At 46.1% G+C, this 68914-nt stretch overlaps 2 pseudogenes; one reads left to right on the forward strand and one right to left on the reverse strand.

Moving 5' to 3' along the window:
• The first annotated feature begins 35876 nt into the window (after positions 1–35876).
• Positions 35877–37085, forward strand: LOC149355930 (uncharacterized; annotated as a pseudogene).
• Positions 37086–39760: 2675 nt separating this feature from the next.
• On the reverse strand, positions 39761–41409 carry LOC149355931 (uncharacterized; annotated as a pseudogene).
• Between the last annotated feature and the right edge of the window lie 27505 nt (positions 41410–68914).

Here is a 68914-nt window from a genome sequence, read left to right on the forward strand (position 1 = left end):
AGATGAGATTGCGGGTCGTGCGGTGCTTGCGGTAATCGCTATGGTTTCAGCTCAACTACAGAATCCGTATCTGCTTGATAGACGAAATGTTTTTTGCCGATGAGTAGCTTGTCGAAACGAATCTTGAATGATGCTTTGCTTTGCTGACCGTAAGCGAAAAGTTTCCTTCTAGCTAATCGAACCTTAGCTGAATAATCCTCGCGAACAGAAAATGCTGTTTCCTTAAGCTTCGGCCCGGCAAGCAATATTCTCGATTTGTCTTTGAAGTGTGCCAGCTTGACAATGATTGGACGGTTTTTGCCTGTCTCGAAGCGACCCAAACGGTGCGCACGTTCAATCTTATTATTATCAATTGATATTTCGAGCTTTTCGGAGCAAAAGGAAACAACATGTGCTTCGGACTGTTCCCAAGTTTCACCGAGTTCGTCTGTGATGCCGAAGAATAACAGGTTCGAGCGGCGTAAGCGATTCTCGGCATCGTCGTACTTATCCTTCAAAAGTTTGAAGTCGGATGAAAGCTTAGTGAAGTCAGAGGTGGTTTCAGGAGCAGCGCAACTCTCAGGGTTGACTGCTACGATTTTTTCAAGGATTTCAACGCGTGATGAAAGTCGACGTACGGAGTCCTCAATGCTAGTTTGTGCGGATCTGATCACGGCAAGCTCTGCCAGAATGGTGTTCTGGCTCGATTCGATGCGCAGTACTGCTTGGGAGATTGTTTCTAAAGACGGAGGGATGTCGTTCTCGGCAGGACCTGGGTTTAGCTCGACATCCCCGGACAAAGCGAGCAAAAGGCAAGTAAGATGAGCATTAAGGCAATAAAAACCAGCAATACATAAAATCCTTCGACAAAAATCACTGGTGTCTTTGGGGCACGACACCGCCAGCAAGAAACGATCACTAGAGCGGAGACATTTGGCACCAGGTAAGTAACTAACCTGTAGGAGAAGAAAATGCTTCTGCATGACCGGTTGATTTGCGGCGGCGTGCCCCAAGTGGCTCCAGCAGGGCAGCGGCTTATGTAGTCGTGCAGTTCCGGTGGTGGTACTGGCAATGGGTTGCCAGATGACGGTCCCGTCCATCGCCAGGAATCGCGGGTGAAGGTGAAGCTTGTAGTCATCACTGCTGTTTCCGGTCTCGGCCGGCAGCCAAGTGAAATGGTCGGTGTCGTTCACCGCGAAAGGGAACGAGCAGTCAATGTCGAGCTGTTCATATGCGATGGTCCAGGATAAGATAGCCTGTAGGAGAAGAAAATGCTTCTGCATGACCGGTTGATTTGCGGCGGCGTGCCCCAAGTGGCTCCAGCAGGGCAGCGGCTTATGTAGTCGTGCAGTTCCGGTGGTGGTACTCCAATCACTGGCCACCGTTCAAATTAGACCAATGGTCGAGAACCGGCGAGCGTCGGAGGAGTTCGCACCGACGGAGAGGAGTACAGGAGGAAGGGTCCGTGTCGGCGCCGCGGCGGCGGGATGAGTCACGCTGTATGTCGCGACTTGTCCGAGAAAGTCTGGGCCTGCTTTGAGCGCCGGCGGGCGCGCAGCGCTGGTTTAGACAGGCCCGCCAGCGAAATGTGGGCTCCGGCACTACAACACACGCATTTTTGCATTTCGTCGCTATCAAAATGAGACCTCGCCACCAGTATCAAACCCACGACCTTGGCATTAGCAGCCGAGCACCACAGCCACTGAGCCATGGTGAGGGTTCTTATTCATTATTTGCTGTTCGAAACAAGGAATGCCTCAAAAAGTAAATGTTCCACAGCGTGATTGGGAAATTGAGCCTATGCTTCACATATTTATGGTACTCGACAAAAAGAAAAGGAAACCATTCTCACTCAGTGCTTTATGAGTTAAAGCAGTGCTAACAATTCGATTAAAGCTGTACGTAAGCATGTGAAAGGGGGATTTTATAAAATCCAACATTTCACGTCAATCTGGCGTAAAGTACTTCAGAATTACCAAAAGCGCATTGCGGAAACGCCAATTAGCTTTCTTCCTAGACACGAGACTTCTTTCAGTTTCGTTGTTGACCTGGATGCCACTTCGACTGGATGCCATTTTCGCACTCCATAGCGCCGACAGCTATCAATCAATCAATCAATCAATCAATCAATCAATCAATCAATCAATCAATCAATCAATCAATCAATCAATCAATCAATCAATTTTATTTCCTTAATTTCCTATAATTTCCTTTTTATTTGGCGCTGGCATATGCCGTTTGGTCTGAAAAAAAAAAGAAAAAAGTATGTCGTGTTGCACAAAATGCGCGGCTGAATCGAGTCCCGAACCGGTTCGGAACGGTTCCTTTGAATCGTTCCGGTTCGGGTTCAGTTCCAAGATGGCGAATAAAATTTGGGTTCGGTTCGGTTCCAGTTCCGGGCAAAAATTCGGGTTCGGTTCCGGTTTCCGGATTCAGGTTCGGTTTCTGTTCGACACCCTGGTGATAAATGCTAACCTGTTATTCGCTCGCGCCGTAGCGCCTCCGAGACAGCCGTGTATGCCGCAATCTTCCCGGCTGCCACTGCCCTTTCCCGTTGCGCCGCTCGACGCTTGGTGCCGCTTCTGTTGAACCGGTCTCGACTCGCTAAATTCGAGTTCATGTAAACACGCAGTCATCAAGTTGGGGTGACCTTGCTGAACTCGATTCTCCTGGCTCGACGCGCCGAAGCCGGGTTCATGTAAACGAGGCTATAGTTGCCTGACAATAGACGGTGTGAAAATAGCAGCTGTTCCTTCAGTTTCCAGGTACGCGCGCGTGGACACGCACGCATACACCCACACATACGCGCGCTTTTTCCATCTTTGATCCAACCCAAATCGGGGAAAATCGACGCAAGGCGAGTAATACCCCTGCTACACGGGTGTTTCGAATGCCTTCCAACCGAATGTCATCCGACTCGACTGCCAAACCAACGCTGCTACACGAAGTTTTTCAACGGCATTCGGTTCAGATGACATTCGAGTCGACGGAGCTACGCGGAGACATTCCAGATTTTGGAATGCCTTCGAGCACGAACCGACCAATAGCCGTCGCCGCTGCCGTCGCTTCGCCCCGCCCACAGCCGAACGACTGCTTTCGGCTCTCTGGCTGTTCATTTCGATACCCGCTGCTCGCTTTTTTCTGTTTGTTTAGGAAATAGCTCGTGCTCTGTCTGAGGGAATGCTTGAAGATAATATTACACCAACGAACATTAACCGCGTCAGCATGAAATTTTCACAGGAGTGCGCCGATGAGGACGACTGTACTCATACTGTTGTTTACATTGCTGCCTACGAACAGCTAGAGCTCTTTTCATGACATAAAACGTAATCTGTGTTTTAGTTCTATTAAACAACCTGTTTTCTTTTTTACCAGTTGTACCCGTGCTTGTTTACGCAGTGCGACAATGTGTCGGAAGCGATGATGCGATCGCACGCTTGAGAAACACGACAGCCGGGTTGTTGACATCGAGCAGGACCGGCGCTTCTCGCTTCTTGTCCCGGCTTCCTCCGACGTGACCAGTACTTTATTTCAAACTACTTCATGCAGAAGTATGTTTGGCGACCATTCGCTTTAAGTGGAACGGCCTAACTTGTTATCCACAAGCTAGCGACGGCGACGACTGCTGCTGTCCGTAAAGCCCGACTCGGCAGTCTGGGTCACATCGGCGTTTGCCGTTCATCGTATACCTGCCCTGCGGTGTAAGCAATAGTTGATTTCAGGTCGCTGTTGCCAAAACTACACTCGGTGACCATTTGCATTCGCTAAAGCTTGTGATTCGCTCTTCACAACCACCGCAATCACAGATCTAACCCGGCGGACTCGCTAGGCCTAGTCGTCGCGGGAGGGAAGGGAGCCGTCGTCGACTGAAATTAATTTGGCAAGCGCTTATCGCTACTGAGTGTTCAGGTGTGCACATGTGAAATGTAGCCGTTCGTATCGCTTATTTAGAAGCGCGAACATATTCACACGGCCGCCTCATCATCGTGCTTTCGCTAAGCCGCCGACAAGGCTGACCGTCCGCCGATCGGATTCGTCAGTGTCGTTGGCCTGACAGATCTATCCAATTACAATGATATTATAGTAAACTTGATATTTCATTATAATGACATGCTGCTGTTGAGCATGATATATAGTGTCGTTGTCGGACTAGTGTGACCGCCGCCGTCGTCGTTGTTCTACACTGAAAACGAGATGAGGCTTTCGAATGCGTTTGGAAAGTGTGGTGTAGCACCGCGGGAGTCCGTCGAGTCCGAATGTCATTCCAATTCCCGAATGTCATTCAACTCGGATGTCATTCGAACGTTGCCGTGTAGCACAGGTATAAGATATACATTTCAGCACGCGATGGAAAATTCTGGAGGGAATAAGCAACCTAATGAAGCAAACTGGATTCAAGAAAGACGTACGTCTAACATACATAAGAGCACGCAGTTGAGGGTCCAAACGAGAGAGGGGAGGGGGTCGCCCTAAGGGCCTACAGAACTGTAGCTTTGTAGCCGATCCCTTTTTTTTTTGGCAGCGTTCCTGCAGACACCCTGTGGTGCTAACCCTCTCAATAGCTATTTCACGTCTCTTGCGCAATGTCGATTCATGTCAAGGGTAAACAGAAATTGACAACTGCCCACTTCTCTGTACCATTTTCTTTACCAACCATAGTTTATAAGGTTGGACAGGCATCCGCCGAGCGTTGACTAAATTGTATAGCTGTCTTTGTTATAGTTTTCTTATCATAGATATAATATCATTTGATAAAAAAATATATTTTTGAGCTCTAGAGTTGGCAGGTTACACTCTAGACCAGGAGTGTTCCGACTACTACTAATATTACTATGCATAAACAGTGACGAATTGATTGCACGCGCAAAGGACGAGGGCAGAAGGAGGCACACAAGAAAGGCACCGATTTGAACTAAAAGGTTCATTGAAAAAAAAAATACATGGGACATAAACATGAATAATTTGCTTGATATCATTTTTGATATCATTTTTATTTTTGGCGTCTGCTTTCTATTTTCGCTTACTTAGTAATTTGAGCTGTGCAATTATGTCGACAATTATAACTAACTCTCCCAAGTTTCCACTCTATCGACGTTGTGCCTTTTGCGGTGCGGGCTGGGCAGCATTATTTTTTTTCTTTGCTCCAGCTAATACATGTCGCGGCATTGAAAACAGGAAAGTCTGTAGTCGGGTAAAACTCAAGAACGAAACGGCACACACCCTCAAAGGAAGCCCTCCAGATAGTAGCGTCGACGGTACAGCATTCTATGGCTACTCAGCCAAGGCTAAACAAGAGAGGGAAGGAAACGGTTCTTGTATTCCTTATCCCGAACAAGGATCACCCCACCTCTGACGCCGTTTGGACAAAGACGGTACCCTCTTCGTCCCCGCTCTCGAAATTTTTCCTTCACCCTTCTGGAACCATAGACCAAATAAAGGAAGCCCCACTCGCTTTGGGTTTGGCAAGGGGCAGGCAGAGAAAGAAGCATGCGGACCCACCCCAGCCAACAACACCCCCCCCCCCCCCCCCCCCCCCCCACGCACGACGGGGACTAGCAGCCCGGTTTGCCATGGTTCGTTTGTAATCCTCTGAAGGCAGGCGCAGCAACAAAAAAAAAGCCTTCACGCAGCGCGGGTCAAGAAAGGCCCGGACACATATCTCAACATCTCAGCCAAAACCAGTCTCGGGTCGCTCGGGGCAAGACGGGTAGACACTTTCTCAGTGATGGATCAGTGTCGTAGCCTGGTGGCAGAATCTGAACTACTTGCAATATGGCGGCAGTGGAGCACTGGTTTTGCAAGGGGCGGATGAAAAGACAAAACGCCCAAGCTCTCGTTAATGCCATGGGTAATTGTTCCAAACTTATAAATAAAGTATGACTCGCGTCCGACAAAACAGTATTTTCGTCGGGTTGGCGATCCTGTCACACCGCGTGAACACAAACAGAGGGTAAACGTGTCGCTGTCTCCCGCCAGCCTGTGTTGACCACATGTGCGCCGCTTGTTCAGAAACTCTGTCACACCGGAAAAACCACCTCAATCGCGTTCCCCGGCCTTTCTCTGCCTTTGCTCGCGCGCTCTCCTCCGTGCGTGTGCACAACCGCGGAAACTGGACACACCTTGCGCTGTCTTAACTACTGCCGGTTTTGCAGAATATATGACAAACTATGACCGTGCGCGGCGGCTGAGGTGCAGCCTTGCTCGATTCTGACTCGGACGACGAGCCGCAACCGCAGAGAAACCGCGCTGGATGATCAACTGGCTGAGAAGGGCGCCTGAGCGAGGCGTTTTCGAAAAATTCATGCGAAAGAATTAAACACGGGCTACATGCGTGTACTTTATGTGCCCTGTGTATACGTCTACAGATTCTATGTTTTGCGCTGCTGTTCCACAATGCATTATCAACCCGGCCGGTCAGTATACAAATCACGCCACAATCTCGGCAGATTCATCGAGTTTGTTCCACGTTGTCAGAGTACAAAAAAAAGATATAATTGTACGCATCATTGTTCCAATCAAATGGGAACCCAGTAAAGTTATTCTGATTGCTATCTCAAAGAAGAAAAATGCAGCACTGCTTCTTCATCTCAGGTTCAAAAACAGCAGGACAGGTAACTGGTAACTCGCACTCACCTGTGAAATACGGTCCCAAATAGCCATCTCTTGAAACAGGTACCTTCAGATCACACCGTTGATATTTTGAGTCTGTTATATCCCATGGAAGGCGCCTCTCTTCAATCGTCGCGATCAGGGCACTTTCCTGGCGGCACGAGTACGACGGCGGCATGTTCACGCCAGCAACTGGCACGCTCGTATGCCGGCTCTTGCTCGGGTGGTCCTCGCGCACAAACCCGTGAAGAAACTTCTGGAGCTCGCGGCCGAGGCAGTCCCTGGAACAGGACATTCCTTTTGGCTCCCTACAGAACCGTGCTCGTCAGAAGTGTACGCTTGCTCACAAGAATGCGAGGGGGACGAACGTACTTCTCCACGGCAGCCTTCCCGTATGCACCCGCCTGCAAGACACCGTACCGCAGCAGACAGCATTACCACGAAAGGAAGCGCTCTTTTTTGCACTTTGCAAACGGCGTTTCCAAGCACGAAAGGCACAAAAGCGGTGAATCACCGCAAAGTGCTTGGTTTGGTTTGTGCGGTGTCTCCAGGAAATTCGCCCGGCCGGCGAACAGCGCCAACCGGGTCCATGAACGCTGTTTGTTTATTGTTCCGGTTCCCGGAAGCTGTCATACCGAGGCAACACCCCAGCAACCTGTCTCGTTCCCCTGCCGTTCGTGCAGTGTGACAAGAAGTTGTGGGACGAGTTGGTGAGGCGACCTGTTGACGGCTCGCTTGCGAACGTGTTTGGTTCACGTCGTTGTTGTTTCCGCAGTGTGACTCGGGCTTAACATGCCTCGACCGTTCCTCCCCATTCGAACCCTTTTCAAGCCTCCCCCCTTACACTTACACAGATGTCTTCATTCCACACCGCACCCTTCCCTTCTCCAGTTCGACCATCTTGACGAGTGCGGCGCGATCTAAGAACCCTCGCTTAAGCACTCCCGCCATTCATAGTGGCGCCACGCTACTTTTCTTCGCCAAAAACGCGTACGTTTCTGGCTTTTCTGTTCTTGTGGGCGCGTGCATGTCTGCGCGACTACGGCCCACGTGTGTCTAGTTGCATTCCACTGCGCCCGCCTTGACTCATCGTGCCGAAGGAGCTACACATGGCTGAAGTCCTACGCCCTTTCCACATTTGTTTCGGTGTATTTTGTTCACTCGTTTACGTCCTCAACACGCGCATGCATCTCAAATCTCCATACACTTTACTCGCTGCTGCTGCGACTTCCTTGTTTCCTTGTTGTTGCGACGTCCCTTCTTCCCTCCTGCCTCTTTTTTTTTTCGTCTTTCTTTTCTCCCCGCGATCGCAAACGTGAGTGGCGAGCGACAACGCCTCTACCCAAGGGCGTCCGCAGAATTTTTTCCAGGGGGGGGGGGCCCATTGGTTGTTGGCGCCGGAGGGGGGGGGGGCATGTTCGTAGCAAAAAGGCACTATTTGCGGTATGAATTTATTTATTTATATATAAATAAAAAATAAGTGAAATACACACATGAAATAAAAATTACAAACAGCAAATTAAAGTGTGGCTAGGAGAGATACATTGCAGTTTATCAAGGAAGAAACAATTAAAATTAATAAAAAATCCAAAAATATACTGTCACTTCGTGGAGAAGAGTGCTCAGTATTGCTGCATACGGGTTCTCGACTCACCCGGATTGATGACCAGCACACAGCACAATATGGTCACAAACACGCAACTACAGTCACTCAGTCAGTCTTCCTTGAACAGCAACTGTAGACTCCACGGATTTTTCCGGGCGAATTGCGTGATTACACGGGTGATAAATTCATTTCTGTGCTTCATTACACGCTCTCGGTGCACACTCGTCACACACATTGATTGGAAAAACGGTTGAACGCGCACGTTGAAAACAAAAGATGTCTATACATACAACGAAAACTTATTTACAAGATAAATGCACGCTCGCAGCTTCATACACCTCGCTCCATCTTGCTCGCGCATCCGCACAGTCGAGCAACCGCACGCACACTGCTCGCCGCTCGTAGTTTTCTCGTCCACTGTCTTGGTTGTTCTCAGCTTCGTTGACAAACGGCCACTAAAAACACCGAAGCACAAATACAGAGGCGCGCACACGTGCAAGGGCTTACTTCCGTGCGACTTCCAAGGGGAAGGGACACTCGCCACTCCGGTAGGAAAATTTATTTTGTGTGTTTTTATGGGGTTCAGAGCCCCAAAACGACTCAGGTTATGAGGAACGGAGTAGTACAGAGCTCCGGATAATGTCGACCACCTGGGTCTCTTTACCGGGCACTGACCTCGCACAGTACACGGGCGCTGTTGTCATTTGAGGCCCAGCCAGAGGTGACAGGCGAGCCAGGCAGGCGCCACCGGGCTGCGTTGACCAAAGGCGCTGGTTTTCGGAGAAGACGCAAGGGACGCTGGTGTGGGGGCGCCTCTGGAGACTGCGTCGCCGTGAACAAAAGATGCTAATCTCCTTTGCCGAAGATTCTGATAGCGGCGCTTCTACCGCACTGCGCTCTCCCGTGGATCGGAGGCACAGCGAGCGGCGGCGGCGCCAACTGATCGCCCGCTTGCCCATGAGCAGCCCGACAAAGCGGGGGTGGACACGGCTGATTTGTCTTTCCCTCCTGAAGAATTCATCGGTGGCCGGCATAACGAAGGCGAAAACAAGATGCACTGTGCACTGTCTGCCTCCGTGTCGCTATCTGTCTAGAGATCAAAGAAACAGGCACCCATTTCAAGACGGCTTGAAACACATGCTCGCCGGTGCCGCTGTATGTCTGCAACAGGTCGGCCTTCAACAGAGCTAACGATGGCGTGGTTTGAAAACGGCATAAAGACGCGTGCCCGGACGCGGCATTTCGCAGATGTGACCCAAAGCGTGGAAGCGGAGCTGCTTTTACCCTTTTGGCTGAGCCCACCACGGCCCCTGGCGTGCGGCCATCACTCACGGTTCGAGGGAGTGATTTTCCAGGGGGGTGCAGCCGCCCCCCCTTTCCCCCCCCTCCGGACGCCCATGCCTCTACCCCTCCCCCTTTTTCCGGTTCCGTTTTTTTGTTTTTTTTTATTTTTTATTTATTCTTTGTAGAGCCGTTCTTCTCTACCGCATCGTTTGCTTGTTTTGGTTCATGTGTTCGACGCCTGGACAGATAAAGGGGCTGCGAAACACTGCTTGGGGGGATACCGGCTATACTTCAGGTGGATTCTTTATGTCACACAGATGCTGACTTAAAAAGAATTACAGGAATCGATGCACAGGAAGGGGAGTTATTCAATGAAGAAATTTCAAAATACAAGCAAACAAAACGCTGCCCTCAGCTCCCCTTGATTGCATTCTTGTTCATAGCACAGTACAGTGCAGTGACAAAGTTATTTCGCTCTGCTTGTAGCAGGACATTAGTTGATGTGGTTGCCTTAGTTTCTAACCCCAAGATTCGAAAAGTGGGCTTCGTGGAATCCCAGGGTTCCTTTTGGGGCTCCTTGAGAACCTTAATCTATATATATTTTTTGACTGTTCTTCATCTAACTTTATTTTCAGACTGATAAATGTTTACTTGTGGCTGACATTACGCAGCTAGCCTAAATAATTGAATGTGACCTTTTTTTTGAAGCGCTGTAAATCTGCAGGCTCTATTTTTTCATGCATTTAAGGCAGGAAGGTATGAAAGTAAAAAAAGTAGTGAAGTTTCTCAGCGCTTTTTGAAAGGTGTTGGTTTTCCTCACTGCTAAAATAATTGAAGACTCCTGTATTAACCAATGGCTAGTTTCGGAGGTTTTTGTTACCGAAATGTAATTTTTAGTATTGCGTATATGAAAATCGGAAAATATCCTTGAACGACCTACTTTCTCGAACAAAAAACTGCAATAAATATGTAATGAAATGAAAAGTAATATTATAAACTGAAGTGTTGCATGACCTACATGTCTCGAAGTAAGACATGATGTTGGGCTAGTCGGTTCATGGTTAGAGCGAAACAAAACTGCGCGAAGAAGACGGGACAAAAGAAAGGCACGAATACTGCGCTTTGTGTGTGTGTATTCGTGCCTTTCTTTTGTCCCGTCTTCTTCGCGCAGTTTTGTTTCACTCTACATGTCTGTCATTACAGTAGTTTAGATGTGTTTTTCTGGACACCTTAAACACTACTGCCAATGGCGTTGCTGACCTTTTCCTGACTGAAAAACTTCTGGCCAAAGTATAACTTACACGACTACCATAACTCTAACAACACTCGTCATTTTCTGCCACATCAGTATGCATGGTACAAGAGACAAGATGTGTGACCTCTGAACACTTTAAGCATGATAAAAATACTGGAAAAAACACACTTGGACACGTAACTGTACTCCCATTGCAGCAAAAAAGCAGTCAGAACAGAAGCCTAAAGTATCCTTTTGTGAGTAGTCGATGGTTTGATAGCACACTGTCCGGTCAGGAATTATGGTTGATGAAGTTCACTGGTCACTGATTATGGCCAAAAACAAATGACGATTCGGGAGCGCTACAGCTCTTCACAACTATGAAGAAGAGAGCTGACATTTCTTTTTGACCACCGTCAATGACCACTGAACTTCACCTACCTTTTGTGTACAGTATGCTTTGTGCAGCCCATTTTACATTGCCCAAACTGGCACTGATGTTTGAGCACTAGGCTTATTTGGCGAGTGCTTTAATGTCATGATAAATGATAAGCACCTCCATTTTTTGAGATCATTATGTAGATCTTATGACCGTGTAACTTTCCTGTATTTGAAGAAGCCACAGTATTATTTTACACCGTTTTTCTCACTGTTTAAGAATAAATTGCAGTGCATCATATAGCCTCAGACATCTGCTTTGCCTTGATGCACCGCACTTTCGTTATGAAAGCGGCCACTGCCAGTAATACCAGTACCATTAGATGTATGTTTTCTAGCATATAAAAAGCGCTATTTTCAGTGAAAGTAAACAGGAAACTTACATTTTTGTGATTTCTGGGTTTCAACGTCCCGAAGTGACACTATCCTCAGTTTCATACATGAGGTGCAACGCTGTGCAACGTGCGGAATCAGTCCACATGAAAAAATAGAGACTCCACGCTTCTTCTGAGCCTGAGTGACACGAGAAAGCGACAGCATTTCGTCAGCAATAAGAGTGCACTTAATCAGGTTCATGACGAATTCGTCATGTATCATGCCTGAAGGCAAAGCATTTATTACTTTTCGCTCACCACAAGGAACACAACACTTTTTGATTGCGGATGTAGAGAGTGCAAACAAAAGCTCTAGCTTTGGCAGCGTTGCGCAAGATGTATGAAACAGAGTATAGAGGTGCGAGGTCTATCAATTTACATTCTCCGATTACATAATTCTTTGGAATCATGTCAATTGCGCATCACTTCAAGTAGTTATGCTGCACAACTAATATTCACATCAATTCATGTTAATGCAGCTTCGTGTGCTAAATACTATAATGTCTGCATTCTGTTTTAGACCGTCTGTTTTAGACTGTCAAATAGTAAACAACTCTTATGGGAACAGGATGTCTTTGGAGGCGCAGCTGCGGCCCTGCCAGCATCGTTTGGGTGGCCCTGAAAAGGGCCGTTATCTTCAAAGCTGACGCTTTCCACAGGTGAGATTGTAGGAGATGATGCACTCGACACCAATGACTGCAGTGTTGTGCAGCTGAACACAAGGCTGGAGGTCCATTCTCAGCTTATTTCAATGGAAGCAGAATACATGGAGATATATCAGGCTACAGTGGCTCAGGTGGCCAAGGACGCGAGTTCAATCCTGGTTGCTTTTTGATGGAGGTGAATAGCAAGGCGGCCATGTGCTGTGCGATGTCAGTGCACATTAAAGATGCCCAGGAGGTCGAAATTTCTGAAGCCTTCTAGCGACGTCCCTCTTAGCCCGAGTTGCTTTCCAATGTCAAACCAAACCAACAGCACTCAGATTTCACTCACAGTGGAGTAGAGGAAAAATAACGTGCCCTCGCTTGTAATTAAGCATCAGGCATCGAACTTGGTCTTTCATATTCGAGAGAGGCCACATCTTAGCTACTTCCCCAAGACCACTGTAACGTCTTATATTGAGCCTTGAGCTCTCGATCGGTGTCTTAAAGAAATCTCTGCCATTTGGCAAGATGCCAGCCTTGACACTTTCTTTGTACACAGCAACAATGACAACAGCAGAGTTGTCTACTAAAAAGCAGTCTCCCACTTTCACGTGCTGCTCATCTATTCCACTGATCATTGTACACTGCCTTGCTTCCGACATCCTGCGGCTCAGCTGTGCTAGTGGCTTGTTGGTAGTGCGGAGCATATTTTTTTACCTTTCCCAAATAGCTTTCGAAGGGCTGAATTGATCAACAGGGCCATGGTCTAGGCACTGCACCGCCAGGTGCACCAAGCTGTGAACGTTGTACACGAGCTGTTTTGCGCCATACAACCTGCCAAATTCCTGAACAAAATACCTCAGCAGGTCCCGGGCAAAACTGTTCCAAGCTACATGGTGCTCAGGGGAGGCAAGTATCCTTAAAGCCACGTAGAGCTGAAGAAAATGCTTGTACTGTTCTTCAGTCAGGAGAGACTTGAGAACTACAGGCCCCAGATAGAGTAAAAACGTCCTGAACTCGGTTGCTTTCCAACGGACGAGTTCCTCAGTTCCTCTGGGTTTTCGCTGGAAACAACTGGGAAAAGCAGTGGCCGCTTCTCGCAGCCTGTTGTTGAGCTGGCTCCGTTCCTGTCTGCTAAGTCGAGCAGCATGCCCCGGGGAGACCCAATTTCGCAGTAGCCGCCGCATCACTCCCAGGCAGACCAGGTGCACGTATTCGGTGGGAAAGCATGCCACCATGTCAATATCTAAGTTAGTGAATGGTAAAACACCAGTGTGGTGCCGCCGATCTTCCTGAGAGCGAAATGACTGATCACTTCGTTGAGGTGCGTGGAGGTCTGGAAATGTGAGTCTGTTCTCCACATAGCGGCCTTTTTGGCTGCATCTTTCACAAGCATGATAGCCTGCATGCCCAGTTATTGCCTTCACGAAACTTCTTGCCGGGGCATCGCAGATCACAGCAATCAGTATGACAGCAACGAAAGCTCCTTTCAATAACAAACCGTTACTGCTGAAGCTCTGTACTTCTTGTTAAAAGGGGGCAAGAAATTCCTGGAGGCACGGTGGCTTCACTGTGCCGCAGTACCCACTCACCATAAATGGTGCCGAATTTTTGAGGTTCGTAACTGGGGAAAGTATTGGCCACAAACCAGTTTGACTACTCTTGTGCAGAGGCAGGCCATCAATCTTGGCTTGCAGCGCAACGTTCTCGGGCACAGGCCCCTGCCCTAATGCTTGCTGAATGCCTTCAGCAAGGCCGAAATGAGCAAAAGTGCCTAGTGCTTTTCGCTGTGTCCGCATTACTGTTCTCGCGTCTTTTGGTAGCTCCTCAATCCCACGACGACGGCAGAAGTCAAGCATATCATTGAGGCAAGCATGCGTCATGTTGTGCTTGCTAGCTATGACAGCCAACTCCTGAGTCGCCTAGAGACTGAGTAAAATGCTCACGAGGCTCATCCACGTTCTGAGTCACTGTGGATGACACATTCTCATCATCTGATTCTTCTGAGCTTGAGGCATTACTTGAATGGTCTGAAACTGCATCATGACTCGAATGATCTGAGGCTGCAGCATCACTTGACCTGCTGCCTGTACACGATGAGCTGCTCCCTGGTGACGCACGATCAGACTCGTGCACAAACGGTAACGGCGGGTCAGCAGGTGGCGATGGAACAACTCGCCCGCTTCCACTGGAGCACGCGTCTTCAGCGCACACTTCGCTTCTGCGTCGCGTGGTTGCTTCAGACGGTAGCAAGAGTTGGGGGGTGCGTACGTCGACTGATGTTTCGGTGTGCGATCGTTTCCTGCCCCCGCGATCCAAGCTTGAAGACGTAGATGCGACCGGCCGTTGTGAAACACCGAGATCTTGCAAGATCTCACGGTATTCTTTTTCAACGATACGGTACATGCGTTGCTTTGCATTCATGGCGAAATGCAGAAGCTTTGCGGTGAAAGACGAGGACCGTAACAGCTGCACAAAGGGACAGCAGACAGGCAGTACGACCAACATCTCTACACCACAAAAAAAACAAAACAACGGCGAGCACTCATGGGCAGGGTTGCCGTTGGGAACATTTTAAAAGGAGCCAAAACTTGAGCTGAAAGTAGCCAGAAGTAGCCATGCTATTCCATCTTAGCGCCAAATATGTAGCCAAATAAAATAGAAGCGATATTAGGAATATGACTGTTATCAAAGAACAGTAACTGTTAGCATTTTAGATCACGCAAGAAACAGAATGAAGAGCACAAAATTTTAGCCTTTTCCTTGTTCGTCAAGGCACAGGTATGTTGCAAATAGATGAATTATTAAATGATGTGCGTGTAGATAGTTGCACGCTCTAGCCACCTTGATTCGCGTAATCACCGTAAGTCAGTGGAGCTTCACTTTGTTGCACACTTTTTTTATCAAGTTATCACAGAAGAAAACGCGCTCAGCATGAGAGTTAGAAATTCGAAGTGAGAAAATTTTGTGACTTATTGCGCAGGTGTGGAAAAGGCCATTCGCTGCGTCTTCGTACGCTCCGGCCACTGCGTGCCATAAACTCAAACATAATGGGTGATCAAATTCACGCTTAGTGTTTGCAATTACCGCGTTTCTGACTCCAACTCAATGGAGTAACAACTATAAAAAATGCAGCGGCAGCTTCGTATGCCTTCACGACTCTCCGCGCTTTCTTTGTCATCATCAGGATTAACGGCATGCAGCCTCCGAAGTGCAGGGCATTTGAAAGCCGCTGCAGGAGTTGTATGTCCATTTGCCTCAAGAACTGGAAGCAGCGCTCTATCACGGATCCTTGGCCTAGTGAAATCTTTTTGGAGATGTCACCTTCAGCGTCGCGCCGCATGCGCATGTAAGCTACGTCGCTACCCTAGCCGTGCGTAGGGGTGCCTCGATGCGAACAGACCCTGCCGGCATGCCTGCCGGCGAGGATGCTGCGAGTTAAGAAGCCAACAAATGCGCCAAAATAAAAGTTCAAAGTAGCAAGGAAGTAACCAGGGAGCCAACCTGAAATTTCCATTGCCAGACACTCCGTCAGCAACACCCGGACCCTCGCATCGCGCGAGGAGAGCGCATTTCTCTCGTCGGCGCGCGCTCACTGTCGCGCCTCCAGCGGGCGATGATCATCCGAGTGCGCGTCGGCTGCGTGTGGCCCGGGGAAAGACGGGTGCGCCACGGACTTTCGTCGAGCGACGCGTGCGCTGACTGCGGCGCAGTGGAGACATTGGAGCACATGCTCCTTCGCTGTACCGCTTCTGCAGTGCCGCGTCGCGAGATGCTCGCGGCCTACAGGGCGCTGGGAATCATCCCGGACAGTCTCGAAGCGCTCCTGTGGCCGCGCGGCAGTGCGCGCACCCGTGACAGAACAATGGTGAGCCTCTGTGCGTTCATCGAGCAGGCGGATTTGACTTCCCGCCTGCTCTACGCCAGGTAGTGCACGCGTGACACGAACGCTCCGTGGGTGCTACCTCGGACGGCATACGCGGTCGGGCGCCCCACCCCGGCCGCTAGTGCAGTGTGCCGCGCGCGCGATTAGTCCGAGACAGGACGCTACGTGCGCGCGGCTATGTACATACAGTTTACTTCTTGTGTGAGTAATTGTGCGCAGTGGCCGCTCGCGCGCACTTATTTTCGGACAATGCTTGGACATTAGCGCGCGAGCGGCGCGAACTTGATTGCTTTTGTATTTTGTAAATAGTGTACAAAGCTCTACCCTGTCCTTTTTTGCTGTCGCTCCCCTCTATACTTCTCCTCACTATCCTCTCCCTTTCCCTTTCATTTCCGCCGGCTGCAGCTCGGGTGCTTAAAATATTAGATAGCAATTGCCGCGGCCGGCAACACTCTTTTGCTTCACTTTTTTATTTATTTCTTTATTTTTAAATAAACCACTACCACCTACCACCACCATTGCCAGACAGGTTTCAAAAGTAGCCAATTTGGCACAAAGCAGCCACCAACGGCAACCCAGCTCGCGGGCGTGCACTCGGAACCTCGGTGCCGGTGGCCTCGATGCAACAATGTTTGGAAAATAAAAATATCACAAAAAAGCGGCAAGACTGTCCAGAAAAAAAAGGTTCTGTAGTTGCAGAAGTACACAAATTTTATTAAATCACAAGACTGCGAATACTGTGTTTCATTATTTCATTTATTTTTTAACACCGATTAGTTTGTAACTTCGTCTACTTGAATACTATCATACTGAGTAAATACATTAATGATTGCTTTCATAACTGCAAGGGAGTCCACGGAAAGTCATCGCCCGTTGGGCGCGACACCTTGCCCGTTGGGCAAATCGATTTTTTTTTAGGAAACGAAATTACGCAGTAACAGTCACTTATCTTGATGGACACCCGAACCACGCATGATACGATTTTATTTACGCAACTCCTCATTATAGGCCGCCAGTTCCTTGATTATTTCCGACACATGCGAGGCGAAAGAGGCAGAGGTAAAATTGGATTCATTCATTGGAAAAGGAGCCTAGTGTAGAACTATATATCGACACTGGAAAAGGCAGATCAGGAAGGAATTGTTCTACGATAAATCAAGAGGCAGTGCCCTACTCTTTGAACGTATATGTCAGGGTGTCTCAGAACGCGCAGCTACAAAAAGCTATTTAACGAAGATGACACATGTGCTGTATGTGGTAGATCTGTAGAAACAATTGAACACCTTCAAGTGTGATGGTATCCATCCAAATGTCAATGCGGGCACAGTCACCCTTCCTGAGGCCCTAGGGTTCAGAGATAACAATAGTCATGTAAATAAATCTGCGGTGGAAGTTACCAAAAACCGATTATTATAGAAGATTGGTGGCTCAAAAGCAGAGAAGTTACATAAGGTTAGAAGTGTAGGAAACCACATTGAAAGAAAATGGCGAGTTTTAATAACAATTTGCAACACAGTTAAACAAAAAAAGAAAAGAAAGCCGAGCATGGTGGAAGAGAACAAGCAGTGCTCGTTCTTGTCTTCGTCCTCGTCCTTAGCGCTGTTTGTTCATTATGTGGCAACTGCCATCACCCCGTTTCAAAGGGAACGCTCCCATCTTTCATGCAACCCATCCACGCCGATGATTTATCGACCAAACCAGCTTTATACGCTGCCGCGTAAAATAAGATGTTTAGGTCATTATTAAATTGAAGTGGAATAAAATTGATAAAAATTATTCTTGGCGGTGTTGTCAACACTAAGCTTCAAAGAAATTTTCCGCAACTAAAAGTGTATTTATCCACCGCTTTACGCATAAACGTAGGCATCCGCTCGCGCTCCCACGTGCGTTCCAAGCCAATCCCAATCCATAATTATGGTCATTTCGTGTGCACTTTTGGCAGCAAAGCGCGCGCTTCATTAATTTTTATTTTTTTCAAGCTTTTTGAAGTTTGGTGGCGGCACGCCTGAGCCACCGAGCGGAACCAGGAGGCACTGCTTGCGTAAGTATACATTCTGTTCTTTTTTCCCTTTCATGTCAGTTGTCAGCTAATATTTACTTGTGAACTTTTCACGAGTGAGGACAATGAGCACGCCTCGTGTGTCGCCCCTTTATCTAACTTGTCTGTAGGCATCTATCAGCAGTTGTCTTTTGATTAACCCAGCGGCGCATTGCAAGGTGTAACTGCGTGTAAGGGTTGGGGTAATATAAAGTAACACACACGTACACGAAGGGAAGCGCTTCTAAATGACGTGTGTGTTCCTTCATCAGGGTGAACGCACTATCCCGGCAAATCTTGTTGGCGCATTGCTTCTGGGAGGGTTTGTTTCTCACGGCACATCGTACATTTATGTATACGTGTATAAATATTATGATCATGATCGCAATGACAGTCGTCACGTGGTTACGGCGCTCGGCTGCTGACTCGAAATACGTGGGTTCGATCCCGGCTGCGGCGGTCGAATTTCGATGGAGGCGAAATTCTAGAGGCCCGTGTGCTGTGCGCGATGTCAGTGCACTCTAAAGAACCCCAGGTGGTCGAAATTTCCGGAGCCGTTCTCTGCGGCGCCCCCCATGACCAACCAGTTGCCACGTGCGATGCAGTTGAGTGTTTTTCATTGCCAATTTTTGCTTTTGTGAGGCTAATCGCTTGGTTCAGGCATGCATGTCAGACGTCATAGAGTCGCAGCCTGCATGCCTTGTGCTTGATTGACAAATGCTTCCATGGCAGTGTTGACAAATGCTTCCATGGCAGTGTTGCGAGTCTCCGTGCGATGAGAGAAATGTGACAAGAACAGGATGAATGAACACAATTTTTCTGTACTGCCAGAAGTAATGCTGCTCCTGCCAGTGATCGGTTACAGAAAAAACTTGAGAGTATTTTTTTATGTGTGTCCCTTCCCGCTGCTGAGAGCCTTGTATTACAAAGTCTAAGATCAGTGTGACTCTACATATAGCGAGTGCTAGTTTCGAGCTCGCTAATTGAACGCGCTTGTTTTATCTCTTCCTAATTTGGCCATTTCTTGCGTTTTACTGGTTTCTGTTTTCATCACTATGCTCCTGGTAGACTGCACTCAGTTTGAGGTTCAATGCAGTGAAGTTGCACGCCAATATTGCTGGCTGTTATTTGGTTCACATGACAGCAGGCACAGAAATATTGTTTAAATAAGTCCCGAATTGCAGGCGCTCGTGACACTTGTAACTCTCAACTATCAGTTCATGAAAGTTCAGAAGTGCGTTGCGAAGTAGAACGAGATGGTTGTAAGAGTACCTGTCAGTTGTCATGGTAGTGTGAAGTTTTCGGCACCCAAACAGACAAGTGCCAGTAGAGTATGGCACAGACAGTAGAGAGTATGGCACAGAGTATGTCTGGTAAAAATCCTTGTTTCCCCATTATCTTTTCTGGTGTTTGTTCTGTGCAGCATGGCGAAACCATTCGCTGTAGTAAAATTTCCTCTTGAAGACGACTGCCTAGCAGTCATCCCTGTCGGATGGCTGACATAAGGAAGAGAGGAATGCTATTGGCCTGTGGCAAGGAGCTCGGAGGTGACGCGGATCGCAAAAGCTGAGGCTGAGCCAGCTCTCGGCGGGTAGTGGATGCGATGTCCAGTGGTCGTCGTTACCACATGCCGTAAGTAGTCTCATTGCAGACATAATGATGGTACCTTCATCAGCGATTGTAAAGGCCTCTTTGCTAGATTCTGTGAGTATGCACCTCTGCATGGCTAAATTACGACTAAGAAGTCATGTTGATAGCGACCGCTTAGCCAGCTGTCAAAAAGAGGAGCAGAATGAACTGTTAGCTATTGCACTTGTAAGCTGATGAACTACTTCTGAAACTCACTAGTGTCTTGGTTTTGAAGACCTGTATAGTTCCCAGAATTAGTGCTGCACTCAGTATGCTTAATAATATTTACTACAGAAAGGTTTAGTATGGTAATTTTTTTGCATTATGAAACATTGTTTTGGCACACAAAAAGCACAGACGAGGAAAGAGCACACAGTACAAATGCCAGACATCAATTGATGCTTTGCGTTGTGTACTCTTTCCTTATCCATGTTTTTTGTGCACTGAGACAATGTTTCATAGTGCAAATTCAGAACCAACTCATCCAGCTGTCTACATTTAGTTCAGTTTGAATTGTAAGCCTGTCGCAGTGGCTGAGTGGTCCATGCTGCTGAGCCGAGGGCCCAGGTTACATCCTGTCTGCGGTGAAATGGAGCAGTGCAGAATGCGCTTGTGCTCTGTAATATCAGTGCATGTTAAACAACCCCATGGGGTCTAAATTAATCTGGAGTCTTCCGCTACGTCATTCTTCATAGCTTAAAGCTGTTAAACCCTAGAAATCATAATCACAGCTTTAATTGTAAATAAAACAATGCCTCTGCCACATGAGTGTTTCACAGGCTTTCAAACTGATGGTCTGTTGGCCTGAGTGCTGCTATACAGGCAGCTGAACGGGCATCAAGTCAGCAAAGCAGCCCAGAACAGCATTTACATGCAGTAGTGCTGTGCGCTCTCAAATGGCAGTGTTGCGGTTAGGTGCTGAGGAATGAAGCCACAGCAGTATTATTAGTGAAATTGGAAAAAAAAAATCCCGGTGCACTTGAAGGGGCTATGACAGGGTCATTCAACATATTGGCAAATTGGTTTTTGAGGAAAGGCAGTTTTGCGCTTCTGGGAATAATATGAAAGTCTGATTCTACTCCCGGAAGTATTAGTACGTGGGGCGCTTTATGTTTAAAAAAATGCGATAGAAATCGTGATCGGGAAGCTGTTCCCACTGAGAGTGGCCACCATATTGAACTGCTCATGTGATGTCACAATAGATGGCAGAGCGTCATCTGCAATGCAGGCTACACTGTCAAAGGACATGTCTCCTTCCTTTTGTGCATAAATGAAGTAGTGGTCCTCCCTTATGCGGGAGTGTCATGAACGTGTTACTCTGCTAAAATGATAAACTTAATGTATGTTTTTATTGGCATAGTTAAGGCATGGTTGCACTCTGGGCGGTATAGTCCTTAGCTGATTGATGCACCAATCTTTCACATTATACCGCTGACGATACCAGCGCAACCAATGATCGCCTAAAGCCTGCGACCGATGAAACCAATCAGCGGATGGTCACTCGATCTGTCTTCGGCAGACCAGAGGCTGAGCCGAAGCTTCACATTCAATGAGGCAATGAGCTGAATATATGCACTTGTCTCTACCTTAAACAAAACAAGCGGCTACACTTTATATGTTCATACTTCAACACTCATCAGCTATCAGCTTTGCCAGAAATTTCAGCCAACGCCGGCCCGCTGGCCCGTTCCCGCAATGAGTATGCCTAGCGAGTCTGCAGGTTTCAGGCTTGCAATTTCAGCTATAGTGGAGAGCACATTCACAATTTTGGCAGTCGCATGTGGCCGTCTAGTATGTTTTTTGCAATACTACCCCCAAATTGACGACAGCTTACATCACAGGACGCATGCACATATTGAGCAAGAAGCGACAATGTGACTTTGTCTGGTGATTAATGCTGAAGGCAGCCGGCAGCTGTGGGCGCTGCTTGTGGACAACAAATTTGGAGCCTTTATTTAATGCAAATGGTCACCAAGCATGCTTCTGGATTAAACAATTTAAAATTAAGTACTGGTCATATCGAATAAAGCATGCACATGTAATTAGCGGGAAGTGGAGATCCTACACAGAGTCAACAAGCCTCTAATATCCCAATGTTAGAAGTCACATCTTTGACGCTTCTTGCACCACTGTTACAGTGTGTAAACAAATAAAGCTACAACTGGTGAGAAACAGAAGAGAACATTTTTGATAATGTGAACTTACCTTGCGTATCATCCTGTACAAATGAGCAATATACAGCCACTTGTACACTAGCTTTGTAAACAAACACGCTGGGGTGTACATACTTGCAATTTACGTATCGGTGCATTCCTGCAGGAATCTTGAAGCGCTCATTAATAGTATACACGAGTGATTTGCTTAACAAGCACTGAGAAAAGCGAGTGGAACCTCGGGAGCCTGTCACTGCCGCACAATCTGCTGTGGGTGAAGTGAAATGGAGACAGCAGTGGCTGTTGGTCAGTGTGGGCAATAAAGCTTTCGGATCGCTTCGGGATTTACCCTGGCAGGACTGGGGTGGCAGCGCCGCGTGCTTTCGTGTACCGGCCGTCATTTCCCGTGCTCTGGTAATAGCCAGACTGGCCATGGTTTTACAAAAGGGCTTTACCAGCCGAAAAAAATTAGTTAGTTTGATTAACATGTGCACACACACATGCAGCCTCTCGAGCATCGGCACAGAAACAGCCTTATTTGGAATCGTAGGAGGTTTTCAGTTATTATTGCAGGTCAGTTGCATTGTCTTGAAAGGCACTGCCGTTTTAGGTGATTTGCTGTCGCAGTTTGTAGTGCTCTGGCAATACTAATACCGGTGGTGTTTCAGTCTTCTGCAATGCTGAGTATGAAAGTAATGCACTTTGAACCAGACTGACAGAATTTTTAAATCATTGTAGAAACTAAAGTTTGGTACTTGCCTTGAAATGTGGGAGGGTAACCTTTGTTCACGTTTTTCTACTGTGAACGTATCATGCATGAAAGCATGCTTTGGTGCCGCTCGAAACAATGCTAGCAACCTTGGACAATGCTCGAGGGCCCTTGAAATCTCGCTAAAGAGCTCCACACTGCTTTGACTCTATATACTCAATGGCCATTGAAACTGCCTTTGTAGCAGCGCTCAGCGCGAGCATTAGACTATCGGTTTGAGAGCCTTCGAAATGCCCGTCTGACAGGGATGTAAGGTGCCTGTGTCATTGCCACGCTGTACCTTGGCCTTATATATGCTGTTTGCTACCTGGAAATTACAAATGCCAGAAAGCAAGCATATTTAAAGCACGTGCATAATGGCGTGACTTGCAGTGTGACCTGGTTGTCCTCCCAAGCAGCACAAATTGATGGGTCCAACAGTGGCAAAAGAGTGGCGGAAATTGACATGAATATTGGTCCTAAATTGGCATTTGAGCAATCCGAGACTTTTTCCAACAATGACCCTTTATTCATGCCAAGATTGGGCCTATACTCAGCCAGTCTAGCTACCAGCATTGACCCAACATTCAGCCAGTCTATCCACAAATGGCCAACGTTCGTGCCAAGACTATGCCCATGTTCAGCCAATCTATTAATTATGGCCCCACATTCGTGCCAATACTATGCCCATATTCAGCCAATCTATGAATAATGGCTCGACATTCACGCCAATAGTATGCCCACATTCAGTGGATCTGTCAATAATGGCCCGAAATTCGCGCCAATAGTATGCCCACATTCAGCCAGTATCGATAATGGCCCCGGGTTCGCTCCGACTTGTGCCCGCTTTTCCACCCTTGATCTAACTTTTATAGGTGGCATATCAATTGCAAGGCCAGTGGGAAATTGTATGCGATCGGGGGTCCCACCTAGTTTTGTACCACACCTCTTGCTGGCCAGCAACAATGCAGACATACACCGCTTGTTTTCCACCAGCCGGAGCTTGTATGTGCAACATTTTACATATAAGCAGTCAGCAGACATACAAAAAAGAAGGAACGGATTCAAAGAACGAAATTTATTGCATCTACGGTGCCAGTACATCGTGAAATGCACTGTGCCCGGAGCCGCTGAATCGATGAGTCATATCGGCACTAATCGTTGCACTCCTCTTGTAAGAGAACTTTTGCAGTGCCTTGAAACAAATTCCTCGCCAAGCTCTTGCACGATGACCTGGCTGTACATCGCAGCTGCAAAGAGGTGCATGATGTGATCATGAGTGTAAGTACAACCATCGCAGAAAAAAGACAAGAAATAAAATAACACATTGATCTTAGTGGCGCGCAGTGTGCGAGAGGATACTCGCCAGAGATGTTGATTGTATAATTTCTAAATGACTCTTAATATAAATCCCCACACTAATAGCAAAATGTTGAATTGAATTTAACATTTTTTTTCCACCGTATTGCTAATTTCTAATCCCAATTTGCCTTGTCACACCCTCAAATACATATTAAAAGTAACAAAAAGAAATAAATATAGTGTTTAATACAAATCAGTCTCTTTTTATATTTCCTATCAAAATTGCATGTATATTGCGAGCTGGTTGTTTGCCTTTTTGTTCCAGCAAAGTATGGCACAGGTGGTAGCATCTCCTCCCCATTGAACAGCTGTGAGCAATTTGTTTTTATCTATGAAATATAATATTCCATGCAAAGACGGCTTGCACAGTTTGGCGAAATACGCTGAACGCAGGAGACCGAATACACTTTTTTTAAAGTAAGCAGATTATCGATGTCGCTTGGCATGCATGTAACAGGGAGACGGAAATCTTACTTGAAAACCACCCGAAATCACTCTTCCGATAGTCCATGGGTGATTAATTCCGAGACAACATGGATAAAGTTCGCTGGGACCAGGAATTCCGCTTTTTCTCGTACGCCTGCAACTGGCTAAGACAAAGGCACCCGGCACGGGAATATTACACGCGGCCAAAAAACTGCTGCAGTCGAAGAATAAGCGCTTCTGGTACTCATCTTGCACAAACGATAGACGACCAATGTCGTAATGAAAGCAACATGAGTCGGGCCACACAACACTCCGCCACGGTGATTGAAGAGATAGTCAACGTTCGGTAAATCCATTTTATCAAAGCTGAAAAATAAAGTTCTCACCATTCTGTGCATGCCTTTGCGCTAGACATTTCGCTGTGAAAGTTGGCATTCAGAAGTTGGCGCCAGTGCTTTGTCGCTTTCTCTTTTCCTGGCGGAGAAAAAAAAAAGTCGGCGCTGAGTCAAAAGCGGCAATTAATTCAATTCAATTCAATTCAATTTTATTCAACATCTTGAGGATGTTGGGTGCGCCGACAAAAAGCCAGAGAGAAGGCTTGACAGAGGTCGACGCACCCTACAATAACTTGACAGCAGCACCAGAATGTTGTACAGTCCACGGCAAGTGAGCACACAGGAAAAAAAATAATAAAATACAAATCATGAGTAAAAATCTCCGTGACACGAAGTGCTGACGGTACCTAGGGTTACAGCAATTTAGATGCCTTATTTAATGAGTACGGAAGAGTATAGCAAAGCATTTGGCGACCGTAATTCGTTCGAGTTTTTGGCACGAACCATGTGAAACCAGTACGGGTGGTGTACTTCTGTTCTTTACATTTTAAGTTCGACAGGTTCATCATAAATGGATTGTTTTGTCTAATACTTGTTTTATACCGCCTTAACAGTATAGTTTCAAAAACTTGTGGGAGGGGGGTAATGCTAAGAGATGCAAAAATCGGTTCGGTGTGTTCAAATCGTGAAGCATTAACAATATTCCGAACAATTTTCTTCTGAAGTATATGTACCCGTTTAATATTAATAAATGATGTTGTGCCCCATACCAAAATACAATAATTAACAACAGAAGAAAACAGTGCATTGTACAGTATCTGCTTAATATGTTTTGGTAAAAGGTATCGCAGTCGGGACACGATACCAGCAACCTTGGACAACTTGTCCCTGACCTTTGAAACGTGTTCATCCCAACATAAATTTTCATTAAAAAGCACTCCTAGACTTTTGACCGTAGGAACTATTTGAATGAATGATGAACCCATTTTCAGAGAAATTTGTGAGACAGCAGGATCCTTATTGCGAAGTCTAAAAAGTACAGCTTTGCTCTTTTCGGTGTTTATGACCAGCGAATTCGACTCAGACCATTCGTGAAGCTGGTGCAAACAATCTGCAGCTTGATGTTCAAGATCACGCACATGTGCCGCTCGGAAGAATAGAGTGGTGTCATCGGCGTAGATCACAAAAATTGGCAGTTTACTGATGCAGACTATGTCGTTAACATAAAGGAGGAAAATCAGCGGCCCTAGAATACTGCCTTGCGGCACGCCAGAAAACAGATGTTTAAAATTTGATGTCTCGTTGTTTACCGTTACTTGTTGGACACGGCAACTAAGGTAGGATCTGATTATTTGATGAAATTTTCCGCGAAAACCATAATGCTCGAGTTTCGCCAACATTGTGTTGTGATTGATGCGATCAAACGCTTTCGAAAAGTCGATAAAAATGCCGAGAGTGAGAAGTTTTTGTTCAAATGACTCTAAAATTAGTTCTTTCTGGGTTAGAAGCGCAGTTTCTGCAGAAAAGTTTTTTCTGAAGCCGTGCTGGCTAGGTGTTATTATTTTACATTTCTCGCAGAAACTGGACATTCGCTTGTATAGTATTTTTTCAAAACACTTCGAGAAAATGGGAAGGATAGAAATTGGGCGATAATTTGACATATCGTTTTTGTCTCCACCCTTATGAATAACAGTTACTTTGGCAATCTGCAATTGTCGGGGAAACACTGCATGTTCGAGGCAACAATTAAAAATGTGCTCTAAAACTGGGCTAATTACATCGGCTACATATTTTATTGGTTGGAGTTTAAGGCCGTCTACGTCTCGTGACCTACTATTGCGGAGAGTCAAGAGGCAGGTTTTAATTTCATTTGAGTCCGTTGGCATCAAGAATGCCGTGGAAGACACCCGCGGGTCAAGGCATTTCGTAGTATTGGGGCCGTGGCTGCCATTTACCAGTGACACGAAGAAATCATTAAATTTTTCTGCCAAAAGTTTCCCACTCATTGGTGTGTTATCTACCAAGACCTTAAGTATGCCGTTGGCATGTCCACCTCGGTTCAAAACTTCATTTATTGTTTTCCATACAAGGTCACTCCTTTTAATTACGTCTGGATTAAATAGTTTTTCCATATACTCTTGCTTTGCTTGGCGAAGAAAGGAAGTGACTTGGTTTCGGTACACCTTAAAGCGCGCTAGGTCGTCAAGGGAACGGCTTTTGATAAAGCAGTTGTAAAGATTCGTTTTTTGTTTTATCATTTGAAGGTATTCTTTTGTTATCCAGGGCTTGCGGGCCTTGCGGGGTTTTTTATAAGTCTCAAGTGGAAAACTTTGCTCATAGATACACTTAAATGTAGTAATGAAGGCACCATATGCGTCCTCTGGATCATTTTTGCCGATCACATGATGCCAGTCCACGCCTGCAAGTGCTGCCCGAAAGGAATTTAATGTGGTCTGGTTTATACGCCGATATTGTACCACAGGAAACTTGCGTTGTTTTGGTGGAGTTAAGGAATCTAAAAACATGAATATGGGTAGATGGTCACTTATCTGGGCATTAATATCTCCGGAATGAAGACAGTCAACTGAACAGTTACTAATGAAGACGTCAATGGCGGTCGCTGCCTTCGGCCGTGTAGGTTTATTTATAACATTCACAAATCCGTTGCTGTGCAATACGTAGTCGACCTCACGTTTATTTGCAGATTGGGATAGAAAGTCTATGTTAATATCACCGCCTAAAACTAGATTAAGCCTGTTTTCTGTAATCCATTGCAGATATTCATCAAGAAAGCAGATGAAATTAGAAACGCTGCCTTTAGGAGGCCGGTATATAACGGAGAAGACGCTACTGCCGCTTTGCAACGACAGTATTTCGTAGTCCTCATGGGTTATAGAAAAGTCTGTAAGAATGTTGCATTTGTAAGTTTGTTCGGTTGCTATCAGGACACCACCGCCTCGTTTACCAGTACGGTTCTGCACATGCGTGTTGTAACCGGGCAAGCGCAAAGTTTCGTTACTGCTTTCATACCATGTTTCTGTAATCATTATTACATTGAAACAGAAGTTTAGTGTACAAAAAAATGCTTCTAACTCGTCACCCTTGCTTCGCAAAGATTGCGCGTTAAGATGAAAGAAGGATACAACATTCTTTTTCTGAGCAGACATAGCACAAAGGTCAGAAGGCAAAACTATTGTGCACATCTTGGGGCATCATTTTACTGTTTGGTATTAGAAAAAACGCCAGATCTATGCTATCTTATCCAGGTCTCGCTCGCAGGCGATACGCACAATTACGCCAAGAACCATATTCATTTCCAACACATTTCAAGATAAAAGTATGGTGGTACTCACAAATAGAATCTTGCAGGCCAGGCTCCTGAATTACGTCATAATTGTCAAAACGTATCGGGTGTGGATTCTCGACAACGAACGGCGTCAGCTTGAGCGCGCATGCTTCGTCGGCACGCTGGTTGTGCGGCTTTTCGCCGCCTTGCTAGCTACAGGCGATACTCGTTGGGCGAGTGTTCGGGAAAGGAAGAGACGACGATGGGACAGGTTTCTTATATTTTTCGGAGAATTTGCTGCAGCAAGAGAAACGGCAGCTGGAAAAGGGGTAGAAGAAAATCTAGGGAGGGTGGATGAGCGGCGTTGCGCTTAGTTGGGCGCGAGGGGAAAACAGGTTAGAGAAGGTCAGTGTACCTAAAATCACAAAGAAAAAAATAACTCCTAGCATGGTGAGGGCCAGCGCTCTTCCAAGAAAGAGGCTCGGCCCGGCAAAAGGCGGCTGTATGGGACTTCAAAAAGGGGGGGGGGGGGGGTGAAATGAGTGAAAGAATTCCGGAATGTCTTGAGGATGCGCCATAGGCAGTTGAGCACGTGAAAAGCGGCAAGGAAACGACAATGCGGATATGTTGGAAGTGGAAACGTGGAGCTTGGGCATGAATTTCGTCAAAATGGCCCCAAACATTAGCGTAATCTCTGCGGTCGTGTGCCTCTTTGGTTGAAGCTGAGATAAATGTGTTACTATGAAAATACCGGAAATATAAAACAATAACTAAATTAGCGGGAACAATGCGTTTTCTTTGAGTGTTTCATATATGATACTTGTGGCGGACAATGTAGGATGCCATACGTCCAAGCAACACCATTCATCAATATAATCCAATGATAAGCTTCTAGAGCGACGAGTACCCTACATTTTATACACACCAGTGTAGGCAGGTCGGTCTAAGCCATAGTCATGCGGCCCACCCGTGCGTGTCTGCGCTAGCTCGAAATGACGCGACGCGCTACTCAGCAATGCACCTGTTATGGCTCATTGGTATTAAGGATTCGCGCAAAGAAAAGGCAAAAAAAACGAGTGGAAATGTGACCGGGAAAAAGTTCCGATCTTTAATTTGATAAACGTGATAATTTAAAGCAAAAACGTATGCAAGAGCCGTCGTTATAGAATACCCAAAAAGCACAGCAGAATAACAAAACAATTTTCGACATTAAAAAACCTAGCCACCTTAGCTTCACGGCTTCAGGAAGCAGAGCCGTTTGTTCGCTTATTATTTTTTTTAATTTAACATACATCTACATTTTCTTTCCCGTCTGCTGCTTCTTCACGCAATACATGTGCAGCAAGTTGTTCACGTCAACTGTTTATTTGCGATAAAACCAAAATCCCGTTTTACTCAGATCGTTTCTTCTCTTCAAATACGCCACGCAATAATTTGTGACCTAGTTAAATTGTAGTAGAGGAAAAAGCGATTTATTTGTTTTTTTTCTAGGGTGAGCATCCTGTGGGTGAGGCATTGTGTTCCGGATTGTGTCATACGATTCAGCGTTTCGTGCAGCATAAACGTATTAGTTAAGTTGAGTCGATATCTTGAGACACGAATTTGAACCGGCAACCTATAATCGGGGGCTGTGGTCCGCAGAGATATGCGAGGCAGTACGTTAATTAGTGCGTTATTATACCATTCCTGGAATCGAAATTTCATTTTCTTGATTGTGGCACCTCTTTCTCTCTTTCTTTTTTTCTTTGCATACCATAATTACAAAAGACGCCGCTTTTCAAAATTCGTATACCTTCGTGAATGAATCTGACCTCTTCTCACTTTCGCGCGATCAATTACATCGCGCTTTTTATTGTAATTTCGGGTCAGTGTTCGACGCTAGCGCTGTTGTTGGTCATAAAAATGAAATAAATAAACAAGTCCGAATATTGAAAAAAAAAACAGATTGAGAGAAATAACCACAGATAATCACGGGGACATCCTTTGGTGTGTCGTGGAGCGGCACTGCCAATACAGGGAAAACAGCGGACAAGTAGGGCCATCGTTGCGGGTGTAATGAGGCGGCACTGCCAATATGGGGACGACATCGGACATTTAGGGCCATCGTTGGAGGTGTAACTAAGTGGCACTGCCAATATGGGGAAAACATCGGACAAGTAGGGCCATCGTTGGAGGAGTAACTAAGCGGCATTGCCAATATGGGGAAACATCGGACAAGTAGGGCCAATGTTGGAAATGGCACATTGTGGCAGTGCCAATATGGGGACAATGAAGGCAACATTGGCCCTGTATAGGACCACACATAGCCAACAGACTCCCAATATTGGTTCAACGGTTTGTGCTGCCTGGGCTGAAATGTGCCAAATAATTGGATGGAATACAAAACACAGTAAACTGCGATATAAAATGAGCTGGAGCATTTCCTTGTCTATCCTAACAGTCGGGCTGCTCTAAGATGTTCATCTCTGAAATACCAGCACGATACACTCACAGTATTTTCCTGTGTGTGTGTAGTGTGGTGTCAATAGATCCCAGCAATGTGAGAAATGTTGCTTTATTTCATATGAAGTAGAATTTTCATGTAGATTGCTCAAGAGTTCGGTTTTTGTTTGTAATCTTTGCAGGATCCTACAAGAGCGCTGAAAAAAAAGTGCGGCGCTACGAATTTACTTCAGCCCTAGAAAGCTCGGCAGTTTCTGGTAATTGAAATTCTCACATTTCTTTATCAATGAAAAATTATTTTGCATACTCAACAAGAGGTTCATGTGCAATTCTTTTTTAGGAAACGAGGGCCACAACGAAGTTGTGCAGCTGCCGTCAGAACGTAAGACATGAATTCTTATTTGTTAAGCCGCCGCGGTGGGTCAGCGGTTATGGCGCTCGGCTGCTGACACAAAAAAACGCGAGTTCGATCCCGGCCGTGGTGGCCGAATCCCGATGGTGGCGAAATTCTAGAGGACTGTGCAATGTCAGTGCATATTAAAGAACCCCCGGTGGTCGCAATTTCCGGAGCCCTCCACTACGGCATCCCTCATAGGCTGAGTCGCCTTTGGATGTTAACCGCCTTAAAACTAAAACACCATTTCTCATTTCTATGTAATCTAAGGTCGACATTGTGTTAGTTTTGATTGGGGATTTATGGTAGTATGCTTGCAAAATCTGGGAAAAAAAACTCCACCGTAGCTAATTGCACTTGCAGAGAAATAGAACATGCTCAGACCTGGCATCAGCTTTTTACATTTGCCATGCTCTCAGATCAGCAGTGAATCTGCCAGCGACCATTTCGTGGCAAACTCTCGTACCCACGTTAACAGTATTGCGAACAGGTTTCTATTCATACTGAAAAAATTGCGCAAAAAAAAAAGCGCTCGTCCTCGTCTTGTCTTTGCTTCGTCCTCGTTTTTTTGCGCAATTTTTTCAGTATGCATATCAACCAACTTGCCCAACTTTCTGCTCTCCTAAGGTTTCTATTCACGTGACATATATTCCGCTCTCTGTTTTTGGTTTCGGCATGACAGTTTCTTTTGGGTCCTTAAATGTACCAATGCACCATGCTGGTGCATGATAAATGGAATTATTGAAGTACTATAGACACATAATTAAAAAATTGAAAACTGATTTTTCAGGAAAGAAAGTGGTGCAGTAATTCTCTCGCATTTCAGTGGACATTCATAAGAGAAGGGATAAAGGAGGGAGTGTGAAAAGAAAGGAAGAAAGAGGTGCCGTAGCGCTCTGGGATAATTTCAACCGACTGGGAACCTTTAACATGTACTGACATCGCACAGCACACGGGCGCCTTTTGCATTTCGCCTCCATCGAAACGCGCCGCCGCAGTCGGGTCACAACGTTCTTTTATGTGTCATAGGTATCTGCATAATGTCACATTCTTTGTCACGTCAACTATTCGTCATGAAGGTGTCGGTACTGATGGGTTTTGAATTATGAAGTCTTTGTACAGCCTGTGATTGAAACCAAATTAAAATATCTTTTCGGCCAAAGGAATTGTTACTATTGCTTGGGGGCATCTCTATATAACCAGGAATTTGTTTCTAAACTTCGTAATTTTGTATCTATTGTGTTTTAAGATCACCTGTATGCAAAACAGAAACAGCCTGGCCATGCAACTGTTCTGTCCCTACTCCAAAAATATCCTGAAGTAGCATTTCTGCATTCAATTAGGACAGAAATCTGATGTTGTGGTTGTACACAGTAGCCCAGGTAGCACATGAAAGCGGGCCAATATTGGAATACTGTTGGCAAAGCATGGCCCTAAGTAGGCCCAGAGTTCCCAATGAGTTTCCAATATTGGCTGAACCACTCACTGCCGCATCCAATGATGGCCCTGGTTGTCCATCGCTTTCCCAATACTGGCTGTGCCATTACAAAATCGTGGCTATAGTGGGCCAGGTTAGCCAGAATTTTCCCACTCTTTGCCAATGTCGGTTGTGCCATCACAAAATCCTGGCTATCATGGGCCATGTTAGCCAGAGTTCCCCCCCTGTATGCGAGAATTGGCTATTCTATTTAAGAAACCTGTCTATTTTATTTACTTATTTATTCAATGTACCTACAGCACCCTAAGGTGCATTATTGTAGGGGGGGTAAGTACATTAACAGTAAAATTCAATACAGCAAAATTGAACACAACAGAAAAAACAAGCGACAGACAAATGTGAAGAACTTCCAATAAAGACAACAGCGTTCTGATTACACCCGAGACGCCTTCAACAAAAATTGTCAACAGGCGCCTTCAACAAAAATCAAATAAGTTTCATTTGATTAAATGTTTGGAATAAAAAAAATCACTTTTTTTATTCGCTCTAGGAATTCACTGCCGCAGTGCGCAGCTGGTGTCTGCTTCATGGAGATCGCGATACAAACGTAATAGATTAGTGCAAGTGCATTCGCTAAACCGAAATTGTGCGCAGTTTTGGCAACGTCCAGAAACGAAGCAGTCGCCTCGTAATTTCGAATTATGCGTTGCGCTCGTGAAATATTAGGCGGGTGCTTCATAAACGCACGCGGACACGTGCTAAGCGATTCCTACACTCCCCTACGTCGTGTCCTATGATCGCGCCTTTCCCGTGTTTTCTGATTTGCTATTTCCTTCCTTCCTTTCAGCAAATCGTAGTGTTGGAAATTGTTGTTTTTGTTCATTTTATTCTTCTGTTGCGTAATTTCCATTGGGGGCTATATAGCTCTTGCTCACGTCTTTGCATATTTACTCGCAAGTTTTTTTCCTTCGAACATCACCTTTATTGATGAAAACCATCGAAAGTAGTTGCGAACCACAATTCAACATGTCTTTGTTTGTTTTTGCTTTATTTTGCGCGAAACTTCCACACCAACAAACAATTTGAGAATTCTTCGACGACCACTGAATAAATGGACTGACAACTGGCGTTAGACGCATGTTAACCTAGCTTGTTTGGCGCATGTACGGTACATGAAACTATGAAAGAGCGCGCATTCTGCTTGGGTATTTTTTTGCTTTATATTTTTGTTATTATGTGGTAACATTTTAAGCTATCTTGAACTAACAGAAGCCACATCATACGGCCCCACAAAATACGCTTCCACTCTCGCCGTTCGATGGCGTTCTACGTCACATCAGCGGTAACTCAGGACGTGCTACGTCCGCCGCTTAAGAGCGCGGGTGGGGCTGGGTGAACACTCTAAAGGTTAGGTTATTTGTAAAACATAAATACCCCCGAAAGCAGAAGAATTGACAGCCGTCGCCGTAGCTCTGCAGTAGAGCACCGGACGCGTAATTCGGAGGTCGTGGATCGGATCCCACCGGCGGCATGTGGTTGTTTTTTCTGCTGCTTTTCTAATCAATTAGCTTTAAGCGATAACATATTCACTAATATTCTAAATCGAACAACAGCACAAAATAAAATAAAATAATTAAAAATCCCTCATGTCCCTTGGTTTCTGTGGCTGTTGGCTTCTCTCATATTTATAACGAGCCCCTCATCCCCCCTCTCTTGTTTGCGAGTGTCTGAAGTCGTTTTGGCGAAATTCATATTGAAGCTCCAAGTTTTCACTACAAAATTTTCAGGCTTTTGCTGCAGCTTTGTAGCAATACTTTGACGCTTCCATGTTTCCCATACACTTGTTCCTTGTAGGTATTGCTTTCCGTACTGCCTGTGGCCATGTGACTCATTCTCCAAAAATTGCAAACCCTTTTCACGTGTTTTGGCTGGTTTTGGCCCCTTTCCCTCTCTCTTTCAAGTCTTCAAGTCCAATATCTCCCCACCTGTTCTCCCGGCCGCGCCCTTTTCCAGGTAGCGGGCTAACCCCCCACCCCGCGAAGCGCTATTTTTTCTTTTTGGTTGTCACTTTCTCAAAGCTGTTTTCCCTCGCGCGCAGCTACGCGCTTCGCTGTTCGTGCATCCTTCCACGATCTCCCTGTCTCCACCTTTCAGCTCGAGGACTTTTCTCGGAACCACAACACCTGTGTAAAGGAAAATGGCTCTCTCCCTTCCAGCCAACCCCCCCATCGTCTCCACTGCTCGTCTTGGAACCGCGCGACGCATCACAATAAGACATCCTTGACTGCACGGCGGAGCCCAACCACGTGCACAACCAACGCGACGAAAATGCATGCACACTCGAGCTAGCACCGTTCATAATCTGTGCACGCGAAAAGCCACACTCATATATTAGGAGATCTCCGACGCTGTTCGTACCGCCACAAGATCTTATTTGTAAGTACTAAAACTCTTTTATCTTGATATACGCCTGGAAGTTAAAGTCGTTTTTGTAGTAAATGTTGCTTTGACTGCATGAGTTTTTATGTTTTCGGCAGGAAAAGAGAGCGAGCCAAAAAGCACGAGGACGACTTCTCTGTACCCACTCTCATTGCGAAATGGCTTGCTTGACGTCGTGCGCAGTGGAATTGTGGCCGAATGGTGAGAATTTAATTTTTTGTCTTTGGTGAGATGAAGTCACTAAAGATTCTCTACTTTGGCTAACAGCGGGTTTGAACTTATAGGGAGCTTGCACGAACGCCGGCGACGCTATGCATTCTGGGTAGTCCGCCATCTTGCCGTCCTAGACAGCAACCGACGCAGGCAGCGCACGTGTAGAGTCGCGTAGTGCGTGCAACCACGAGTAGGTCGTGCGTGCAACAGTGCTGGCGTTATGGTGTACTGTGCTGTTGTGGGCTGCACCAGCAGAACCCAAAAGCAAAGTGCAGAAACTGAAGACAGGACAGGCCGACTGCAGGTTCTTCAGGATCCCAGACATACGCCTGCACGAGTGCGAGAAGGCAAAACAGCTTTCAGAACGACGCCGACGCGAGTGGCTGGCGCGTATTAGCAGGAGTGAGACTGACGCCAATCCAGACAAGTATCAAGTCTGTGCACTCCACTTCGTTTCAGGTGCGTACATGCAACGATCTCTGACATACTGCGAGTTTGTTTTTTACTTCTGCACCCGCGTTTTACGCATTGCAAAATAGGCACCTCGCGACGCGTCTCTTGTAGTTTTTCCTAAATATGCACCTCGAATGTATTTGAAAGCTAGGAACTGCTGCCGAAACGGACCACTCTTGGTTACACGCGTACATTTATTTTCTAGGTCAGCCGTCTAAACTTTTCGACGATTCCAGCCCCGACTGGACCCCATCGCTGCACATGGGTTATGCCTTAAAAAACCCAAATCAGTCGCGCTATCATCGTCGCAAAGCACGATCCTATCGCCAATTCAGTTCTGCTGGTAAGCCCGCTTTCTTTTCTACAGTGAAAAATCGTGTTTGCCGTCATTTTGCATTCTGACTTTTTTTTAGGTGCTGTTGATGGATCTGCCCGCGATGAGCCTGCAACAACCGAAGACACGTCCATGTGCGACGAAGGAACAGAACCGGTGGTTCGCTCTCTAGCTAGTAAGTGTGTGCCAAAGGCGGTAGGCGCTAATAATGAGGCACTGTTTCCTCTGGCAGCTTTTTTTTTATTATGTTAGTGTGCACAAGAATGTTATGCAAAGTGATATCATTTGTGGCCCATTTAAAAATTTTTCGATGGACGTTTCAAACCCTCTCAAAGAGATGCAACCTGCCAGACAGATTTGGGTGCTGCAGATATCACGCGCCTGGAGGACCAAATTTCAGGCCTGAAAGCATCTGAAGAGGCTTCACGTTCAACGAGTTTTACGGAAGAGGCACTACAAGGCTGTGACGACAGAGTGGCATTTTACACTGGGCTACCAACATTTGTAATGCTTCTTTCATTATTTAAGCTAGTGAAGGACCACATACTTCATTCAGGAAAACATTCCCTGACACAGTTTCAGGAAATGCAACTTTGTTTAATGAGAATGAGTCTAGGATGCCAGTACCAGGACATGGAGTACCGTTTCTGTGTGTCGCTATCAACAGCATCAAGGATCTGCGACAAATAGTTAAATGTATTCTTTCATCGGATCGGACCTCTTGTGCACTGGCCTGATAAAGAACAAATAATGAAAACAATGCCCGTTGCTTTCGTCGATAACTTTGGTGTAAAAGTTAGGGTTATTCTCGATTGATTCGAGGTTTTCATTGACAGGCCAAGCTCTTACCTCCCTCGGGCAGAAACATGGTCCTATTATAAACACCATAATACAGTGAAATTTCTTTTGGGAGTGAGCCCACAAGGATCTGTGACGTTTTTGTCCAAAGCATACGGCGGTCGGGCAAGCGACAAATTCATCACGGAGGAATGTGGAGTGCTAGACCTTTTAGAATATGGCGACGTTGTACTTGCCGACAGGGGGTTCCTAATCTCTGAAAGTGTTGGACTGTGCCATGTAACTCTAGCTATTCCTGCCTTTACTAAAGGAAAGAGACAGCTTTCAAGCGAAGACATCGAAAGGACTAGAGAGATAGAAAATGTGCGGATACATGTAGAAAGAGTAATTGGAATGGTACGCAACAAGTACACCATACTCAAGGGAAGTCTGCCAGTTGAAGTGCTGAAACTAAACATGTATGGTGAGTGCCAAATTGACAAAATCGCACGCGTATGTTGTGCACTCGCCAACCTGTGCAATTCAGTAGTCCCATTTGACTAAGAATGACATTTTCATTGCAGAAGCACAAAATTAAAGCAGACTGAACGAGGCGTTCAGGGTGCACCTCAGTCCGCTTGCCAATATTTCAACAAGTGGTCTTGTCTGGTTCTGGCTGAGATGAAGACAAGTCCATTTGTCGAAACATCGGCTAGTACACCAAGCCGCCACCTCAACCCTTGTTTGTTTGCTCCGATTTCGTGCTTCAGTATCCCATTTGAGCTTTTTGTCTCTTGTCTTGATGGGCTTTGAAAGGCCTCTTGTATTTTGTGTGCTAACATCTGAACGGCATAGCAACTAGCCTGCAAGAATGTTCTCAGTGTATTTGGTTTCTTGTGTGTTCCTTATTTATGAGCTTTTTCACTGTGTCATCTGTATCCATATGGGCAATTATTTTTGAATGCATGTTCGTCAGACTTTCTTTTGCATAAAATTTTCTAAAAGCACAAGTACCCTGTCAAGTAATCATGTCTGTGCTTAGTGAATTTGATTTACACGATAATATATCTGATCTGAAGGTTGTCATGTGGTGCCTTGCTTCTTTTTCCTTCTCTTTTTCTGACCGATCCGCATGACAGCCACCACCCTGTTTGTTTCGTCAGTGGTAATTTGCAGTACGTGGAAAACTGTTCTAGGCTATCCTGGTTGTGTCTGCTAGTGAGTGCACGACAAAGTATAGTGTTCTAATAAGCAATGAAAGTGAAAAAAAAAACACGTTTTTACTTCAAAGCACTTTGGTTCTACTTTTACTGCGAACTCATGAGAGCTTGGGTTTCCATACCATTAAATTTGTATTGGGATAAGCATAGGGGGGGTGTTGAAAGGGGGTTAGCAAGTTTAACGGGCACAGGACAGGGTTAATTGGAGGGAAACGGGAGAGGCCGCTGTCCTACAGTTGATGCAGTTAGGCAGATAATATTGGCACACCGCAGCGGTGGCCTAATGGTTGAGCATCCGCCTCGCATGCGGGAGGTGCGTGGTTCAATCCCCAATGCCACCGGGTACCCGCTGGTGATACAATGGGTACAAGCTTCCCCTGGCCTGGTGCTCGGCTTAATCATGATGAAATGCTTGGGGAATAGGTCTTTGACCCCACCTTCAGAAAACGAAAATACCTTGCGCCATAAAAATTCACTGTCATCATCATCAGATAATATTGGCATACAAATGCTCAGTGCATGTAAAACTATCAATTGCATGCCTTCAATCACACAACTGCAGTGCTAAGTACTCTTAACGTCAAATGAAGTGTGTGCAAGACAACTGCAACGAGTATAGAAAAGAGAAGATTATAGTTTATGCAGATTAGCTATTACCATACAGTAGACAAGGCGCGTAGCCAAGAATTTTTTTCGCGAGTGGCCCAAGGTAATTTTCCAGCTGGAAGGGGGGAGGGGGGCTTCAGGCCTCCCCTTGGATACGTGCCTGCAGTAGACTCATTCAGTTTTCAAGGTACAGGGGATTTGTGTTTGAGTTATCAGAAGTTTGCCTTAATCGACTTATTTATATTTGCTTTGTGGATATCTGCATACAAACAATATTTTGAGACCTTTTTTTTCTATGCACACAAAGGTGTAAGCATACAACAGGACTGCATGGAGGGCACTTATTTATTCAAATAGCAGTCTCAAACTGGTTGCATGCTTGAAAAACAAAGTTATCGATGCACGTTCTCATAGCATAAGCTCTCAACATCTAGGAAAGTTTAATCAAGACCAGTGTAACATAAGAGAAATTCTTGTTGGGCTAGTTGGTAATATATCATTGTACTTTAAAGGTGCCAAAGCCATACACACACAAGATAAGAGAACGAGACAGGTGCTCTGTCCCGTTCTCTTCTCTCGTGTCTGTGTGTGTGGTTTTGGTGGCTTTAAAGTACAATGATCAGCGTAACAGTTCGAAAGTTGACCCGTCAATCCATTTAAGTAAAGCGCTAGTTTAAAAAGGAACTAGATGACTAGACAAGCACATTCTTATTGCATAAATACTGCAGTTCAGCAGTACACAATGACACTGTTTAACATCACTTTGATGACTAGACTAAGACAACGTTACTGCGAGGACAGCATTTGAGCTCTACGCAAGTGGGATGATTTGAACAACACATGATGACACATTGTTTGACATTTCACACATCTCATCTCAATTTCTGGTTGCTGATATTGAGCACACAGGTTCGATCCCAACTGTGGCCGCTGCATTTCGCCTCCATGCAAGAGATACTGTGTGATATCAGTGCATGTTAGAGAACTTCAGGTGGTTGAAGTTCATCCAGAGATCTCCGGTGCAGTGTCCCTCGGCTTGAGTCATGTCGGGACGTTAAATTTTACAAACCAATTTTACAATTATCACTTTGTGCCAGCATCACCTGCCCATCTACAATCATAAGCACACGCCGTCATTTTTTGCACAGTGCACAAAACCATTGTTTGGCTTTCGGACTTTTTTTCAACCCCACACATATGAAGTGGTACCACCCTACTGGACATTTGAGGCCATCGCAAGCAACCATATTGCCTTCACCTGGTCCTTTACATGAGCAGAATTGTTCGCTTGTATTGTCAGTGGAAACAGACTGGGTGCTTTGGCTGTGATCTGCGTGCATGGTGGCAGCTAAAGCGGCATTCAGTTGGTCGGCATCTGCAGGTTGATTTTCTCGGCCTCTGGTAAACCAGCGGCTAACAAGCTCTGGAAGCAAAACTTTGCGAAAAAAATGTTTCAGCAACTCCAAGAAACTTTGACATAAAGGAGTAGTCTGCTTGCACCCTCTCAACACTAATTTCCTTATCTTTCCATAAAACAAAATTGCAGTACTTGCGCTGCCACACAAATAGCTGGGTTTGTATCTGGTAGTAGTAGCGATGGCTTCTGTTTAGCTGAAGTGATCCTTCACTTTCGACAAGAAAGCCCTTCACTTGTAAAAGGTCGGATAACTTTCCATCGCGAACAGACCACGGGCGTTTCACCTCTACAAGACCTTTGCCGCAGCATCGGCACTCGGTGAGCATATCAGGTATTGCAGAAAGAAATACATGTTTACTGGAAACCAGCAGCCCTGCCTCTTCAAACACGACATCATCATGAGTCGTACTGCATAGCAGTTTGTACGCTTTCAGGGCATTCGGCTCATTATCTCTTCCATAGCGGACTGCCGGAGATGAAAACCTGTTGTCATGTGGGTAGGAAAGCCGCTTCACAAGGCTGATAGATGGCTTGTCAATCTGCGTGTGGCAAACATCATAAAGAGTTTATGCAGTTACACGACCTGCTCTGTAAGAATACCATTTGGTGCTGCGGCTTTGTTTTCTTGTCCTCTCTTCTATGCTGGACACAGCTTTTTCATTTACTTGCAATGTGGCATAAATTTTGCTGCAGTGAACCAAGAGGTGATCATAAGTCAGACCGACCGTACTTCTGTCATACAGCAGACGCAGATCTGCACCCTTGCAGCTTCGTACTGCCGGCACATAAAGGTCACGGTACAGCGGATTAGTGCTGGCCACAGCCGGTCGATGCCCTGTTTCGATCACTGAGGCAAATAGTTGTTGCCATTCTGCGGCCGTCGGTGCTGGCACTGTTGGTCGTGGGCACGGTTTCGGCGCACAGTCAGCGCTCTCGGATTTTTCGTCAAGGCGGCGTTTTTTCATCGTCGACGACGACAGGTCCATTTCCGACACCGGACGCACATCAATTTTCTTGATGGTGGCCGGCAGCCAGGCGTTGGGGCCGTCTGTGCACGATTGTTCCTGACGTGCGCGCACACCACACTCCACATAAAACAGCAGGGCAGCAACATGCGAGCAGGCCTCTCAGTTGCCGGCCATGCAGGTGCAGTGTGCTGATAGAATGTGGCCGTCGTTTTCTGCGAGGACCCACACGTCCACGGGTGGCTTGTTCAAGCTTTGCGAGTGGTTGACCTGGGCGCAAATGACAACGGCGACGAAACGAATTAGTACTGCACGAACAAAAAAAAAAATATGTCCTTACCTGTGTTTTGAGGATCACGGTGTCGGCTACGACTGTTTTCATGTGTGGCTCGCGTACCCACCCACTTGTGAGGAAGTCATGCCCTTCCAAAGCTTTCCTGGCTTTAAGCTGCTGCCGAGTAACAAAACTGGTTCTCAGAACTAGAAATTCATGAGTATCGGCAATGTCGACGGGCGGCCACAAGTTGAAATCGAGAGAGCAGTCGTCCGCGCGTAGCGTGAATGGGTCCACACCACACTGTTTGGTTTTCTCCTCGTAGCGCGCCTGATCTTTCGGGCACAGTGTCGACGCGTATGTCTCTGACGAAACTGCCGACATCTTCTAAGCACGCCGGGGCGGCGCATATACAACCCCTTGTTTGTTTTGATGACTGGAAGTCGAAGCGGCACGCGCGTAAAACAGCTGCCTGGCCTGGCTCCGTCGGCTGCTACAAAGGACGGCAACATGGCGGGCTACCCAGAATGCATAGCGTCGCCGGCGTTCGTGCAAGCTCCCTATATGACCTGAGATAGGATGCATTCGGGAATATGTCCTTTACTGCTTATGTAGGACGGAAATCAGAACCGCTTAGTTAATTTTCCACTGCAGACCAGTTGGTAAGAATATGTGTAATACTTCCGTACTGTTTCTTTTTTCCTTCTAGACTTGCAGACACAATAGAAAATCCGCAATTTCTGGTTAAAGCTTTTGCCCAAGTTCTCTCGCAATGAAAAAGGGCATTACTCTGGACTATCAGACTAGTATTTTTGTGTGGTTTACAAGTCGCAGTTTCGAATCCAATTATAGCATGCATGCGAAGCGACTAAGGTAAAACAAAGGTGCCCAGAGTTCCTTGCGTTCAGCGTATTTCGCAAAAAAGCGCAAGCCGTATTTTTAACCCCATTAAAAAAACTAATCAAAAATATTTTGACGTCCATGTCGAAGAGACGCTATAACCTGTGCATATTTACTTGAATAAAAAATTAGCTCGCAATTTAGAGATAAGAGTTATGATATTAAAACAAAATATACAATAATCTGTTTTCAATATCACATTAATTTGCTTATCTCGCATTGAATATATTTACTGGAGTGCGACACGACGCATTAAACTAAATTAAACCATTTGGTATAAGGGAAGTTTAGTAAATTAAATTCCACTTTGTGCAATTAATGTGGCGCTGGTTCTTAAGAATAAATTAAAAATTATCCTGTGTTACGTTTCGCCTTCGTCGTGAGGAAAACATCGGCGTGGTTGCAGCGGAATGCCGATGAGTCACGAAAGGCACGCGGGGTCAACGCCTGAATTAGCCACAGAAGTGGCGTCAGTCATCCACCCCGCATCTAGCCAGCCAGCTCTGCAGTGCAGAAAGAAGTTAGCTGCCACGTTCGGCAGTACTAGACATTCCAAGACAAGCGTTTGCGGGTAGGTAGGCTGGAAACGCTAATTGGTCAAAAAAATATGACGTCATACGCGTGACGTCACAGGTCACGTGACATTTCGTGACGTCATGTCCGGTTGGGGACAGGCATGTTTTCCCTAGATTTTTCCCCGCCACCGCTCGTCAGCGGACGGGGCTGCTCGCGAGGAGCCGAGAGGCGAGGAGGCAGCGCGCACTGCAGCGTTGCCTCCTCGGCGTGTTCCCGTCATGTCTTTCGACCCGCCGCGGTGGCTCAGTGGGTATGGCGCTCGGCCGCTGATCCGAAAGACGCGGGTTCGATCCCGGTCGGGGTGGTCGAATTTCGATGGAGGCTAAATTCTAGAGGCCCGCGTACTGTGCGATGTCAGTGCACGTTAAAGAACCCCAGGTGGTCGAAATTTCCGAACCCCTTTCACTACGGCGTCCCTCATAGCCTGAGTCGTTTTGCGACGTTAAAACCCCAATAAACCATAAAACCATGTTCTTCAGACCGCGCGCGAGATTAAAAAGCGCACCGGTCGCGCTGCGCTGTCACACTGCATGCCTGCTTCTGTGCATTTCTTGCGGACTCCTTTCAGTCATACTTAGCTATACTATTGACCAAAAGGTTTCTTAATCAGTTATTTCAAGTTTTATTGCTATGTATAAAGAATATGTTTTTAGCACGTGGGTGAGCCCGAACAAAAGAAAACTGTTTTTATTCCCCTTCAGCATTCCTACTTGCAGTACAACTTTTTTCAGGCATCACAACTGATAATAAGGGAGTAATTACTCATTGGCATCCACCCGAGCGCAGCCATACGGCTACAAAAGAAAGCTATACAGCTTTCTCAGAAACTTCGTAGTTAAAGAAAAATTTGTCCTGGTCCGGGGTTCGAACCAGGGACCACCGCTACACCGGAGCAGTCGCTCTACCAATTGAGCTAACCAGGACGGCAAGCTTATGGTAGGACGAGATCGAATTGATCAATAACTGGCTGCTCTCGAGTGGATGCCAATGAGTAATTACTCCCTTATTACAAATCTACTCCACCTTGGGGGATTCCCCTAAACATTTGACCATCACAACTGATGTTTCGATGTGTTTGGTACATATTCATCTTCAGACATTTCATGTCTGTTGGGTAAAAAAAAATATACGAAATGATACTTGACTGCATTAATTGTGACTGAGGCAACTAGCATCACGTATAGCATTCTCTTGAAATTCCTCTAGCTGTTGCACAGAAGTCTGTAATTGACTTCATTGTAGCTTCATACTTGCACCATTTAAACTCTGCACATAGCTCTTTTTTCACAAAAGGAAATGTGGTTAGGTTTCTGAATAGAGCTGTGCACGGGCCGCAATTTCGAACCCGGCCCGGGACCTAACCTACCGACAGGAAGACCGGCCAGACACTGAAGGACCCTGAGCACGCTCGTGCTCGGCCCGACCTGCAAAGTGGCGACGACACAAAAAGAGAATTTCAGGAAAATGAGTTTATTTCAATGACATTCAAATTTTGACCTCGCATTCCAGATCACAGTTTGGGATTATACACAAGACACAACGCATAAAGGTATAGATTTATCACTTTAAATATGCAAGTTGTTCATTGATGATGGCTTGATCGAAACAAGAGCGGCGCTCTTTCATTACGAATCCTGCGGCGCTGAAATTTTTCTCGCTGCTTGAATTGGTGGCCGCAACGGCTAATGCTTTCATAGCAAGAAGAGAAACGCTTGAAGTACGAAGGGGAATGACAGACGTGGTGTCGTAAGCCATGGATGGCGTGCCACGACAGGAAGACTTTTTGACTAGTCAGAGGATAAGCGAGCAAATAAGCGACAGGGCGGCGCTATACTGCGAATGCCGATGTGGCCGCGACGTCCCTGCTTCTACTATTCACGGGAAGGCACGGTGCTGTGTTCACTCGCTGACAAGCGATTACGGCGAAGCGCAGCAACCAAGGCTGCGCGAGAATAGTACGAGCTGAGCCGTAGTGGAGGCGCCAGTGACATTATTCTAATGCCATTCATGTGGTGCCCCCCCCCCCCCCCCCTTCGCTCTCGCCCGCGACTATTGTCCGTCTCCCCGGCCGGAACCGGAGAGAGTAGCTCCTGCCGGGTAGGCGGACAAGAGGGAAGGCTGCCGGTTCTGCGGTGCGCAGCGAGAGGCGAGTGGAAGAATTTAACCTTTTCCCGATGTGCGACTCCGTGACCCCGCGACCTCGCGTGCGCCGTATGCAGCCCTGCCTCCGCTTCCCAGAACCTTCCTTTCTTCTTACAAGGCGCCGGGCGCGGCAGCGGTGCTACGATGCAGACCAACCCTTTTCTCTGCCTTCTACAGGTTTGGGTCGGTTTGCTGCTTGTGCCAGCGGGACCAAGAGTGCACACTTCTACACTGGATCTGGAACTTGTGCCGCCTATCTTCGTATCGACAACTGGTGGCCAAAATGATAAAGCCCTGCTTGATATCAGCATTTCGGTGCCATCGGGAGCCACGCTATCAACTTCGGAAACGGAAATAGGATCCTGGTCGACGTCATACTGCCACACTATAAATGCAACCTACATCGGATCATCAACCAGTGGGCGCGGCAGCGGTGCTACGATGCAGACCAACCCTTTTCTCTGCCTTCTACAGGTTTGGATCGGTTTGCTGCTTGTGCCAGCGGGACCAAGAGTGCACACTTCTACACTGGATCTGGAACTTGTGCCGCCTATCTTCGGATCGACAACTGGTGGCCAAAATGATAAAGCCCTGCTTGATATCAGCATTTCGGTGCCATCGGGAGCCACGCTATCAACTTCGGAAACGGAAATAGGATCCTGGTCGACGTCATACTGCCACACTATAAATGCAACCTACATCGGATCATCAACCAGTGGGCGCGGCAGCGGTGCTACGATGCAGACCAACCCTTTTCTCTGCCTTCTACAGGTGAGAAAACGTTATGGAAAAGTTTACCGTAGTGACAATATTTGTCTGTTCCTGCTGCCGTGCCCACGGCCCTTGATCGATCTTGTGTACACGGTGCATGCCTTCTTTCAAACTCTTTTACTTCTTAGCGGGGACGTTGAAACCAATCCGGGCCCAGATGATGTATCAGAACAGCTAAAAGCTATTGCAAAAGATATCCAGGAAATAAAGAAAGGTAGAGCGGCGACTAATCAAAAGCTTGATGCAATTGACAAAAAGTTGGAAAGGATTGGTGTGCTTGAGACACAAGTAGCCGAGAGCAGTGAGAAAATAGCGGCACTTGAACACACCGTGTCCTTTCTGGCAAAAAAGGTAGACGAACTCGAAAATAGAAGTCGCAGGTCGAACGTCATCATCTATGGTCTGGATGAGCAAGAGGATGAATCCGCTGAAAGTCTCCGTGAGGATGTGACTAAAAGCATCTTTCAAGATAAACTACAAATTGAAGTCGGAGGTATTGAGCGGATTCATCGCCTTGGGAGAAGAAAAAATGAGGAAGTAACAACCAACAGGCCAGTCATTCTCAAACTCTCGGACTATCGTGATAAGGTGAAGATCTTCAAATGCTGCTCAAAATTAAAGAATACAGGATACTCTATCAGTGATGACTTCTCACGTCCTCTCAGAGAAATTAGAAAGAAACTGTGGGACAAAACAAAGGCAAACCGCGACAGAAAGGAGAAGGTCTTCTTAACGTACGATAAAGTAAGCATCAATGGTCAGCTTTTCAAATGGGATGAAGAACTTAACGACATGGTTGAAATAGAAAAAAGTGAGAAAAAGCAAGTAGAAAAAAACGACAACGTGAGCAATCCATCAAAAAGAACACGAAGCCGCCGATAAACCTGTTAAATATAAACGCACGCAGCCTCCTAAATAAAATCGACCACTTGGAAGCTACCGTTCTCGCCTTGAATCCAGATATTGTGGTGATCACTGAGACTTGGTTGCACTCGGGCGTTCAAGATCATGAAATCGTTCCCCCGGGCTATACCATCATTCACAAAGACAGGGAATCTAGGGGTGGGGGAGTGGCCTTGATCTTGAAAAATGACCTACCGCTCTCGAAAATGCCTGACATTCCAGGGGTAGAAGCCGTTTGGTGCAAAGTTCACCTAAAATGTAATTCTGTTAAAGTTGGCGCTGTGTACAGGCCGCCAAATGCCGAAACTGTATACCTAGATCTGCTGTTCGATTATATGTATAAATACGCCTATGGCTCTATTATCATACTAGCTGGTGATTTCAACTGCCCACTTGTTAACTGGAATACTTTAAGTTCAGCTGATCAAACAAGCAATGCTTTGTTTCATATCCTGTTTACTTTGGAGCTTGTGCAAATTGTTAGTGAGCCTACTCGCGTGCAAGGAACGTCCAGTTCAATACTGGACTTGGTGTTTGTTAGTAACCATTTTAACATAGACGACTGTAAAGTGGAAGTCTCAATAGGTATTTCTGATCATGAAATGGTACTATCTACACTAAACTTGCCGAAATCGGACCGTCTGCGTGGCCCGACAAAATATGTGCGCGCATTCAATAGAGCGAATGATGCGGCTGTCATGACTTATCTCATTCATGAATTCAATGACTTTTATGATCTGTATGTCCATAGTAGTACTACTGTTGACGCTTTGTGGGCACAATTTAAAGAGCATGTGATGCACTGCATCACAACTTTTATCCCTTTGATAAAGAAGGCCACTAGCAAGCACAACCCGTGGATTACTCGAGATATAATTCACATGAAACGAAAAATTAGTAGAATAAGGCAAAGAAATAGGCAAAGAGCAAGCTTAGAGCTAAAGGTAAACATAAGTAAGCTAACAAAAGAACTAAAGAATAAGGTACTTGAGGCTAAAAAACGATTTTGTGACACTACACTTAACAACTTCATCAAAAATTCTCCGGAAAAGTTCTGGAGGTATATAAATAGAAAAAATGTGACTGCTTCTTCACCTACACACGGAAAACAGCAAGCTGACTCATTTAACAGTTACTTCCAATCCACTTTCACTGCCGACAATAATGTCTTAGGAACATTCGCGTGTCATAGCAATGAGTCAACACAACTTTCAGGCGCTCCAGTCATAAGTGTACATGGGATTCTTTCTTTGTTATTGAACCTTAATGAAAAAAAGAGTTGCGGTCCTGGTAAAATTCCGAACTGCTTTCTTAGGCGTTATGCTGAACCTATTAGCCAATACCTCTATCTAATATTTTCCAAGTCACTCGAGGACAGCTGTCTGCCAGCTGAATGGAAGATAGCAAAAGTAGTTCCCATTCACAAATCAGGAGACGTAACGTCCCTGTCTAATTATCGGCCTATATCCCTCACATGTACCTGTTGCAAAATACTTGAGCATATTTTATTAAAATTTCTTAAAGAACACACCGAGACCAAGAACATCATTCATCATAACCAGCATGGCTTCAGAGCAGGCTTGTCCACTGTTACCCAGCTCACAGAAATTTTTCATGACCTCGCGCAGGGAATCAACGACCAAAGCCAAACCGACATAATATTCCTTGATTACTCGAAAGCTTTTGATCGTGTAACGCATACCAAACTGAACTTCAAGTTAAATAAGCCGCCGCGGTGGCTCAGTGGCTATGGTGCTCGGCTGCTGTCCCGAAAGACGCGGGTTCGATCCCGGCCGCGGCGGTTGAATTTCTTTGGAGGAGAAATTCGAGGCCCGTGTACTGTGCGATGTCAGTGCACGTTAAAGAACCCCAGGTGGTCGAAATTTCCGGAGCCCTCCACTACGGCATCTCTCATAGCCTTAGTCGCTTTGGGACGTTAAACCCCATAAAACCAAACCAAATCAAGTTAAATAAGATACTTGGCGACGGTCCCGTTACGAGGTGGATAGCCAGCTACTTATCGGAACGCCAACAATACGTGCAATACAATGACCATGCCTCTGACATTGTTCCGGTTATTTCTGGTGTGCCGCAGGGCTCTGTGCTTGCACAATTTTTATTTATTTTATACATAAATGACATAACATATCACGTGGATGTAAAGGTGCGTCTCTTTGCTGATGATTGCGTGCTATATCAAAAAGTAAACAGTCAAGCAGACCAAGAAAAGTTAAACACAGCTCTAAGCAACGTCGTACAGTGGTGTAATACATGGCAAATGGTGATCAACATGGAAAAGACTGTAGTGATGTCAGTCACAAATAAGAAAACAAAACTTAGCTTCCCTTATGGCGCAGGCAACGAAGTTCTTAAAACAGTAACTGAAAAGAAATACCTTGGTGTGATTATTTCTGACGATCTCAGCTCCAAAGCCCAAGTACAAAATATTACCAAAAAAGCCATGAGTAGTTTATACTTCCTTAAACGCGCCTTGCGCTTTGCAACATCAGATACGAAGTTACTCGCGTATAAGGTCCTTATCCGCCCAATCTTAGAATATGCAAACGTCGTCTGGTTTCCGTATATGCAAAAAGATGTACACATGCTCGAATCAGTTCAACGAAAAGCGGTTCGCTTTATCTACCACAGATACCGGCGTACTGACTCTCCCACGGAGCTGCTTTCCCGCGCAGGCATCGACACATTATCAAGTCGCGTAACACTTCATAGACTCAAGTTTTCATATCAATTAACTCATAATGCATTCAACATGGATCCTGCTACTTACATTAGTTTTAACCGTTCTAGAGGCACACGTCACAAGCATGATTTTACGATTAATAAATACTTCTGTGCTAACAACACATATTATTTTTCTTTCTTTCCCCGAGCAGTAAGGGAATGGAACGCCCTAGATAAATCTATAACTGCGCAGCATTCCTTAGAAAAATTCATGGAGCTTGCAGTCTCATCAGTTTTGTCATCAAGCCAGAATTGATGACCATCCATAGTCTGTATTGGTTTTATGTTGCTTTTTTTTGCTCACTCGATTATGTACCAAATGTATGATTGTATTAATGAATACTTTGATACGTGTTTGAACACATGTTTTGAAGGCCAGAGTTGGCTTTCTTCCGTTTTCTGTTTTTCATTTGATGTGATTCCGCATATGAATGCTGATTTCTTGTCTTTTAAACCTGATTGCTGGCTTTTGTTTTATTGTGTTGTTAACTTGCATCTTGTTATTTATAAATCCACTCCTGTAACAGTCCCAAGAAGGGACTAACAGTATGTTCAAATAAATAAATAAATAAAATAAATAAAACTGGTTGCTTTTCCCCAACGTTGGTACTTGCTAGAACCAAAAATGCGTTTCCAGCCCCAGCTAGCTTTTTTTTAGCGTTTGTACTATCCTCCCGTCCTTGTACATTCCCTCCTGGATGGTCTAGACACAAATCACTTCCTGCTGTGCATGCAAGACGCCCAACGCACCACAGCCATATTCGCACTTCGACATATATGATACATGCTTTGCCCAACTTAGAGCCCTGGGCGTTTGGTTGTGAGTAACACCGTATGGCGCGTAATGCATTCCCATCAGGCAGAATTAAAATATGACAAAATTCATCGCAAGATATATTTCCTTGTATTCTCCAAGTAAATAACGTCTATACTAACTCCTCCCTTCTGAAGTGACAAAAAGATAAAACAAGTCAGCGTGTAAAAAAGGTGAATGCAAAAATACACTACTTTTGTGCAAAATTCACAGGAAGTGCACTTAAATTGCCACAAGTGCATGGCCAATTAAGGAAAAAAAAAACAAGGGCAAAGGACGGAGACGCACAACAGGAACACAGGACGACGCTGTATTCTGTGTTCCTGTATTCTGTGTTCCCAGTTTTGTGTCCCCGTCTTTTGCGCTGGTTTTCTTTCTACAATCGTGAACCAATTAACTCGCCCAGCTCTCCACTCTACTGGACCAATAAGGCATAAAGCTTCACAATGCATTAGTGTTATATCTTACGCTACATATTTTCGAATTGTTTTTGCTGCAAAACAGGTATAAGAGGTCTTTCATTTGCTTAGGAAGAAAGCAGCGCAGTCAAGAAAGTTACTCCCTCCTGCCTGTGAAAATTTAAAAAATGCGGTTTTTTCAGCGCCAGTATAAAATCTTTGCATGCTGACGGCATGTTGAAATTTTCGTTAATGCACCGTAATAATTATCTCATGAAGCCCCAGCTCTTGTGGCCCAGGACGAAGAGTACGATGATTTATGGCAATATTTGGAGTGCATTTATGAACCAAGTTCTTATTGCTCTAACGTTCTTCTAAGCAATAAAACTGAAAATTGTGATAATTTTGATAATGCTTTATGCAGCTAACACTACCAGGACGTGGTAAATGAACAAAAAATAAATTCTTTGATAAAGGCCTGTACGCTGCACTTGTGCTGCTCATTTATTTTGTTGAAGATTTGCGGGGTCGCAGCGGAGCACCAGAGAGAGACGACCAGCGTGGCAGGCTTCTAGTTCCGAACTGCCCGTGCCGGGCGTGCGCGCCCAGCACGCACTGTCCATCTTTATTTTCCTCTAGCGGGCGCTACAATTTCATGCTGTCATTTTTCTCAGTGCAGTGTCTTCTTTGATAGGCATATTTCTGGCTCATTACATACTTCTGCTTCGGTTCACAATTCTTCTTTTAGCTATATTTCAACCCCTTTCCTGCCATGATCCCTATTCAAACGTAATTTGTGTAATTTTGCTTTGTCCGGGCTTCTGCAATGTTCTAGTATATACGAATGATGTGAAGACCTGTTTCAAGCTGTTGCACTATAATTCAGTCTAACCTCCTCGATCACGGTCACCTAAGCCTTTCCTTATCTGTTGCCATACTTTTTTATGGAAACACTTAAAAACAAAGCGCCATGATCTATTTCAGTATTGTTTTATTTGCCGATCTAATTTTTTCGAAGGTAACATGGAATACCAACTCCCCTTTAATGTCCCCGTTCTCGTCTCGAAGTCGCGAATTTCTAGATGCGCGCTCAGTATTCTCGTTAGTGCATTTGTGCTCACAAGGGACTATAACAGCCAACGCGGCGAATACGCTAGATTTAATCCTGACAAATCGATCTGGCATAGACTCACCTATTACATACCTGCCAGGCATCAGCGACCACTTGCTAATGCACTCTGACATTAATCTAGCCACTCCAAACACGAACAAAAAGAAAAAAATAATAATACGAGACTACAACGGAGGAAATCTTCAGGCGATAAATAATGAACTATTTTTTTTATCGATGCTTTCCCATAGCTTTGGTGTCCGCAGTATTCAAACCAACTGGAGCATGTTCACAGCTATAGTCACCCAACTCACAGAACAATACACTCCTGAACGCACTGCTACCACCCACTCAATAGCTCCCTGGTGTAATAATCACATTAAACGTTCATCTAACAAAAAGAAAGCCACAACCGCATCGTAAAGTTCTCGCCAACTAGTGAGTGATCGGACTTAGTGTTCAGCGGCTTCCGACATGTATGTTCAGGCGCTCAAAAGCGTTAAAAGCACTTCCACTCACATGTAACCACCAATGTCAAAAATTCTGGCGGGTCATTAATCCTTCCACCGACGATAGTTTTGCGTTATCTGGCGCGTTAGGCGACCCCATCCCTTCCGACGTTCGCGTCACGATTCTTAACCGCGCAACACTGACAACTTTACAACCATATCTGATGTATACATATGCCTACAACTCACCACTTCAACTATGTTTTCATGCCACCTATAACTGTTGCTCCTACTGGTGTGAATAAGGTTATTGATGGACTCAGTGTTCATTCCGCTCCGGGTTAAGACTGCGTTACTTAAAAAGCACTGCAGCTTATTCGCACTAATACTAACCAAACTTTTCCAGCATTGACTAGTCAACGCTGCTACTGAGTGGAAGATCGGAAAGGTGGTTACAGTCTACAAATCCGGCAGCAAAGCGTCCCCTATTAATTATCGTCCCATATCCCTTACCAATACTTGACCCAAAATGTTCAAATATATAATATTCACCAACCTTGTTAACTTCCTTTCATTTAACAACTTTTTTATGTCAGCGCAACATGGTTTTCGAAAACCTTACTCTTGCGAAACACAGTTAATATAGTTTACACATGCATTGCACTGTATTCTAGACCTATCATCACTAACTATATTTCTGGATTTTTCAAAGGCTTTCGACGATGTATGTCACAACCTTTTGGCTCACAAACTAAAACATCTTAATACTGACTGTAACTTATTGAAATGGATTGAATGTCTACTTAATCGCTCACAATTAGTTTTTGCTTACGGTTATAACACCTGTTTTACAGAGGTGTCTTCCGGAGTTCCACAAGGTTCAGTTTTTGGACCCCTACTGTTCCTGATTTAACATTAATGATCCCCGCACTCTTATGGATTCTCATATTCACCTATTCACTGATGTTTGCGTCATTTTTAGAGAAATAACCAACACTAACAACCTTACATTACTTCAGTCAGTGGCGGTCACAGAGAGTGGTTTTAGGGGGAGCGGGCTGACTGCTGTATATAAAAAAAGAAAAAATAGAAACAACGATTTTTATGTTATTTGCACAAAAATTTTTTCGCGCTTTGTAATTGAAAAATAAATGGCGAAAGGTATAGACGTTATACCATTACTCAATCTTTGAATGTTAACGTTTACGCGAGCAATGTTCATTTCGATACCAGGGGAACGAGTCGACGTCTGAGATATCCCGCCACGACATGTCCACTAAGGTCAAAGCACCTGCCCGGACATTTCACCAGTGGGGTTAGCGGCCTTCATTTCTCAGTTCTGGGAAGTGGCTTAAGTTGTTCCGCCCTCAGTCCCCAAGGCGGCTGGTCGGCGCTCCTTGTCAAGCCAGAAAGGGATGGTCCCCTCGCTGGCGTCGCATTGTCCCATGGTGGGATAAAGACATGAATGGGTGGCTCCCCTCCACCCACCCTCTCCCTCCCCCCCCGCCGACGAGGTTGTTGGCCACCGCAACCGCAGGTGAATGGCAATGGCACCGCCGTCGCCGCCGCGCCTAGGACTTTTTCAGGTGCGCGCGGGCATCTTTGGACCGCAGCGCCGTCTTGCGTCAGAAGCGTTTGCGGGTAGGTAGGCTGGAAACGCTGATTGGTCAAAAAAATATGACGTCATACGCGTGACGTCATAGGTCACGTGATATTTAATGACGTCACGTCCGGTTGGGGACAGGCATGTTTTCCCTAGATTTTTCCCCGCCACCGCTCGTCAGCGGACGGGGCTGCTCGCGAGGAGCCCAGAGGCGAGGAGGCAGCGTGGACTGCAGCGTTGCCTCCTCGGCGTGTCCCCGTCATGTCTTTCGACCCGCCGCGGTGGCTCAGTGGCTATGGCGCTCGGCCGCTGAACCGAAAGACGCGGGTTCGATCCCGGTCGGGGTTGTCGATTTCGATGGAGGCTAAATTCTAGAGGCCCGTGTACTATGCGATGTCAGTGCACGTTAAAGAACCCCAGGTGGTCGAAATTTCCGAACCCCTTTCACTACGGCGTCCCTCATAGCCTGAGGCGTTTTGCGACGTTAAAACCGCAATAAACCATAAACCCATGTTCTTCAGTGCGCGCGCGAGATTAAAAAGCGCACCTGTCGCGCTGCGCCGTCACACTGCATGCCTGCTTCCGTGCATTTCTTGCGGACTCCTTTCAGTCATACTTAGCTATACTATTGACCAAAAGGCTTCTTAAACAGTTATTTCAAGTTTTATTGCTATGTATAAAGAATATGTTTGTAGCAGTTGCGTGAGCCCGAACAAAAGAAAACTGTTTTTATTCCCCTTCAGTATTCCTGCTTATTGAGACTTGAGTATTTATTTGTTGCAGTACAACTTTTTTCAGGCATCACAACTGATGTTTCGATGTGTTTGGTACATATTCATCTTCAGACATTTCATGTCTGTTGGGTAAAAAAAAAAATATACGAAACAGTACTTGACTGCATGAATTGTGACTGAGGCAACTAGCATCACGTATAGCATGCTCTTGAAATTCCTCTAGCTGTTGCACAAAAGTCTGTAATTGACTTCATTGTAGCTTCATACTTGCACCATTTAAACTCTGCACATAGCTCTGTTTTCACAAAAGGAAATGTGATTAGGTTTCTGAATAGAGCTGTGCACGGGAATTTCGAACCCGCGCCCGGCCCGGGACTTAAACTACCGACAGGAAGCCCGGCCCGACACTGAAGGACCCTGAGCACGCTCGTGCTCGGCCCGACCTGCAAAGCGGCGACGACACAAAAAGAGAATTTCAGGAAAATGAGTTTATTTCAATGACATTCAAATTTTGACCTCGCATTCCAGATCACAGTTTGGGATTATACACAAGACACAACGCATAAAGGTATAGATTTATCACTCTAAATATGCAAGTTGTTCATTGATGATGGCATGATCGAAACAAGAGCGGCGCTCTTTCATTACGAATCCTGCGGCGCTGAAATTTTTCTCCCTGCTTGAATTGGTGGCCGCAACGGCTAATACTTTCATAGCAAGAAGAGAAACGCTTGAAGTACGAAGATGAATGACAGACGTGGTGTCGTAAGCCATGGATGGCGTGCCACGACAGGAAGACTTTTTGACTTGTCAGAGGATAAGCGTGCAAATAAGCGACAGGGCGGCGCTATCCTGCGAATGCCGATGTGGCCGCGACGTCCCTGCTTCTACTATTCACGGGAAGGCACGGTGCTGTGTTCACTTCGCTGACAAGCGATTACGGCGAAACGCAGCACTGCGACGAGCTGAGCCATAGTGGAGGCGCCAGTGACATTCTTCTAATGCCATTCATGTGGTGGCGGCCCCCCCTTCGCTCTCGCCCGCGACTATTGTCCGTTCCCCGGCCGGAACCGGTGAGAGTAGCTCCTGCCGGGTAGGCGGACAAGGGAGAAGGCTGCCGGCTCTGCGCTCTGTGGTGCGCTGCGAGTGGCGAGTGGAAGAATTTAACCTTTTCCCGATGTGCTGCTGCAGCGCGACTCCGTGACCCCGCGACCTCGCGTGCGCCGTACGTAGCCCTGCCGCGGCTTCCCAGAACCATCCTTGCTTCTTACAAGGCGCCCAAAACTGGTTGCTTTGCCCCAACGTTGGTACTTGCTAGAACGAAAAATGCGTTTCCAGCCCCAGCTAGCTTTTTTTTAGCGTTTGTACTATCCTCCCGTCCTTGTACATTCCCTCCTGGATGGTCTAGACACAAATCACTTCCTGCTGTGCATGCAAGACGCCCAACGCACCACAGCCATATTCGCACTTCGACATATATGATACATGCTTTGCCCAACTTAGAGCCCTGGGCGTTTGGTTGTGAGTAACACCGTATGGCGCGTAATGCATTCCCATCAGGCAGAATTAAAATATGACAAAATTCATCGCAAGATATATTTCCTTGTATTCTCCAAGTAAATAACGTCTATACTAACTCCTTCCTCCCTTCTGAAGTGACAAAAAGATAAAACAAGTCAGCGTGTAAAAAAGGTGAATGCAAAAATACACTACTTTTGTGCAAAATTCACAGGAAGTGCACTTAAATTGCCTCAAGTGCATGGCCAATTGAGGAAAAAAAAAACAAGGGCAAAGGACGGAGACGCACAACAGGAACACAGGATGACGCTGTGTTCTGTGTTCCCAGTTCTGTGTTCCCAGTTCTGTGACCCCGTCTTTTGCGCTCGTTTTCTTTCTACAATCGTGAACCAATTAACTCGCCCAGCTCTCCACTCTACTGGACCGATAAGGCATCAAGCTTCACAGTGCATTACCGTTATATCTTACGCTACATATTTTCGAATTGTTTTTGCTCGGCATACGTCTTTCATTTGCTTCGGAAGAAAGCAGCGCAGTCAAGACAGTTACTCCGTCCTGCCAGCGAAAATTTAAAAAAATGCGGTTTTTCAGCGCCAGTATAATATCCTGACGGCATGTTGAAATTTTCGTTAATGCCCCGTAATAATTATCTCATGAAGCCCCAGCTCTTGTGGCCCAGGACGAAGAGTACGATGATTTATGGCAATATTTGAAGTGCATTTATGAACCAAGTTCTTATTGCTCTAACGTTCTCCTAAGCAAATAAAACTGAAAATTGTGATAATTTTGATAATGCTTTATGGAGCTAACACTACCAGGACGTGGTAAATAAACAAAAAATAAATTCTTTGATAAAAGCCTGTACGCTGCACTTGTGCTGCTCATTTATTTCATGCTGTCCATTTTCTCAGTGCAGTGTCTTCTTTGATATGCATATTTCTGGCTCATTACATACTTTGCTTCGGTTCACAATTCTTCTTTTAGCTATATTTCATCCACTTTCCTGCCATGATCTCTATTCAAACGTAATTTGTGTAATTTTGCTTTGTCCGGGCTCCTGCAATGTTCTAGTATATATGAATAATGTGAAGACCTCTTTCAAGCTGTTGCACTATAATTCAGTCTAACTTCCTCGATCATGATCACCTAAGCCTTTCCTTATCTGTTGCCATACTTTTTTATGGAAACACTTAAAAACAAAGCACCATGATCTATTTCAGTATTGTTTTATATGCCGATATAATTTTTTCGAAGATAACATGGAATACCAACTCCCCTTTAATGTCCCCGTTCTCGTCTCGAAGTCGCGAATTTTTAGTTGTGCGCTCAGTATTCTCGTTAGTGCATTTGTGCTCACAAGGGACTATAACAGCCAACGCGGCGAATACGCTAGATTTAATCCTGACAAATCGATCTGACATAGTCTCACCTATTACATACCTGCCAGGCATCAGCGACCACTTGCTAATGCACTCTGACATTAATATAGCCACTCCGAACACTTAACAAAAAAAATAATAATACGAGGTTACAACGGAGCAAATTTTCAGGCGATAAATAATGAACTATTTTTTATCGATGCTTTCCTATAGCTTTGATGTCCGTAGTATTCAAACCAACTGGGGCATGTTCACAGCTGTAGTCACCCAACTCACAGAACAATACACTCCTGAACGCACTGCCACCACCCACTCAATAGCTCCCTGGTGTAATAATCACATTAAACGTTTATCTAACAAAAAGAAAGCCTCTACCGCATCGCAAAGTTCTCGCCAACTAGTGAGTGATCGGACTTCGTATTCAGCGGCTTCCAACATGTATGTTCAGGCGCTCAAAAGCGCTAAAAGCACTTCCACTCACATGTAACCACCAATGTCAAAAATTCTGGCGGGTCATTAATCCTTCCACCGACGATAGTTTTGCGTTATCTGACCAGTTAGGCGACCCCATCCCTTCCGACGTTTGCGTCACGATTCTTAACCGCGCAATCACTGACAACTTTACAACCATATCTGATGTATACATATGCCTACAACTCACCACTTCAACTATGTTTTCATGCCACCTATAACTGTTGCTCCTACTGGTGTGAATGAGCTTATTGACGGACTCAGTGTTCATTCCGCTCCGGGTTATGACTGCGTTACTTAAAAAGCACTGCAGCTTATTCGCCCATTATACTAACCAAACTTTTCCAGCATTGACTAGTCAACGCTGCTACTGAGTGGAAGATCGGAAAGGTGGTTACAGTCTACAAATCCGGCAGCAAAGCATCCCCTATTAATTATCGTCCCATATCCCTCACCAATACTTGACCCAAAATGTTCAAACATATAATATTCACCAACCTTGTTAACTTCCTTTCATTTAACAACTTTTTTATGTCAGCGCAACATGGTTTTCGAAAACCTTACTCTTGCGAAACACAGTTAATATAGTTTACACATGCATTGCACTGTATTCTAGACCTATCATCACTAACTATATTTCTGGATTTTTCAAAGGCTTTCGACGATGTATGTCACAACCTTTTGGCTCACAAACTAAAACATCTTAATATTGACTGTAACTTATTGAAATGGATTGAATGTCTACTTAATCGCTCACAATTAGTTTTTGCTTACGGTTATAACACCTGTTTTACAGAGGTGTCTTCCGGAGTTCCACAAGGTTCAGTTCTTGGACCCCTACTGTTCCTGATTTAACATTAATGATCCCCGCTCTCTTATGGATTCTCATATTCACCTATTCGCTGATGTTTGCGTCATTTTTAGAGAAATAACCAACACTAACAACCTTACATTACTTCAGTCAGTGGCGGCCACAGAGAGTGGTTTCAGGGGGAGCGGACAGACTGCTGTATATAAAAAAAGAAAAAATAGAAACAAAGATTTTTATTTTATTTGCACAAAATTTTTTTTGCGCTTTGTTATTGAAAAATAAATGGCGAAAGGTATAGACATTATACCATTACTCAATCTGAATGTTACCGTTTACGCGAGCAATATTCATTTCGATACCAGGGGAAACGAGTCAACGTCTGAGATATCCCGCCACGACATGTCCACTAAGGTCAAAGCACCTGCCCGGATATTTCACCAGTGGGGTTAGCGGCCTTCATTTCTCAGTTCTGGGAAGTGGCTTTGTTCCGCCCTCAGTCCCCTCCTTCAAGGCGGCTGGTCGGTGCTCCTTGTCAAGCCAGAAAGGGATGGTCCCCTCGCTGGCGTCGCTGTGTCCCATGGTGGGATAAAGACATGAATGGGTGGCTCCCTTCCCCCTCTCCCCCGCCGACGAGGTTGCTGGCCACCGCAACCGCAGGTGAATGGCACCGCCGTCGCCGCCGCGCCGGCGGCATGGCAAGACAACGGTGGCGGCAAGGCGGGAACACGATTCCTCGACAATCACAACTAATTGAGCTCGTATAACTATCAACATGTAGAACGTGGAATTGTGTGAAATAAGACAGCCGCTAACAAGGTGAACATACAAAGCAGCGGACTACTTGACGAGACCGCCACTGACTTCAGTGCCAATTATGGTGAATGCAGCTATATATGAACAAATGCAAAGTCATGCGTGTATCTAGAAAAACTTCCGTCTCACCTCACTACTACATCGATAACATTTCGTTGAAATCAGCCTCATCAAATAAGTGCATCGGCGTCCACATTACTTATTATCTTAACTGGTCTCATCATACCGAGAACATAATTGGAAATGCTAACCGCATGCTTTGCTACTTACGTCGCAACTTCTTTAACGTTCCTTCCAATTTGAAACTATTGCTTTATCAAACAATAATACGATAAAAACTCGAGCATGCAACATGTGTATGGCACCCTGCTCATGACAAGTTCATTAATGATCTTGAGCTGGTGCAAAATAACTCTGTGCGTTTAATCCTTGTTAACTACAACCGCACAGCGAGTATAACTACTATGACGTCTGATATCTGCCTCCCATAACTGACATCGCGTAGAAAAGTGTTTCGTATCACCCTGTTCCACAAGCTGTACCATCATCCCGCTCTTCGTGATCACCTCATCCCCCGTACAATTTCTGTATCCCGCCGCATTGATCATGATCACAAAGTCGGAAGTATGTCATGCAACAGAAAATGCTGCTCGCAGATATTCCTGCCGCGAACCTCATGCGACTGGAACCACCTTCCAGCAGAAGTTGCCGGCACTGAAAATTATGAGCAGTTCCGCGTAGCACTAGCTAACATTGTATATTCAGGCGCTGTTTAATATTCATGTAATCAACTGTATTTTTCTCTCAGTTTTCGTATATTTACCATTCCCCCTGTGTAATGCCACTGGCCTTGAGGGGTAACATAAATAAATAAACAAACAGAGTAATATGCAAGCCTCTTACACAACATTGACTAATATTTCTTTCTTTCTGTAATAACGATTTGTAGACAGCCTAAAGACTCATATTTCACTGACGTGAAGGTTCATTTTTCACACAGTTCCGTACTGTAGAGCGCAGGATAGCGCTTGTGCTGCATCGTTCTTCTTGTGTGTGTGTCATTGTAGGCGCTATTGTTTATTTTCTCAAGTACTATGCACCATGTACCCCAAACTGAAGTTCTTCTAAATCTTCTTTGATATTAGCAGTTGCAAATTCAAGCCTTCTGCAGGATTTGAAGGAGGCCCAAGGAGCCGAGGACTAATTTTATGCATATGTAAATGTAAACAGCTAATCTATCTGTACTATTGTAACTTGCATTCTGTTTTTTGCTTTATGTGCTGTTTTTATATTTCGTGCCATAGTGCTGAATGTCGTAATTTTTGTATGTATTATAGTGTAAATTGGTACTGTATGTCTGCTTTCAAAGTGTTTTCTTTTTCTTTACTGTAATGCGCGATTGTAATGTTTATCTCTTATATTGTTTGGTGTTCTTTCCATGTTCTTTTAAAGTACCAACTTGTTTTTCCTACGTTCAAAACTCATCTAATGGTACCCTGGGCCTTGTCAAGCTGTGTGCACAGCTTTTAGCCCAGGGTGACTAGCCAGATTTTTCTGGTAAATAAAGTGCATTGACTGATTTATTAATTCATTGATATGCAACTTACAAATGATTGGAAATGAGGGGAACATGTGCACAGGGCGGAAAGCGCGCGGTCTCCCAGGAAACACTGAGGTGGCCCCGAGAAGGGCCTTTAGTAAGGACGACATCCGTTTTGTGCCTCTTCACTAAGCAGCGAAGACACGGCGTGCGCAGTCCTCGTTTTGCCCGAGCTGTCGAAGCAATCCTTGTTAAAAAAAAAAACACGAGAGAACAAAGTCGTGCTGTGTATGCAGATGCGATCGCCTCGTGGTTCCATTCACGGCGAACAATCATCCGGCACGCCCGGCTTTTTCGACGGATTCAGGAAACGACTGAAAAGAACAAAAGTAAGGAGCGAAGAAAGGTGCACTGCTTACAGGTTAGAACACAAAAAAAAAACAAAGCTAGGCGCTGCACTCGGTTAACCCATTCAACGAGGCGTGGCGTGAGCTTTAAATCCGATTTTAACAAGGCGTGAGAAGTCGCTAAAGAAGCAAAGGCACACTGCACTGGGTGAATGATATAGCTAGACTAAGCGCAAGTCATAACTTCTCTAAAGCCACACTGCACTCGTTTAACCCTGCAACGAGGCCTAGTGCGGGTTCTGATGTCTGGCGCCGATTTCGACAAAGAGAGGGAACACGGCCGCGAGATTGGATGCCCGCAATCTTCCAGGAAGCAGTGAAGCGGCCCTGAAAAGGGCCGTTTGGAGCAGCTCTTCAACGTCAACCTACAGGCAACATGCAATAGCCAGGCGGCGCCGCTGTCGCGCTGCTTACAGCGCCGCCACCATATGTTTTTTTGGTACTGGGTAGGCGGTCGTTCTTTGCGGCGTGCATGCCCAGTAGGAATTTGAAAATGTCGGTTGTTTTATATTGCGGATTCAAGCCTATTGATGCCATCGGTGTGTATTTTCGGCGACCGGAGCTCTAAAAAAGATGTCGCCTTTACGAGAGCAACCATGTTCACTCAGTGAAGGAAACGGACGGCGCTGAAATTTCGGCGAAGTGTCAGTCTTAGCGGGGCAAACACGTGTACGAAGTTCAACTTGTGCATGTACAGTGCATGTGTAAGCAACCGTCTCGCCGCTTTGCATTGGTAACTGATCTGGAAAATAGATTTTGAAAAACATAAAGGGACAAAGTTTAGATGCACGGGACCCGTGATTATGCGAATTTTTCCCATAGCGTGTAATCGAAAGCACAGTAAACAGTGGTGGGTGTACAGAAAGAATTGCATCTATCGAGCCCAGACTGAACGTCCAAGCAACCACACAGTGAGCCTCTTTATGACTCCCGCGGTATCGAGGTGTTTACAGCTGAATTCAGGTTGTTAATAATGTTAGGGCAGTTTCATGTATGACCTTGCTTGTCGGGAGCTAACCGGGATGCGTTTCAGTGGTACTGTTTTCACCACGGACAAAGTGTTTTGAACATATTTTTGTGTTGTCATTTGGGCTGCAGTTGAAGAAGTCTTCACCACTAAAATATAATGCAACCAAATTTGTATGACACAAAGCACTGCAAAATCAATTCACCCCTTAGGCAAAGCATGGAAATCTGCGCGAGACGGGCAAACACATAAGGGAACGACATACGGGAGTGGTACCTGAATTAATCACCTGCGACTCACCCCGCGAGGCGTGCTGCCTTTAATTCATGGTACCTCGACACGTACGCGCTAACGTTGAGCGCACGTACTTGAGTACCAGTATAGGACAAAACCGCGACCAAGAGCCCTGCTTTCGAACGCGACGAATCCTGATTTGAAGACCGTTGTTCTGACAGAACCAGAAAACGGCTTCTCAACGCGGGAGCGCGACCGCAATTCGACGATACCAAGCAAGAGAACTACTAGCGGCGAATTTAATGAACGCTCAATATTATAGCTTCATTCAGCCGCTCCACATTTATACTTTTTTTCTCCTCTTAGCTTCACGTGAATTATAACACCAGTGCAACTTCCTTGACACGACGCACTGCGACGATCCACTTCAGTCGCCGGGTTGACCCGTACGGCCTTGCAGGGAAACGAAACAGCTTCACGTCTCCGTTCCCATCTCGGGTATGACAGTCCTTCACGCAACAGTATCTCCGGTTGGTTTTTTTCCCGAGTGCGACCGACATCCATGGCGTAGGATGGCCGAGGTAAAGCTTCCAGAAAATCCGCAAAGCTGCACAAACTCGCTGTTTGCGCCTTCCTCGGGAAGCGGAGCCGGTCGGGCCGCGCCGAGCTGCCTACTCAGTGCTTGTCTCTTCGGCCACGAGACGGCGCCACATGTACCTGCAAACTACACTGCATGTTGCCTACAGCGGCGTGGCGGCGAGCAGTAGGCCCAGCGTCCGCGGCGAACAATGGCATCGGCTTCCGAGAAGCATATTCAGGGAACGATGCTGCAAAAAAAAAGTTTCGTTACAAGCACCGAAATTTGGCGAGCCCTCAATGCACGAGAAAACTTGCGACAATGTAGTTCAGTCCTTACCTCGGGGTTGAGAATGCGCACGCCCGACAAGCGCGTCAGCGTAGCTGTCAAACGGCGGTCCTCAAAGCGCGCCTGATGCGGATCCTTGTAGTGCCGCGGCAAAAACTTTAAATACGAGCACGACACTAGCCACGTGCTCCTGGCGAAACGGCGAAAGCCGCAAGCAAAAACTGCACAGAAATTTCAGCTGGCTGTCGCCGACGAGCGCACCACGCACGAACGCCATAGCTGCACACGCCTCGAAACGAGGGCGCCGAGGATCACGAAACGAATGCCCGCTCACCACACACGCGCGGCGCGGCGGGTGCACCTAGCGATTCCCCAGGCGCTCTAGGGAGAGGTCGAGAAAGGCGCGCTGACGCCACGTCCGGTTGAGAACGAGGGCGAAGTCAAAAAAGGTCACGGAGAAGCGCATCCCATCGACCAATCAGCGTTTCCAGCCTACCTACCCGCAAACGCTTCTCTTGCGTCTGGCCGATTTCTCCGCCATGTTGGCTTGGGTGGCCGCCGCTGGAATGCAGGCAGCGAGTACTCGCCGCGCTGTTCTGCCTTATCCGAGCGTTGATTTTTGCATGATAAGTGTTGCACTGCGTGCACTGAGCAACTGTGAACAAAATAGCCCGTGCGTCGACGAGCGGCGACGCGGATGTTTCCCTGCAAGTTGTGCCGAAAATCGACATTGGAGGTGCGCTTTTGAAAGTGTGCGCAGTTCACTTAACGGCTTTCTGGTATCTATAATAGAGACATTTATTAATGCGAGCACGAAACTTGCTGAGCGCTTCTAGTAGTAGTAGTAGTAGTAGTAAAAGACTTTTAATCGACCATAATTTACAGGCCGAGCATTTCGACCGCCTGGGCGACCAGAAGCCGCTGTTCTTCCCCTTCAGCGCCAAGCCAGTCGAGCCAGGTGGTGATCGATAGAGAGGGTGGGGGGAAGGAACCCGACTGCTGAGCAGCCGGGCAATAGAAGAGGCAATGGGCCAGGTCCGCATAGATACAGGGGCAGTTGGGACAGGAAGGGTCCGATCGATAGCGATAGAGGAAGAGGCGGGACGGGGTGATAACTGCATTCATCTGAATGTGCCGAAGAAGGCGAGACTCCGGCACCGTGAGTGATGGATGAGGGGGAGGGTAAAGGCGTTTTCGAGGCGGAGCTCAAGGTAGACCTCTTTTATGGTGCGGCGAAGGGTGAGTCTCCCACCGTCCTCCGAGGGCTTGGGCCAGGGGATCAACGGTGCCCGGAAAAGTGTGTCGCGGGCGAGCTGATGGGCCGGCTCATTGCCGTCAATCCCTGTTGCTTCTATGTTGTAGTTATAATTATAAAAGAAAAACCGCTCCGTACTGAGCCAACAGCAGTGTTGCTGTCAAGCGCTCAAGCAGTCTGCTCTGCGTTGCGCCGGTGACACGAACAGATTGAAACTGCATTCGACCGCGTCTTTCACTGCATTTTCCCTCTGCACTTTCCTAAAAAACGGTACTTTCTGTAGTGCTACATGGAGAAGGCACCGCTGGAGCGCATAAGCGCACAGAATTCTGTTGCGGTTTTTGGCTTTGCATAAATTTCTTGATTACTTCGTACTAACGGTAAAACAACCGGTGAAGCGTGCAAATGTATAGGGTGGTCAACTCAGCGTGAACATGCGAGTGTGTGGCAGCACTCTTCGGAGCGCCAGTGCATCCGTCGGCGCCGCGCGTCGAAGCAAAGTGTCGCAGAAACAGAGCAAACTGGATGTGGAGCTTCGCGTCGTCTGACATTTCGCTAAACTCGGAAAGGGATGTAGTAGAGAGCCATCTGGCCTTCGAACGCGATGTAATTTATACACTCGAAACTGGTGCACCTGCTGTGACAGCTCCTAAGGGGCTTATCTGCTTGGTCCGTCTCGGGTGCGGTCGCTGAATAATGCCGAAAGAGCGAGAAAGCGCGTGCGTGCGGTCGGGTGGGCACTGCGTGCCTGCTGATTGCTCGTCCCTAATAGGCACTTAAAAAAAAACAATCGGCACTTTGCATTATGGCGTCAGTTGAAAATAGTATTTGGTGGAAGCATGAGGTGTCACGATGCAAGGTGGACACGCCAAAGCTGCGGCCTTGAGTTTTTTAAGTCCTGCTGGTTTATCGGATATTTACTGCAAGCAAACAGCTGTGGCATTTGCGCAATGCATCATGTCTTTCAAGTACTGTCAAATAGCAATCTTTGCAGTGCCGTTGTCGTTAATAATCAGTCGCCAGTGTCGGCAGTTATAACAAAAGTTTTTCACGTAACCCGCAGCGCTGCTGCATCATTTCACCGAATTATTACTTATGTTTGATTTTGCAAGGGTCACAGACGGCACATATCTTAGCGACATCAGCAGTAGGTGCTCGCGTGTAAGGTATGTGTAGCTGGAACAGCCCGCAAACGCACTGCCGCCGTGGCTCTGTGTTCTTCACACCGCTCCGCTTCAAGCCGCCTTCGCTTCCTGTAGTTGTTTGAACAGCAGACGACTGCGCAGTGGTTTCCCGAAGACCTCGTTGCAGCTTTAATCGCACATACACCCAAACCGGGCTACTACAGCTAAGCAACCGCATACAGTAAAAACGGACAACCGCACAGAACGCACGGGACGCACGGACACCGCCTTTCCGAACCAGCCAGAGAGGAGGAAAGCAACATGGCGGTGTTCGGCGCGCTGGGAGCGAGGCTAAAACTGAAAAAGGTCTATAACTATCAACGTGTAGAACGTGGAATTGTGTGAAATAAGACAGCTGCTAACAAGGTGAACGTACAAAGCTGGGGACTACTTGACGAGACCGCCACTGACTTCAGTGCGAAGAATGGTGAATGCAGCTATATATGAACAAATGCAAAGTCATGCGTGTATCTAGAAAAACTTCCGTCCCACCTCACTACTACATCGATGACATTTCGTTGGAATCAGCCTCATCATATAAGTGCATCGGCGTCCACATTACTTATTATCTCAACTGGTCTCATCATACCGAGAACATAATTGGAAATGCTAATCGCATGCTTTGCTACTTACGTCGCAACTTCTTTAACGTTCCTTCCAATTTGAAACTATTGCTTTATCAAACACTAATACGATAAAAACTCGAGCATGCAACACGTGTATGGCACCCTGCTCATGACAACTTCATTAATGATCTTGAGCTGGTGCAAAATAACTCTGTGCTTTTAATCCTTGTTAACTACAACCGCACAGCGAGTATAACTACTATGAAGTCTAATATCTGCCTCCCATAACTGACATCGCGTAGAAAAGTGTTTCGTATCACCCTGTTCCACAAGCTGTACCATCATCCCGCTCTTCGTGATCACCTCATCCCCCATACAATTTCTGTATCCCGCCGCATTGATCATGATCACAAAGTCGGAAGTATGTCATGCAACAGAAAATGCTGCTCGCAGTTATTCCTGCCGCGAACCTCATGCGACTGGAACCACCTTCCAGCAGAAGTTGCCGGCACTGAAAATTATGAGCAGTTCCGCGTAGCACTAGCTAACATTGTATATTCAGGCGCTGTTTAATATTCATGTAATCAACTGTATTTTCCTCTCAGTTTTCGTATATTTACCATTCCCCCTGTGTAATGCCACTGGCCTTGAGGGGTAACATAAATAAATAAACAAACAGAGTAATATGCAAGCCTCTTACACAACAGTGAGTAATATTTCTTTCTTTCTGTAATAACGATTTGTAGACAGCCTAGACTCATATTTCACTGACGTGAAGGTTCATTTTTCACACAGTTCCATACTGTAGAGCGCAGGATAGCGCTTGTGCTGCATCGTTCTTCTTCTGTGTGTGTCATTGTAGGCGCTATTGTTTATTTTCTCAAGTACTATGCACCATGTACCCCAAACTGAAGTTCTTCTAAATCTTCTTTGATATTAGCAGTTGCAAATTCAAGCCTTCTGCAGGATTTGAAGGAGGCCCAAGGAGCCGAGGACTAATTTTATGCATATGTAAATGTAAACAGCTAATCTATCTGTACTATTGTAACTTGCATTCTGTTTTTTGCTTTATGTGCTGTTTTTATATTTCGTGCCATAGTGCTGAATGTCGTAATTTTTGTATGTATTATAGTGTAAATTGGTACTGTATGTCTGCTTTCAAAGTGTTTTCTTTTTCTTTACTGTAATGCGCGATTGTAATGTTTATCTCTTATATTGTTTGGTGTTCTTTCCATGTTCTTTTAAAGTAGCAACTTGTTTTTCCTACGTTCAAAACTCATCTAATGGCACCCTGGGCCTTGTCAAGCTGTGTGCACGGCTTTTAGCCCAGGGTGACCAGCCAGATTTTTCTGGTAAATAAATTGCATTGACTGATTTATTAATTCATTGATATGCAACTTACAAATGATTGGAAATGAGGGGAACATGCGCACAGGGCGGAAAGCGCGCGGTCTCCCAGGAAACACTGAGGTGGCCCCGAGAAGGGCCTTTAGTAAGGACGACATCCGTTTTGTGCCTCTTCACTAAGCAGCGACGACACGGCGTGCGCAGTCCTCGTTTTGCCCGAGCTGTCGAAGCAATCCTTGGTAAAAAAAACACGAGGGAACAAAGTCGTGCTGTGTATGCAGATACGATCGCCTCGTGGTTCCATTCACGGCGAACAACCATCCGGCAAGCCCGGCTCTTTCGACGGATTCAGGAAACGACTGAAAAGAACAAAAATAAGGAGCGAAGAAAGGTGCACTGCTTACAGGTTACAACACAAAAAAAACAAAGCTAGGCGCTGCACTCGGTTAACCCATTCAACGAGGCGTGGCGTGAGCTTTAAATCCGATTTTAACAAGGCGTGAGAAGTCGCTAAAGAAGCAAAGGCACACTGCACTGGGTGAATGATATAGCTAGACTAAGCGCAAGTCATAACTTCTCTAAAGCCACACTGCACTCGTTTAACCCTGCAACGAGGCCTAGTGCGGGTTCTGATGTCTGGCGCCGATTTCGACAAAGAGAGGGAACACGGCCGCGAGATTGGATGCCCGCAATCTTCCAGGAAGCAATGAAGCGGCCCTGAAAAGGGCCGTTTGGAGCAGCTCTTCAACGTCAACCTACAGCGGCGTGGCGGCGAGCAGTAGGCCCAGCGTCCGCGGCGAACAATGACATCGGCTTCCGAGAAGCATATCCAGGGAACGATGCTGCAAAAAAAAAGTTTCGTTACCAGCACCGCAATTTGGTGAGTCCTCAATGCACGAGAAAACTTGCGACAATGTAGTTCAGTCCTTACCTCGGGGTTGAGAATGCGCACGCCCGACAAGCGCGTCAGCGTAGCTGTCAAACGGCGGTCCTCAAAGCGCGCCTGTTGCGGATCCTTGTAGTGCCGCGGCAAAAACTTTAAATACGAGCACGACTCTAGCCACGTGCTCCTGGCGAAGCGGCGAAAGCGGCAAGCAAAAACTGCACAGAAATTTCAGCTGGCTGTCGCCGACGAGCGCACCACGCACGAACGCCATAGCTGCACACGCCTCGAATCGAGCGCGCCGAGGATCACGAAACGAATGCCCGCTTACCACGCACGCTAGGCGCGGCGGGTGCACCTAGCGATTCCCCAGGCGCTCTAGGGAGAGGTCGAGAAAGGCGCGCTGACGCCACGTCCGGTTGAGAACGAGGGCGAAGTCAAAAAACGTCACGGAGAAGCGCATCCCATCGACCAATCAGCGTTTCCAGCCTACCTACCCGCAAACGCTTCTATTCCAAGGGGCCCGGG

This window comes from Amblyomma mixtum, chromosome 3, assembly GCF_055824585.1.
Source record: "Amblyomma mixtum isolate Tamu chromosome 3, ASM5582458v1, whole genome shotgun sequence".
Lineage (NCBI taxonomy): Eukaryota > Metazoa > Arthropoda > Arachnida > Ixodida > Ixodidae > Amblyomma > Amblyomma mixtum.